The 60,000-nt window shown below is 48.1% G+C and overlaps 2 protein-coding genes and 1 long non-coding RNA gene across 4 annotated transcripts; 2 read left to right on the plus strand and 1 right to left on the minus strand.

Moving 5' to 3' along the window:
• Positions 1-15,191: 15,191 nt before the first annotated feature.
• Positions 15,192-17,695, plus strand: hspb3 (heat shock protein family B (small) member 3). Of its 2 annotated transcripts, none has more exons than XM_036979221.2 (2): positions 15,192-15,347; positions 16,496-17,695. In XM_036979221.2, the coding sequence occupies exons 1-2, from the start codon at positions 15,329-15,331 to the stop codon at positions 17,062-17,064; spliced, it is 588 nt and encodes a 195-aa protein (XP_036835116.2). In that variant the 5' UTR covers positions 15,192-15,328; the 3' UTR covers positions 17,065-17,695. The 2 variants fall into 2 exon arrangements, with proteins under 2 accessions (XP_036835116.2, XP_036835117.2); XM_036979222.2 differs by having other exon boundaries at positions 15,231-15,347; positions 16,499-17,695.
• Positions 17,696-20,731: 3,036 nt separating this feature from the next.
• Positions 20,732-22,775, minus strand: LOC110513045 (uncharacterized). Its single transcript, XR_005051984.2, has 3 exons — positions 22,392-22,775; positions 20,926-21,051; positions 20,732-20,811 (listed from the first exon to the last, which is right to left on the minus strand). It is a non-coding gene; the product is annotated as an uncharacterized LOC110513045 (long non-coding RNA).
• Positions 21,827-52,224, plus strand: LOC110513046 (sorting nexin-18). The gene is made up of 3 exons (XM_090236861.1): positions 21,827-23,218; positions 38,898-39,367; positions 51,449-52,224. Exons 1-3 carry the CDS (start codon positions 22,161-22,163, stop codon positions 51,700-51,702), a joined length of 1,782 nt encoding a protein of 593 aa, XP_090092987.1. The 5' UTR covers positions 21,827-22,160; the 3' UTR covers positions 51,703-52,224.
• The last annotated feature ends 7,776 nt before the right edge of the window (positions 52,225-60,000 follow it).

A 60,000-nucleotide genomic window follows, 5' to 3' on the forward strand; every position in this document is an offset into this window, starting at 1 on the left:
TCACAATCCTCCTCCAGGAGAGAGAGGGAAACTGGGGTCAACACTATCCTCCTCCTGGAGAGAGAGGGAAACTGGGGTCATCACTATCCTCCACCAGGAGAGAGAGGGAAACTGGGGTCATCACTATCCTCCACCAGGAGAGAGAGGGAAACTGGGGTCATCACTATCCTCCCCCAGGAGAGAGGGAAACTGGGGTCATCACTATCCTCCACCAGGAGAGAGAGGGAAACTGGGGTCATCACTATCCTCCACCAGGAGAGAGAGGAAAACTGGGGCACTATCCTCCACCAGAAGAGAGAGGGAAACTGGGGTCATCATTATCCTCCACCAGGAGAGAGAGGGAAACTGGGGTCATTACTATCCTCCACCAGGAGAGAGAGGGAAACTGGGGTCATCACTATCCTCCACCAGGAGAGAGAGGGAAACTGGAGTCATCACTATCCTCCACCAGGAGAGAGAGGGAAACTGGGGTCATGACTATCCTCCACCAGGAGAGAGAGAGGGAAACTGGGGTCATCACTATCCTCCACCAGGAGAGAGAGGGAAGCTGGGGTCATCACTATCCTCCACCAGGAGAGAGGGAAACTGGGGTCATCACTATCCTCCACCAGGAGAGAGGGAAACTGGGGCACTATCCTCCACCAGAAGAGAGAGGGAAACTGGGGTCATCACTATCCTCCACCAGGAGAGAGAGGGAAACTGGGGTCATCACTATCCTCCACTGGGAGAGAGAGGGAAACTGGGGCACTATCCTCCACCAGGAGAGAGGGGGAAACTGGGGTCATCACTATCCTCCACCAGGAGAGAGAGGGAAACTGGGGTCATCACTATCCTCCACCAGGAGAGAGAGGGAAACTGGAGTCATCACTATCCTCCACCAGGAGAGAGAGGGAAACTGGGGTCATCACTATCCTCCACTAGGAGAGAGAGGGAAACTGGAGTCATCACTATCCTCCACCAGGAGAGAGAGGGAAACTGGGGTCATCACTATCCTCCACCAGGAGAGAGAGGGAAACTGGGGTCATCACTATCCTCCACCAGGAGAGAGAGGGAAACTGGGGTCATCACTATCCTCCACCAGGAGAGAGAGGGAAACTGGAGTCATCACTATCCTCCACCAGGAGAGAGAGGGAAACTGGGGTCATCACTATCCTCCACCAGGAGAGAGAGGGAAACTGGGGTCATCACTATCCTCCACCAGGAGAGAGGGAAACTGGGGTCATCACTATCCTCCACCAGGAGAGAGAGGGAAACTGGGGTCATCACTATCCTCCTCCAGGAGAGAGAGGGAAACTGGGGTCATCACTATCCTCCTCCAGGAGAGAGAGGGAAACTGGGGTCATCACTATCCTCCACCAGGAGAGAGAGGGAAACTGGGGTCATCACTATCCTCCACCAGGAGAGAGAGGGAAACTGGGGTCATCACTATCCTCCCCCAGGAGAGAGGGAAACTGGGGTCATCACTATCCTCCCCCAGGAGAGAGGGAAACTGGGGTCATCACTATCATCCACCAGGAGAGAGAGGGAAACTGGGGTCATCACTATCCTCCACCAGGAGAGAGAGGGAAACTGTGGCACTATCCTCCACCAGAAGAGAGAGGGAAACTGGGGTCATCACTATCCTCCACCAGGAGAGAGAGGGAAACTGGGGTCATCACTATCCTCCACCAGGAGAGAGAGGGAAACTGGGGTCATCACTATCCTCCACCAGGAGAGAGAGGGAAACTGGAGTCATCACTATCCTCCACCAGGAGAGAGAGGGAAACTGGGGTCATCACTATCCTCCACCAGGAGAGAGAGGGAAACTGGGGTCATCGCTATCCTCCACCAGGAGAGAGAGGGAAACAGGGGTCATCACTATCCTCCTCCAGGAGAGAGAGGGAAACTGGGGTCATCACTATCCTCCTCCAGGAGAGAGAGGGAAACTGGGGTCATCACTATCCTCCACCAGGAGAGAGAGGGAAACAGGGGTCATCACTATCCTCCTCCAGGAGAGAGAGGGAAACTGGGGTCATCACTATCCTCCTCCAGGAGAGAGAGGGAAACAGGGGTCATCACTATCCTCCTCCAGGAGAGAGAGGGAAACTGGGGTCATCACTATGCTCCTCCAGGAGAGAGAGGGAAACTGGGGTCATCACTATCCTCCACCAGGAGAGAGAGGGAAACTGGGGTCATCACTATCCTCCACCAGGAGAAAGAGGGAAACTGGGACAATATCCTCCACCAGGAGAGAGAGGGAAACTGGGGCACTATCCTCTACCAGGAGAGAGAGGGAAACTGGGGTCATCACTATCCACCACCAGGAGAGAGAGGGAAACTGGGGCACTCTCCTACACCAGAAGAGAGAGGGAAACTGGGGTCATCACTACCCTCCACCAGGAGAGAGAGGGAAACTGGGGTCATCACTATCCTCCACCAGGAGAGAGAGGGAAACTGGTGTCATCACTATCCTCCACCAGGAGAGAGAGGGAAACTGGAGTCATCACTATCCTCCACCAGGAGAGAGAGGGAAACTGGGGTCATCACTATCCTCCACCAGGAGAGAGAGGGAAACTGGGGTCATCACTATCCTCCACCAGGAGAGAGAGGGAAACTGGGGTCATCACTATCCTCCACCAGGAGAGCGAGAAACTGGGGTCATCACTATCCTCCACCAGGAGAGAGGGAAACTGGGGTCATCACTATCCTTCACCAGGAGAGAGGGAAACTGGGGTCATCACTATCCTCCACCAGGAGAGAGATTGAAACTGGGGTCATCACTATCCTCCACCAGGAGAGAGAGGGAAACTGGGTCACTATCCTCCACCAGAAGAGAGAGGGAAACTGGGGTCATCACTATCCTCCACCAGGAGAGAGAGGGAAACTGGGGTCATCACTATCCTCCACCAGGAGAGAGAGGGAAACTGGAGTCATCACTATCCTCCACCAGGAGAGAGAGGGAAACTGGGGTCATTACTATCCTCCACCAGGAGAGAGAGGGAAACTGGGGTCATCACTATCCTCCACCAGGAGAGAGAGGGAAACTGGGGTCATCACTATCCTCCACCAGGAGAGAGAGGGAAACTGGGGTCATCAATATCCTCCACCAGGAGAGAGAGGGAAACTGGGGTCATCACTATCCTCCACCATGAGAGAGAGGGAAACTGGGGTCATCACTATCCTCCTCCAGGAGAGAGAGGGAAACTGGGGCACTATCCTCCACCAGAAGAGAGAGGGAAACTGGGGTCATCACTATCCTCCACCAGGAGAGAGAGGGAAACTGGGGTCATCACTATCCTCCACCAGGAGAGAGAGGGAAACTGGGGCACTATCCTCCACCAGGAGAGAGAGGGAAACTGGGGTCATCACTATCCTCCACCAGGAGAGAGAGGAAAACTGGGGTCATCACTATCCTCCACTAGGAGAGAGAGGGAAACTGGAGTCATCACTATCCTCCACCAGGAGAGAGAGGGAAACTGGGGTCATCACTATCCTCCACCAGGAGAGAGAGGGAAACTGGGGACATCACTATCCTCCACCAGGAGAGAGAGGGAAACTGGGGTCATCACTATCCTCCACCAGGAGAGAGGGAAACTGGGGTCTACACTATCCTCCACCATGAGAGAGGGAAACTGGGGTCATCACTATCCTCCACCAGGAGAGAGAGGGAAACTGGGGTCATCACTATCCTCCTCCAAGGAGAGAGAGGGGAACTGGGGTCATCACTATCCTCCACCAGGAGAGAGAGGGAAACTAGGGTCATCACTATCCTCCACCAGGAGAGAGAGGGAAACTGGGGCACTATCCTCTACCAGGAGAGAGAGGGAAACTGGGGTCATCACTATCCTCCACCAGGAGAGATAGGGAAACTGGGGGCATCACTATCCACCAGGAGAGAGAGGGAGACTGGGGTCATCACTATCCTCCACCAGAAGAGAGAGGGAAACTGGGGTCATCACTATCCTCCACCAGGAGAGAGAGGGAAACTGGGGTCATCACTATCCTCCACCAGGAGAGAGAGGGAAACTGGGGCACTATCCTCCACCAGGAGAGAGAGGGAAACTGGGGTCATCACTATCCTCCACCAGGAGAGAGAGGAAAACTGGGGTCATCACTATCCTCCACTAGGAGAGAGAGGGAAACTGGAGTCATCACTATCCTCCACCAGGAGAGAGAGGGAAACTGGGGTCATCACTATCCTCCACCAGGAGAGAGAGGGAAACTGGGGTCATCACTATCCTCCACCAGGAGAGAGAGGGAAACTGGGGTCATCACTATCCTCCACCAGGAGAGAGGGAAACTGGGGTCTACACTATCCTCCACCATGAGAGAGGGAAACTGGGGTCATCACTATCCTCCACCAGGAGAGAGAGGGAAACTGGGGTCATCACTATCCTCCTCCAGGAGAGAGAGGGGAACTGGGGTCATCACTATCCTCCACCAGGAGAGAGAGGGAAACTAGGGTCATCACTATCCTCCACCAGGAGAGAGAGGGAAACTGGGGCACTATCCTCTACCAGGAGAGAGAGGGAAACTGGGGTCATCACTATCCTCCACCAGGAGAGATAGGGAAACTGGGGGCATCACTATCCACCAGGAGAGAGAGGGAGACTGGGGTCATCACTATCCTCCACCAGGAGAGAGAGGGAAACTGGGGTCATCACTATCCTCCCCCAGGAGAGAGGGAAACTGGGGTCATCACTATCCTCCACCAGGAGAGAGAGGGAAACTGGGGTCATCACTATCCTCCACCAGGAGAGAGAGGGAAACTGGGGCACTATCCTCCACCAGAAGAGAGAGGGAAACTGGGGTACTATCCTCCACCAGGAGAGAGAGGGAAACTGGGGCACTATCCTCTACCAGGAGATAGAGGGAAACTGGGGTCATCACTATCCTCCACCAGGAGAGAGAGGGAAACTGGGGGCATCACTATCCACCAGGAGAGAGAGGGAAACTGGGGTCATCACTATCCTCCACCAGGAGAGAGAGGGAAACTGGGGTCATCACTATCCTCCCCCAGGAGAGAGGGAAACTGGGGTCATCACTATCCTCCACCAGGAGAGAGAGGGAAACTGGGGTCATCACTATCCTCCACCAGGAGAGAGAGGGAAACTGGGGCACTCTCCTACACCAGAAGAGAGAGGGAAACTGGGGTCATCACTATCCTCCACCAGGAGAGAGAGGGAAACTGGGGTCATCACTATCCTCCACCAGGAGAGAGAGGGAAACTGGGGTCATCACTATCCTCCACCAGGAGAGAGAGGGTAACTGGAGTCATCACTATCCTCCACCAGGAGAGAGAGGGAAACTGGGGTCATCACTATCCTCCACCAAGAGAGAGAGGGAAACTGGGGTCATCACTATCCTCCACCAGGAGAGAGAGGGAAACTGGGGTCATCACTATCCTCCACCAGGAGAGAGATACTGGGGTCATCACTATCCTCCACCAGGAGAGAGAGGGAAACTGGGGTCATTACTATCCTCCACCAGGAGAGAGAGGGAAACTGGGGTCATCACTATCCTCCACCAGGAGAGAGAGGGAAACTGGGGTCATCACTATCCTCCACCAGGAGAGAGAGGGAAACTGGGGTCATCACTATCCTCCACCAGGAGAGAGAGGGAAACTGGAGTCATCACTATCCTCCACCAGGAGAGAGAGGGAAACTGGGGTCATTACTATCCTCCACCAGGAGAGAGCGGGAAACTGGGGTCATCACTATCCTCCACCAGGAGAGAGAGGGAAACTGAGGTCATCACTATCCTCCACCAGGAGAGAGAGGGAAACTGGGGTCATCACTATCCTCCACCAGGAGAGAGAGGGAAACTGGGGTCATCACTATCCTCCACCATGAGAGAGAGGGAAACTGGGGTCATCACTATCCTCCTCCAGGAGAGAGAGGGAAACTTGGGCACTATCCTCCACCAGAAGAGAGAGGGAAACTGGGGTCATCACTATCCTCCACCAGGAGAGAGAGGGAAACTGGGATCATCACTATCCTCCACCAGGAGAGAGAGGGAAACTGGGGCACTATCCTCCACCAGGAGAGAGAGGGAAACTGGGGTCATCACTATCCTCCACCAGGAGAGAGAGGAAAACTGGGGTCATCACTATCCTCCACTAGGAGAGAGAGGGAAACTGGAGTCATCACTATCCTCCACCAGGAGAGAGAGGGAAACTGGGGTCATCACTATCCTCCACCAGGAGAGAGAGGGAAACTGGGGTCATCACTATCCTCCACCAGGAGAGAGAGGGAAACTGGGGTCATCACTATCCTCCACCAGGAGAGAGAGGGAAACTGGGGCACTATCCTCCACCAGAAGAGAGAGGGAAACTGGGGTCATCACTATCCTCCACCAGGAGAGAGAGGGAAACTGGGGTCATCACTATCCTCCACCAGGAGAGAGAGGGAAACTGGGGACATCAATATCCTCCACCAGGAGAAAGAGGGAAACTGGGGTCATTACTATCCTCCACCAGGAGAGAGAGGGAAACTGGGGTCATCACTATCCTCCACCAGGAGAGAGAGGGAAACTGGGGTCATCACTATCCTCCACCAGGAGAGAGAGGGAAACTGGGGTCATCACTATCCTCCACCAGGAGAGAGAGGGAAACTGGGGTCATCACTATCCTCCACCAGGAGAGAGAGGGAAACTGGGGTCATTACTATCCTCCTCCAGGAGAGAGAGGGAAACTGGGGTCATCACTATCCTCCTCCGGGAGAGAGAGGGAAACTGGGGTCATCACTATCCTCCACCAGGAGAGAGAGGGAAACTAGGGTCATCACTATCCTCCACCAGGAGAGAGGGAAACTGGGGTCATCACTATCCTCCACCAGGAGAGAGAGGGAAACTGGGGTCATCACTATCCTCCACCAGGAGAGAGAGGGAAACTGGGGTCATCACTATCCTCCACCAGGAGAGAGAGGGAAACTGGGGTCATCACTATCCTCCTCCAGGAGAGAGAGGGAAACTGGGGTCATTACTATCCTCCTCCGGGAGAGAGAGGGAAACTGGGGTCATCACTATCCTCCACCAGGAGAGAGAGGGAAACTGGGGTCATCACTATCCTCCACCAGGAGAGAGAGGGAAACTGGGGTCATCACTATCCTCCACCAGGAGAGAGAGGGAAACTGGGGTCATCACTATCCTCCACCAGGAGAGAGAGGGAAACTGGGGTCATCACTATCCTCCTCCAGGAGAGAGAGGGAAACTGGGGTCATCACTATCCTCCTCCGGGAGAGAGAGGGAAACTGGGGTCATCACTATCCTCCACCAGGAGAGAGAGGGAAACTGGGGTCATCACTATCCTCCACCAGGAGAGAGGGAAACTGGGGTCATCACTATCCTCCACCAGGAGAGAGAGGGAAACTGGGGTCATCACTATCCTCCACCAGGAGAGAGAGGGAAACTGGGGTCATCACTATCCTCCACCAGGAGAGAGAGGGAAACTGGGGTCATCACTATCCTCCACCAGGAGAGAGGGAAACTGGGGTCTTCACTATCCTCCACCAGGAGAGAGGGAAACTGGGGTCATCACTATCCTCCACCAGGAGAGAGAGGGAAACTGGGGTCATCACTATCCTCCTCCAGGAGAGAGAGGGAAACTGGGGTCATCACTATCCTCCTCCAGGAGAGAGAGGGAAACTGGGGTCATCACTATCCTCCACCAGGAGAGAGAGGGAAACTAGGGTCATCACTATCCTCCACCAGGAGAGAGAGGGAAACTGGGGTCATCACTATCCTCCACCAGGAGAGAGGGAAACTGGGGTCATCACTATCCTCCTCCAGGAGAGAGAGGGAAACTGGGGTCATCACTATCCTCCACCAGGAGAGAGAGGGAAACTGGGGTACTATCCTCCACCAGAAGAGAGAGGGAAACTGGGGTCATCACTATCCTCCACCAGGAGAGAGAGGGAAACTGGGGTCATCACTATCCTCCACCAGGAGAGAGAGGGAAACTGGGGTCATCACTATCCTCCACCAGGAGAGAGAGGGAAACTGGGGCACTATCCTCCACCAGAAGAGAGAGGGAAACTAGGGTCATCACTATCCTCCACCAGGAGAGAGAGGGAAACTGGGGTCATCACTATCCTCCACCAGGAGAGAGAGGGAAACTGGGGTCATTACTATCCTCCACCAGGAGAGAGAGGGAAACTGGGGTCATCACTATCCTCCACCAGGAGAGAGAGGGAAACTGGGGTCATCACTATCCTCCACCAGGAGAGAGAGGGAAACTGGGGTCATCACTATCCTCCACCAGGGGAGAGAGGGAAACTGGGGTCATCACTATCCTCCACCAGGAGAGAGAGGGAAACTGGGGCACTATCCTCCACCAGAAGAGAGAGGGAAACTAGGGTCATCACTATCCTCCACCAGGAGAGAGAGGGAAACTGGGGTCATCACTATCCTCCACCAGGAGAGAGAGGGTAACTGGAGTCATCACTATCCTCCACCAGGAGAGAGAGGGAAACTGGGGCACTATCCTAAACCAGAAGAGAAAGGGAAACTGGGGTCATCACTATCCTCCACCAGGAGAGAGAGGGAAACTGGGGTCATCACTATCCTCCACCAGGAGAGAGAGGGAAACTGGGGTCATCACTATCCTCCACCAGGAGAGAGAGGGAAACTGGGGTCATTACTATCCTCCACCAGGAGAGAGAGGGAAACTGGGGTCATCACTATCCTCCAACAGGAGAGAGAGGGAAACTGGGGTCATCACTATCCTCCACCAGGAGAGAGGGAAACTGGGGTCATCACTATCCTCCACCAGGAGAAAGAGGGAAACTGGGGTCATCAGTATCCTCCTCCAGGAGAGAGAGGGAAACATGGGTCATCACTATCCTCCTCCAGGAGAGAGAGGGAAACTGGGGTCATCACTATCCTCCTCCAGGAGAGAGAGGGAAACTGGGGTCATCACTATCCTCCACCAGGAGAGAGAGGGAAACTGGGGCACTATCCTCCACCAGAAGAGAGAGGGAAACTGGGGTCATCACTATCCTCCACCAGGAGAGAGAGGGAAACTGGGATCATCACTATCCTCCTCCAGGAGAGAGAGGGAAACTGGGGTCATCACTATCCTCCACCAGGAGAGAGAGGGAAACTGGGGTCATCACTATCCTCCACCAGGAGAGAGAGGGAAACTGGGGTCATCACTATCCTCCACCAGGAGAGAGAGGGAAACTGGAGTCATCACTATCCTCCACCAGGAGAGAGAGGGAAACTGGGGTCATCACTATCCTCCACCAGGAGAGAGAGGGAAACTGGGGTCATCACTATCCTCCACCAGGAGAGAGAGGGAAACTGGGGTCATCACTATCCTCCACCAGGAGAGAGGGAAACTGTGGACATCACTATCCTCCACCAGGAGAGAAAGGGAAACTGGGGTCATCACTATCCTCCACCAGGAGAAAGAGGGAAACGGGGGCACTATCCTCCACCAGGAGAGAGAGGGAAACTGGGGCACTATCCTCTACCAGGAGAGAGAGGGAAACTGGGGTCATCACTATCCTCCACCAGGAGAGAGAGGGAAACTGGGGTCATCACTTTCCACCAGGAGAGAGAGGGAAACTGGGGGCACTATCCTCCACCAGGAGAGAGAGGGAAACTGGGGTCATCACTATCCACCAGGAGAGAGAAGGAAACTGGGGTCATCACTATCCTCCACCAGGAGAGAGAGGGAAACTGGGGTCATCACTTTCCACCAGGAGAGAGAGGGAAACTGGGGGCACTATCCTCCACCAGGAGAGAGAGGGAAACTGGGGTCATCACTATCCACCAGGAGAGAGAGGGAAACTGGGGTCATCACTATCCTCCACCAGGAGAGAGAGGGAAACTGGGATCATCACTATCCTCCACCAGGAGAGAGAGGGAAACTGGGATCATCACTATCCTCCACCAGGAGAGAGAGGGAAACTGGGATCATCACTATCCTCCACCAGGAGAGAGAGGGAAACTGGGATCATCACTATCCTCCACCAAATGCCTTTAGTGTACCTGGTACTTTGATGTCCTCTGTTAGCCATATGTCATCCTTTACCTTATATGACCTGCATGAATGTAGCATGGTTTCCCCCATAAAGATATAATATCAAACTGTTCTATTTAATTGAGTAATTTACCCTATAGATGTACCCAATGAATTCTCGATATATTACAATGCCATAGAATTGTCCAAAAATACTTTTTAAACAATTACAGATTTTCTACCGACCGATCTGAGTGAGTTTACCTCAGCTGACCTACAATATATGAAACAACCAGGCTTTCAATGCTGAGGAACCAATACAATGTGACACTGTTGTCTGCTCCATCCCTTTCAACAGCATCAGAGCACACCTCTCATTCCTGACTGTATAGTGCCATCTACAGGACCAGTGGCCCAGAGAGGAGAGCCATGTTCATTTCTTTATAGCAACGGTAAGTGGCAGTATATACAGTGCCTTGCGAAAGTATTCGGCCCCCTTGAACTTTGCGACCTTTTGCCACATTTCAGGCTTCAAACATAAAGATATAAAACTGTATTTTTTTGTGAAGAATCAACAACAAGTGGGACACAATCATGAAGTGGAATGACATTTATTGGATATTTCAAACTTTTTTAACAAATCAAAAACTGAAAAATTGGGCGTGCAAAATTATTCAGCCCCATTAAGTTAATACTTTTTAGCGCCACCTTTTGCTGCGATTACAGCTGTAAGTCGCTTGGGGTATGTCTATCAGTTTTGCACATCGAGAGACTGAAATGTTTTCCCATTCCTCCTTGCAAAACAGCTCGAGCTCAGTGAGGTTGGATGGAGAGCATTTGTGAACAGCAGTTTTCAGTTCTTTCCACAGATTCTCGATTGGATTCAGTTCTGGACTTTGACTTGGCCATTCTAACACCTGGATATGTTTATTTTTGAACCATTCCATTGTAGCTGTTATAGCAGCAATGTTCCAACATCTAGTGGAAAGCCTTCCCAGAAGAGTGGAGGCTGTTATAGCAACAATGTTCCAACATCTAGTGGAAAGCCTTCCCAGAAGAGTGGAGGCTGTTATAGCAACAATGTTCCAACATCTAGAGGAAAGCCTTCCCAGAAGAGTGGAGACTGTTATAGCAACAATGTTCCAACATCTAGTGGAAAGCCTTCCCAGAAGAGTGGAGGCTGTTATAGCAACAATGTTCCAACATCTAGAGGAAAGCCTTCCCAGAAGAGTGGAGGCTGTTATTGCAGCAATGTTCCAACATCTAGTGGAAAGCCTTCCCAGAAGAGTGGAGACTGTTATAGCAGCAATGTACCAACATCTAGTGGAAAGCCTTCCCAGAAGAGTGGAGGCTGTTATAGCAGAAATGTTCCAACATCTAGTGGAAAGCCTTCCCAGAAGAGTGGAGGCTGTTATAGCAGCAAAGGGGGAACCAACTCCATATTAATGCCCATGATTTTGGAATGAGATATTCGACGAGCAGGTGTCCACATACTCTTGGTCATTTAGTGTATCTTGAAAACTTGATTGCTGACATGCAAAATATTTTGAGACAATGGACGAATAAAACAAATATTAAAATGTGTTTTTTGGGCGGAGTTTTCCTTTAAGATAAATGAACTTAATGTAAGTCGCTCTGGATAATCTGCTAATTACAAACATTTCAAATGTAAAGATTTTACATACAGATCTCATATTATTGTATTGTATTTTTTTTTTCATTAAATATTGTTGCAAATTTATAATTTGTACAGTTTATTTAAAATAAATGTTTTGTTGTGTTACATTAGACTGTGATGAGGATATATATTATTACTGTGTAAAACCTAGCAGTACTACTGATTTCTCTGAGAGTGAGACAGATATATATTATTACTGTGTAAAACCTAGCAGTACTACTGATTTCTCTGAGAGTGAGGTGGATATATATTATTACTGTGTAAAACCTAGCAGTACTACTGATTTATCTGAGAGTGAGGAGGATATATATTATTACTGTGTAAAACCTAGCAGTACTACTGATTTCTCTGAGAGTGAGGAGGATATATATTATTACTGTGTAAAACCTAGCAGTACTACTGATTTCTCTGAGAGTGAGGAGGATATATATTATTACTGTATAAAACCTAGCAGTACTCCTGATTTCTCTGAGAGTGAGACAGATATATATTATTACTGTGTAAAACCTAGCAGTACTACTGATTTCTCTGAGAGTGAGGAGGATATATATTATTACTGTGTAAAACCTAGCAGTACTACGGATTTCTCTGAGAGTGAGGAGGATATATATTATTACTGTGTAAAACCTAGCAGTACTACTGATTTCTCAGAGTGAGGAGGATATATATTATTACTGTGTAAAACCTAGCAGTACTACTGATTTCTCTGAGAGTGAGGCAGATATATATTATTACTGTGTAAAACCTAGCAGTACTACTGATTTATCTGAGAGTGAGGAGGATATATATTATTACTGTGTAAAACCTAGCAGTACTACTGATTTCTCTGAGAGTGAGACAGATATATATTATTACTGTGTAAAACCTAGCAGTACTACTGATTTCTCTGAGAGTGAGGCAGATATATATTATTACTGTGTAAAACCTAGCAGTACTACTGATTTCTCTGAGAGTGAGGTGGATATTTAGCATTTATCAGAAAAACATGATTATTTATCTCTCTGAAATGAAACCATGAAGTGATAGATTTTAAACAAATACATGTCTGTCATTGAACAACCCCATGGTTGGGACGGCAGCGTAGCCTAGTGGTTAAAGCGTTGGACTAGTAACCGTAAAGGTTGCAAGATCCAGTCCCCGAGCTGACAAGGTACAAATCTGTCGTTCTGCCCCTGAACAGGCAGTTAACCCCACTGTTCCTAGGCCGTCAATGAAAATACTAATTTGTTCTTAAAACTGACTTGTGTGGTAAAAACATTTTTTTTTTTAAAAACACACCAATCTACAGTAAAATCTAATCTACCAACATTTCTGAAAATGTATATATACTGTAGTGTTTTGAAATTAAACTCTTCACGTACAGAGGCAGGCTAGCATGTTAGAAGGCCACAGGCTCTTGGCCTAGTGGTAAACAATTTAAAAGCTATACAGTTAGCGGCTAGCAAGGATAAGGATAATAACAATAGTAAGGCAATGAGGGCAGCCATCTTGGGAGAAGACACAACATGACGACGTCAGAGGGCATAACAATGACTTGCTGGTAGCCCGTTTGACCCATAGAGTGTAATGGGGGGAGAGATTTGACCTCATGGCCTGAACTATACCATAAGGGTCAGATAAACAGGACAAAGTAGTGTGCCCAGAACACAGGCGTGAGATAGTAACATGTTAACCCTCAAAATGAATACGCACAAGATAGTCGTTACACGGTCACTGAGCTGCACTTCCTAACCTCCTGCCAACTGTATAAACATATTAGAGACACATATTTCCCTCAGATTACACAGATCCACAAAGAATTTGAAAACAAATCCAATCTTGATAAACTCCCATATCTACTAGGTGAAATACCACAGTGTGTCATCACAGCAGCATGATTTGTGACCTTTTGCCACAAGAAAAGGGCAACCAGTGAAGAACAAACACCATTGTAAATACAACCCATATTTATGCTATTTTCCCTTTTGTACTTTAAATATTTGCTCATTGTTGCAACACTGTATATAAGTAACGGTCTTCTAGTGGTGAAGGAGAGGCGGACCAAAAAACAGTGTGATTATGTTGATTCCTGTTTAATAACAAAAACGATAAACACGAACAAAACAACAAACGTGGAAAACCAAAAACAGCCCTATCTGGTGCAAAACACAGAGACAGGAACAATCACCCACCAACACACAGTGAAACCCAGGCTACCTAAGTATGATTCTCAATCGGAGACAACTAATGACACCTGCCTCTGATTGAGAACCATACTAGGCCGAAACATAGAAATACCCCAAAACATAGAAAAACAAACATAGACTGCCCACCCCAACTCACGCCCTGACCATACTAAATAAAGACAAAACAAAGGAAATAAAGGTCAGAACGTGACAATATAGACATAATCTAACATTTAAAATGTCTATTTTTCTTTCATGTTTACTGTTCATTTCTGATTGTTTATTTCATTTTTATTTATTATTTATTCCATTTGCTTTGGCAACGTAAACACGTTTCCTACGCCAATAAATCTATTTTAATTGAATTGACTGAGGGACTTACACTCTCCAGAGGGCTCTCAAAACTCCACCCCCTAGTAACCACCCTTGGCGACCAATCAGAATGGTCCGGTGTGCCAAAGGTGTGAATGACCTAAAGTTGAACTCTAACTAAGATGGCACCAGAGAGATGGTTTTATAGGACTATCTACACTCATGTTGCTGCTTCCATTAACATAAACAAGTACATTCTTCACCCCAAAAAATATTTGATTTGGCAAAACAACAATATGCTGCAAGTTCAACAAATTGTTTAAAAACTCACGTTAGGCTTTAGGAAGGTTTTCCTAATACTTGGTATACATAGTGTATATCCCCATCGTATCTCTCAGAACAGTACCATGGTCATTTTATTATTATATTTTAAGTGTGTAAGGAAACATATGAGACATTAGTTCGTTGGCCAAGTAACCGAAAGGTTGCAAGATCGAATCCCTGAGCTAACAAGGTAAAAAAAAAAAAAAATATCGTTCTGCCCCCTGAACAAGGCAGTTTAACCCCACTGTTCCTAGACCGTCATTGTAAATAATCATTTGTTCTTAACTGACTTGCCTAGTTAAATAAAGGTTAAATAAAATATGCAATCTTAGCTTCTGCTGCATATCTACCAGCTCTAAAAACAGCCTTCTTATATATCCAGACCTGGGTTCAAATAGTATTTGAAATTAATATTTTATCTGGGCTTGATTGATCTTGCCTGGTCAATGGAAACAAAAGAAAATCGCTGAAAAAGTGCAAACCCATCTGGTACTCCAGGCAGGCTAAAGCAAATGAAAAGTATTTGAAACATTTTAGATAGACATTTGAACCCAGGTCTGATCCCTTCCCACCGCTATTAGGACTTGAGAGGCCCACCCCCCAGAAACCACCATCCCCCAGAACCACCACCCACCAGAATAACACGCTGTCCTTAATATAGACATAGTTTGCCATGATTTCAGCTAAATGTTCGTCGGGCTCACTCCTCTGCCACAGCAACATGGGAGTCTGATAGAGCACCTATCACATGCTGTCCTAAATATAGGCCATGGCCCGTCTTGATTTCATCTGACCGACTGTCAAACTCAGTGACTCAGTGCCACAGCAATATACAAGAGGTTTTCAGACTGAGAGACTGCAAGCGACACGATCACAGACCCGCCAATCGCAATCCTCTGCTTTGCCATGGCGATAAAAGAAAAAAGTATTTCTGACTGATTAGCAGTGGGTTTTAACAATAGAAAAGTGTTTCTGAATGACTAGCACTGGGGTTTTAACAATAGAAAAGTGTTTCTGAATGACTAGCACTGGGGTTTAACAATAGAAAAGTGTTTCTGAAGGACTAGCACTGGGGTTTTAACAATAGAAAAGTGTTTCTGAATGACTAGCACTGGGGTTTAACAATAGAAAAGTGTTTCTGAATGACTAGCACTGAGGTTTAACGATAGAAAAGTGTTTCTGAATGACTAGCACTGGGGTTTAACAATAGAAAAGTGTTTCTGAATGACTAGCACTGGGGTTTTAACAATAGAAAAGTGTTTCTGAATGACTAGCACTGGGGTTTAACAATAGAAAAGTGTTTCTGAATGACTAGCACTGGGGTTTAACAATAGAAAAGTGTTTCTGAATGATTAGCACTGGGGTTTAACAATAGAAAAGTGTTTCTGAATGACTAGCACTGGGGTTTAACAATAGAAAAGTGTTTCTGAATGACTAGCACTGGGGTTTAACAATAGAAAAGTGTTTCTGAAGGACTAGCACTGGGTTTAACAATAGAAAAGTGTTTCTGAATGACTAGCACTGGGGTTTAACAATATTGAAGTGTTTCTGAATGACTAGCACTGGGGTTTTAACAATAGAAAAGTGTTTCTGAATGACTAGCACTGGGGTTTAACAATAGAAAAGTGTTTCTGAATGACCAGCACTGGGGTTTAACAATAGAAAAGTGTTTCTGAATGACTAGCACTGGGGTTTAACAATAGAAAAGTGTTTCTGAATGACTAGCACTGGGGTTTAACAATAGAAAAGTGTTTCTGAATGACTAGCACTGGGGTTTAACAATAGAAAAGTGTTTCTGAATGACTAGCACTGGGGTTTAACAATAGAAAAGTGTTTCTGAATGACCAGCACTGGGGTTTAACAATAGAAAAGTGTTTCTGAATGACTAGCACTGGGGTTTTAACAATAGAAAAGTGTTTCTGAATGACTATTGACTGGCTGGATATCTTCTCATATTCCGTTTGCTCAGTTGTTCATGCACCTTGGTTTGAAAGAGAAGTAGCGACTGCAGGTTCTTTTCTTTCCTTGATTGTATTTGTGCGACTGTGAAGCTCACTCCTCTCTGCCACACAGCAGCAACACAAGAGGCTTTCTGGGACATGGATTGGGAGGAAGGCAGAACCATGGAGGGACTGTCTATAACCCACTGGGTGAACAGCCCAGTCCGCCACCAGGCCCTGTTCCAAGGAAGGGACTTGGACGACTGTGTGGAGGACCATGACCTGTTCGCCCTGCCCGGGCCAGCCTTCCCCGACCCTGGGGTAGTGAGGCCCGACCCTGGGGTAGTGAGGCCCGACCCTGGGGTAGTGAAGCTAGAAGGGGTCTGCGACGGTACTACCACAACCCAACCCCAGCGGACTGAGCCTGTTTACCAGGTGCTTCTGGACGTGTCCCAGTTCAGACCTGAGGATATCATGATTCAGGTGTTTGAGGGATGGCTCTTGATCAAGGCTCAGCATGGAGCCAGAATGGATGAACATGGGTTTGTTACCCGAAGCTTCACCCGTCAGTACCCACTGCCTGAGAAACTACAGCAGGCGGGGGGTCTGAGGGCTCTACTATGTCATGATGGGATACTGGTGGTGGAATCCAAACAGAGAACACCTGTTAGGATACAACACACTGAGGAGGACCCCTATTGATTATTGACTCTTGATTATTGACTCTTGATTATTGACTATTGATTATTGACTATTGATTATTGACTATTGATTATTGATTATTACTGTATTGATCAGGTAAAGATGAGGTCAGATCAGCTGTTACAGTACCACTAACATGAGTGATCGGTTCATTCATTGTGTCTGTTATTTTCGTGTGAAGTTAAATTTTCAAATATTTCTCTAAACATTGTTATTGTTACATTTCTATCTGACGCTACTTTGCTACAAAAAGCTGTTGGTGCTAACGTTATTGAATTATATAACAGCAGTAATGACATATTTAAAATCAATTTTCTTAAAATACGTTTTTTCCTCCTCGCTTTGAAAATTTACTCCAGCTCCTCTCACCTCAATTTAAAAAAAAAATGCTTATAATTTGAACAAATATGAAGTGTATATTTAATTTGGTAAATGGACAGAGAGAAGTTCCTCTCCGGTCATTGAAAACGTATCTATGACATAAATGGGAATGCTAAGCATGAGGCTTTCAGCATCAGTGACGATGTTGTTTTTACAGTACAAATTTTATGAGATTGTTTAGAAATTGTTCACTGTTGAAAGAAGATACTTAAAAATGCGATAGAACAATAAATATTGTTATCAGATGTTATCGGTCTAAGGCACTGCATCGCAATGCTAGAGGTGTCACTACAGACCCTGGTTCGATCCCGGGCTGTATCACAACGGGCCGTGATCGGGAGTCCCATAGGGCGGCGCACAATTGGCCCAGCGTCATCCGGTTTTGAGGAGGGTTTGGCCTGGGGGAGCTTTACAAGTAGGCCGTCATTGTAAATAAGAATTTGTTCTTAACTGACTTGCCTAGTTAAATGAAGGTTAAATAAAAACAATTTAAAAAAAGATGTTACATTGTTACGGATTGTTTACATTGTTTACACCCATGTTACATTCTGATAAAAAAAGGATATGTACAAACTATTATAAATACAGTAGGATTCCGATACCATCTAGAATCAAGAATCAATCAAATCACACCGCTCAACTAAAGCGGCCAGTGTTTGATTGGTGTTGCCCATTAGATTGTTCATCTCCCTAGCTGCACCTATAAGGGGTGATAAGTGCCAGAATTAAGCATCGTGAAGCTACTGATACCTTTCACAAAGTCACCTAAACGTCTTCCTAGCTCTGTAAGAATTAACATGGACTTGTCAATAGAGACAAGTTTTTTTTTCCAAGGCATCAAACTTGCCGACGCGTTCACGTCACGTTTATGTCACATGACACATACACGTCATGTAGACATAGTTTTCACGTCATGCAACGTGACACAGACAAGTTACGTGTCAGTTTGCTTGTAAATTTATTAGGAACGATCTTACCATGAACACATTTCAAACGTGATGTTTGCAAAAATGTACATGATTTTGTAAAAAAAAAAAATAATGATTGAGAGTAATCTAATCAATTTCATTTGTCGATTTAGCTAAAATAGGCACCTCAATACAATAATTATTAGGCTAGTTGATATCGCAGCCAGCCACCATCGCTGTGTAGATATGCCTATTTCTCACATCAATACACACCTATAGGGGGTGATAAGTGCCAGAATTAAGCCTCGTGAAGCTACTGATACCTTTCACAAAGTCACCTAACGTCTTCCTAGCCTCATAAAATACCTCCATGAATTAACATGGACTGTCAATGGAGACAAGGGATTCTTTGTTGGAGGTAGTCCTATTCAGAAAGAGGTAGGCCTTTAATGGAGCATTCAAAATATCTCGGAACTCGGCAATCTCTGACTTCCGACTTCAGTGCGTTCAAGACAACTTGGAACTCGGGAAAAAAACAAGCTCAGACTGGGATTATTTGTTGTTTTGACCGGTCATCCTACTCGGAATTCCAATTCAGAAACTCTGTCATCTTTCTCTGACCTGAAAAAGTCAGAACCCCTAGTTCCTGGAGAACAGGAAATGGAGGACATCAGGTGGGTCTGGGTGTTGGGCAGAACCCCTAGTTCCTGGAGAACAGGAAATGGAGGACATCAGGTGGGTCTGGGTGTTGGGCAGAACCCCTAGTTCCTGGAGAACAGTTAATGGAGGACATCAGGTGGGTCTGGGTGTTGGGCAGAACCCCTAGGTCCTGGAGAACAGGAAATGGAGGACATCAGGTGGATCCACGTCTGGGTGTTGGGCAGAACCACTAGGTCCTGGAGAACAGGAAATGGAGGACATCAGGTGGGTCTGGGTGTTGGGCAGAACCCCTAGTTCCTGGAGAACAGGAAATGGAGGACATCAGGTGGTTCTGGGTGTTGGGCAGAACCCCTAGTTCCTGGAGAACAGGAAATGGAGGACATCAGGTGGGTCTGGGTGTTGGGCAGAACCCCTAGGTCCTGGAGAACAGGAAATGGAGGACATCAGGTGGATCCACGTCTGGGTGTTGGGCAGAACCACTAGGTCCTGGAGAACAGGAAATGGAGGACATCAGGTGGGTCTGGGTGTTGGGCAGAACCCCTAGTTCCTGGAGAACAGGAAATGGAGGACATCAGGTGGTTCTGGGTGTTGGGCAGAACCCCTAGTTCCTGGAGAACAGGAAATGGAGGACATCAGGTGGGTCTGGGTGTTGGGCAGAACCCCTAGGTCCTGGAGAACAGGAAATGGAGGACATCAGGTGGATCCACGTCTGGGTGTTGGGCAGAACCCCTAGGTCCTGGAGAACAGGAAATGGAGGACATCAGGTGGATCCACGTCTGGGTGTTGGGCAGAACCCCTAGTTCCTGGAGAACAGGAAATGGAGGACATCAGTTGGGTCTGGGTGTTGGGCAGAACCCCTAGGTCCTGGAGAACAGGAAATGGAGGACATCAGGTGGATCCACGTCTGGGTGTTGGGCAGAACCCCTAGGTCCTGGAGAACAGGAAATGGAGGACATCAGGTGGGTCTGGGTGTTGGGCCGAACCCCTAGGTCCTGGAGAACAGGAGCAGAGTTAAAGGGAACAGGGTAGGAGACAGAGACGTAAACAAGCAAACACACAGGTTACAGGTTTATCAGGTAAAAATACAGTTACTGAATGATTTAATTTAAAAATGTTTGATTAGACATGCAATAATGTTAATGGCGGACAGAAAAGAAAGGAAACCTGTCAGTGGGGTTGATGAGGGAGGTAATGGATGGTCCCTGAAAAAGATAAGAGAGGTGAGTTGGGAGAGAAACTCCAAGGTGATGTCATGACCACTGGAGTCATACACCTTAACAGTACCTACCTGGAAATGGCTTACTTAAAAAGAAAATGTTTGAACCTTTATTAAAACTATTTGTTTTTAATGACGGCCTACCGGGGAACAATTAATTGCCTTGTTCAGGAGCATAATTACATATTTTTTTTACCTTGTCAGCTCAGGGATTCGATCCAGCAACTTTTTGCTTACGGTCCCAACTCTCTAACCACTAGGCTACCTGCCACCCCTGGTCACTTAATGTGACCCAGCGCTTGGCCTTGAGATGGACTATTTGGAGATAATCCCTGGGCCAGTGTAGGTATTGTTGACAGCATGGCGATACCGCCCACCACGAGGAGGTGGTATATATATATATATATATATATATACACATATACAAATAAATATATAAATCAATAAAATAATATAATAAAATATATATATATATCTTTTGAAGGCCAGAAAATAAATGAACAGTGAACATTTTTACCTGGTCAAAAACCTCCTTCTCAGTCAGGTGGTCCTCGAAGGCATTCTGATCTTGTTCGACAACTTCTATCAGGGATAATAAAGTATGTTACACAAAAAAACAGCAATAGAAAGTCAACTACAAAATGTTTCACACTACAGTATTGGCAATAATTTATACACAATTGCACATTTGCTTACCTCAGTAAACAGTTGCGGCTCGCGTCCGTACAGCAGGTGATAGGGGGAGTATTCTGGAGGCCTGGACGCTGCTCTTGTGTGCAAAGATAAATACTTTCAGATTGTCCCTCCCACCATTCCTGGTACCTGTCAAGGGACTTGCCCATGGCAGAACCCGTTGGTCCCTTAATCGAAATCTGGAGCCACCATACATCTACACATTCACATTATATATAACTCACGTCCAGGCCACCAGAATACTCCCCCATACTCTACAGTATAGCCAATCATTTATACACAATTGCATTGCTTGCCTCAGTAAACCTACTTTTTCAGACGGGAGCCACAACTATTTATTGAGGTAAGCAATGCAATTGTGTATAAATTATTGCCTACACTGTAGTGTCAATTTCAACAACAAAAGAATTACAAAATCTAAATTACTGGGGGCCAAGCTACATTTGGTTATCATCAAGCTAGCGAACTGTTAAATGCTATTTTTGTACAAACACTAACACAAACACATTTTATTGTGACATCACATATTTACATATATTACCTGAACTAATCTGAGCCTTTGTTGATAAAACAAATAAATAAAACAAATTGGATCTAATAATGCTGTTGAAAAAAAGTACAGAAAGTTTGAATGGCATTTTAATAACCATCTCCTACACATAAAACCATTAGCAACCTAACTCCATTACTTTACAATGGGGAAAATACCCTTCCGTTTTTTTACACGGGAAAAACTGTACATTTCTAACATTTATGGTTGAGATGTAATTAATAATATAAAATACACACCTTATGACTTTCATTAACACGCAGGCGTCACACAGACATGGTGACTGACAGTCAGACGTTCAATAGTAGGCGACAGCCACAGGGTGGTACGGTTGCCTAGACTTAATTCTGGCTCATACCACCCTCCATTACTCAGACTGATTACGTATGGTTGTTGAGTGCGAAAAGGGGAGTGTGTGATAAGAGAGGCAGGGGCCACCGCTGCAACTAGTCCCTTCAACTTTAAACGGCAAAGACTCGGACGAAGTAACGGGATTTTATTGAACGTATTATTTTATTTTTTATTACAGTAACAAAAGATAACTGGATTGCGAGGTAGATCGCATAAGAAGGGACATTTAGGAGGGAGTGCGCCTTTAGAACTAGTGTAGTTTGTATAGGCTAGCCCGTTAATAAGAGTTTGCTGGTTATTTGTTTTGCGGGGGCGCCGGACAGTAATTTGTTGAACTATGGCGCTCAAGGCGAGGGCTTTATACGAGTTCAATTCCGAAAACACAGGGGAGATATCATTAACGGAACATGAAATAGTGAGCTTGTACAGCGAACAGGACATTGAAGGCTGGCTAGAAGGATCCAACAGCAAAGGCGAGAGAGGTCTCTTCCCCGCGTCCTACGTCGAGATCCTAAATAACGATACCGCGTCCACGTTTAATAATAACAGCACATCAGAGGATACTTACCGGGGATCCCGATACGCCAATATTCCAACCGGAGGTTTCGGGGACGCCTCGAATAAAACATTAAATCAAATTGAAAACTTGTCCAAAACATCAATAATATCGTCTGGGTTTACAGCGTCCTCGCCGCTTGCCCCAGCGCAGCAGCAGCAGCACGGTTACCAAGCCAGCCAGGGCAGCGATGAAGACTGGGATGAAGACTGGGATGACACCTCTACAGTGGCTGACGAGCCCGGGGTTGTTGGTGGTAGTCACCAAGGGGACTTTGATGGCAATGGATCGTCTACATATAGCGTGTCAACAACTTCTATGTCCAGAAGTGGCAACGCTCAACAAGCCAAGAGCTCTGCCACGGTCAGTAGAAACCTCAATAGGTTTTCAACATTTGTGAAATCAGGAGGGGAAGCGTTCGTGTTAGGTGAGGCAGCTGGGTTTGTGAAAGATGGGGATAAGATCTGTGTTGTAACGGGACAATACGGTCCAGAATGGCAGGAAAACCCATACCCATTCTCCTGTACCATAGACGACCCCACCAAGCAGACCAAGTTCAAAGGGATGAAGAGTTACATTGCCTACAAGCTGACGCCCACCCACACACAGACCCAGGTAAACAGGAGGTATAAACACTTTGACTGGCTCTACGCCAGGCTGGTGGAGAAGTTCCCTGTCATCTCGGTGCCCCACATCCCAGAGAAACAGGCCACGGGGCGGTTTGAGGAGGACTTCATCTCTAAAAGGAGGAAAGGGTTGATATGGTGGATGAATCACATGACTAGTCACCCGGTCCTGTCCAGATGTGATGTGTTCCAGCACTTCCTCTCCTGCAACAGGTAGGTTTCTCTCCTCTGCTCTCCTCGCCAGTCTGTTTCTATTCTCGTGTCCTATAAAATATGACAATGAGTTGGCCAGAACCCTTATACTACATACCTGGTTGGAGTAAATTTGCAAGCTAACTTTGATTGACTATTGAGCTCAACTCTGGATAAGAGGTTACAGTGAAAGTGACTCACTTTTTTAGCCAGGTAGGTACATTTTCCAATGGCAATGAATCCTTCAGAACTAGCCTGTTCTCAGGCAGGCTAACTCAGGGATAACTCCATTTATCCCGAATTAAAAAGTCTCTGAGCTGTGAGTCGGAGGACCAATGAAATTAGATTTCCCTCCTTCTCGCAAATATTGCTTCATCATCCCCTTTAATTTTGAGGAAGACAACTGATTTAAATATTTGCGTTAGAAACTACACGCGCAGTAAAACTTGTGTATAATAACATTATGTTTTCGATAGGATTGGAGAAAAATGTTGCTTGTACGTTAGGTTTGAATGCTATCCAGATTGTCACACCTTCATTTTTAACGATCTTGTGCCACCCCTGGGTGTTTGGGTAATATCGGCGCTGAACACTAGGGGCGCTATTTTCAAACCCTACTGAGCCTCTGTAATCTAGAAGATTAAGCAATTCTAATGTAATGTAAAATCTCATAGCAAATGACAGTCTCTGACAAACTATTTGCAGGACAGACATTCCAGCTCATAACATTATACATGTAACTCAAAAAATGCTACTCGCAGTTTGATGCACGAGCAATACAAATATTAGACAGCAAGGCTCTTGATCCAGGAGAAGCTAGATTTTTACAAGAAGCTAACTAACTAGATGCTAACTAGCTACATGCTAACTAGCTACATGCTAACTAGCTAGATGCCTACTAAATTAGCAAACTAATTGCACAACTGCAGAGCATTTAACACATTTTAGACTTAATAATTATAAGATGTCTAGCTGGCAAACATTTAGTTATGAATTCCATACTGTAACTACAATAGATCATCTGGCGCATGCTGCACCACAGTGGGTGACTCACAAGGCTCTGGTCTCTCGTTGTTATGTGCTTGTTAACAAACACCATGTGCCTGGGGACTACCAGTAAACTTCATAATGAAAAATTATATGGCAGGTGAAATGAAGAACATTGTCTGCTAATGTATTACCCTAGTTGACTGAAGGTATTTTTAAAATTTATTTTTATTGTACTCACAGTATTGAAAACCATACCATGGACGAGGATTATTTAAGATACTGTTTGAAGATGGGCAGGGACTGTGCTGTCCTAGCTTCAGGTGGAAGCAGGTTCAACCATTGGATTGCTAGGACAGGGAAGAGCTTGGACTGGGCTGAGCGGAAGCTGTCCTCCCGTAGGGGTGGGAGGACAGAGAAGAGCTAGGACTGGGCTGAGCGGGAGCTGTACTCCCGTAGGGGTGGGAGGACAGAGAAGAGCTTGGACTGGGCTGAGCGGGAGCTGTCCTCCCGAAGCGGTGTGAGGACAGAGAAGAGCTAGGACTGGGCTGAGCAGAAGCTGTCCTCCCGTAGGGGTGGGAGGACAGAGAAGAGCTAGGACTGGGCTGAGCGGGAGCTGTCCTCCCGTAGCGGTGGGAGGACAGAGAAGAGCTAGGACTGGGCTGAGCGGGAGCTGTCCTCCCGTAGGGGTGGGAGGACAGAGAAGAGCTAGGACTGGGCTGAGCGGGAGCTGTCCTCCCGTAGGGGTGGGAGGACAGAGAAGAGCTAGGACTGGGCTGAGCGGGAGCTGTCCTCCCGTAGGGGTGGGAGGACAGAGAAGAGCTAGGACTGGGCTGAGCGGGAGCTGTCCTCCCGTAGGGGTGGGAGGACAGAGAAGAGCTAGGACTGGGCTGAGCGGGAGCTGTCCTCCCGTAGCGGTGGGAGGACAGAGAAGAGCTAGGACTGGGCTGAGCGGAAGCTGTCCTCCCGTAGGGGTGGGAGGACAGAGAAGAGCTTGGACTGGGCTGAGCGGGAGCTGTCCTCCCGTAGCGGTGGGAGGCCAGAGAAGAGCTAGGACTGGGCTGAGCGGGAGCTGTCCTCCCGTAGGGGTGGGAGGGCAGAGAAGAGATAGGACTGGGCTGAGCGGGAGCTGTCCTCCCGTAGCGGTGGGAGGACAGAGAAGAGCTTGGACTGGGCTGAGCGGGAGCTGCCCTCCCGTAGGGGTGGGAGGACAGAGCAGAGCTTGGACTTGGCTGAGCAGGAGCTGTCCTCCCGTAGCGGTGGGAGGACAGAGAAGAGCTAGGACTGGGCTGAGCGGAAGCTGTCCTCCCGTAGGGGTGGGAGGACAGAGAAGAGCTTGGACTGGGCTGAGCGGGAGCTGTCCTCCCGTAGCGGTGTGAGGACAGAGAATAGCTAGGACTGGGCTGAGCGGGAGCTGTCCTCCCGTAGGGGTGGGAGGGCAGAGAATAGCTTGGACTGGGCTGAGTGGGAGCTGTCCTCCCGTAGGGGTGGGAGGGCAGAGAAGAGCTTGGACTGGGCTGAGTGGGAGCTGTCCTCCCGTAGGGATGGGAGGGCAGAGAAGAGCTAGGACTGGGCTGAGTGGGAGCTGTCCTCCCGTAGGGGTGGGAGGGCAGAGAAGAGCTTGGACTGGGCTGAGTGGGAGCTGTCCTCCCGTAGGGGTGGGAGGGCAGAGAAGAGCTAGGACTGGGCTGAGCGGGAGAACTTGGGCAGGTTGAAAACCAGGTGGGCTGCAGCGTTCTGGCTAAGATGCAGGTGTTTTCTCCCACTTTTTCTGAAATATTTAAATGTCACAAACCCACTATTATATTCTAACTAACTATAGAATTAGAATATTCATTCTGTTTCCATCATTCCAACAGTTTGCCCAAATGTTTTGCTCTAAATCGCAAGTCAAATCGCAATTGCAACATTTACAGTTGAAGTTGGAAGTTTACATACACTTAGGTTGGAGTCATTGAACTTGTTCCTCAACCACTCCACAAATTTATTGTTAACAAACTATAGTTTTGGCAAGTTGATTAGGACATCTACTTTGTGCATGACACAAGTCATTTTTCAAACAATTGTTTACAGACAGGTTATTTCCCTTATAATTCACTGTATCACAATTCCAGTGGGTCAGAAGTTTACATACACTACGTTGACTGTGCCTTTAAACAACTTGGAAAATTCCAGAAATGTATGTCATGGCTTTGGAAGCTTCTGATAGGCTAATTGACATAATTTGAGTCAATTGGAGTTGTACCTGTGGATGCATTTCAAGGCCTACCTTCTAACTCAGTGCCTCTGCTTGACATCATGGGAAAATCAAAAGAAATCAGCCAAGACCTCAGGAAAAAAATTGTAGACCTCCACAAGTCTGGTTCATCCTTGTGGGGCAATTTCCAAATGCCTGAAGGTACCACGTTTATCTGTACAAACAAGCGTACGCAAGTATAAACACCATGGGACCACGCAGTCGTCACACCGCTCAGGAAAAAGATGCGTTCTGTCAACTAGAGATGAACCTACTTTGGTGCGAAAAGTGCAAATCAATCCCAGAACAACAGCAAAGGACCCTGTGAAGATGCTGGAGGAAACAGGTACAAAAGTATCTATATCCACAGTAAAACGAGTCCTATATCGACATAACCTGGAAGGCCGCTCAGCAAGGAAGATGCCACTGCTCCAAAACCGCCATAAAAAAGCCAGACTACAGTTTGCAACTGCACATTGGGACAAAGATCGTACTTTTTGGAGAAATGTCCTCTGGTCTGATGAAACAAAAATAGAACTATTAGGCCATAATGACCATCGTTATGTTTGGAGGAAAAAGGGGAAGGCTTGCAAGCCGAAGAACACCATCCCAACCGGGAAGCACGAGGGTGGCAGCATCATGATGTGGGGGTGCTTTGCTGCAGGAGGGACTGGTGCACTTCACAAAATAGATGGTATCATGAGGCAGGAAAAGTATGTGGATATATTGAAGCAACATCTCAAGACATCAGTCAGGAAATTAAAGCTTGGTCGCAAATGGGTCTTCCAAATGGACAATGACCCCAAGCATACTTCCAAAGTTGTGTCAAAATGGCTTAAGGACAACAAAGTCAAGGTATTGGAGTGGCCATCACAAAGCCCTGACCTCAATCCCATAGAAAATGTGTGGGCAGAACTGAAAAAGTGTGTGCGAGCAAGGAGGCCTACAAACCTGACTCCGTTACACCAGCTCTGTCAGGAGGAATGGGCCAAAATTCACCCAACTTATTGTGGGAAGCTTGTGGAAGGCTACCCAAAACAGTTAAACAATTTAAAGGCAATGCTACCAAATACTAATTGAGTGTATGGTAACTTCTGACCCACTGGGAATGTGATGAAAGCTGAAATAAATCATTCTCTCTACTATTATTCTGACATTTCACATTCTTAAAATAAAGTGGTGATCCTATCTAGCCTAAAACAGGGATTTTTTACTAGGATTAAATGTCAGGATTTGTGAAAACGGAGTTTAGATATAGTTGGCTAAGGTGTTTGTAAACCTGCGACTTCAACTGTAGCTAAAAATAAGGCCAAGGTTGTTTGGGAGAGAGGAGCAGGGGCCAGTGTGTGTGACGGAGGGAGAGAGAGAGGGGGGGGAGATGAGCAGGGGCCAGGGTGTGTGACGGAGGGAGAGAGAGAGGAGGGAGAGATGAGCAGGGGCCAGGGTGTGTGACGGAGGGAGAGAGAGAGGAGGGAGAGATGAGCAGGGGCCAGGGTGTGTGACAGTGTGTGGGTGGCGCAGAGGCCAGGGTGTGTGACAGTGTGTGGGTGGCACAGAGGGGGGGGGGGGAGAGTAGCCAAACCGACTTGTGCTAGTTAGAAAAACGTGTTGCTGCCAAAGGTTATCCATCATACCATCTGGTAGTGTCTGTCTTGACTGTATCAAATTGTTGTAAAGAGTTAGCCTAGCCAAGTTAGCCTAGCTATAGTTGCCAGCTAAGTTAGCCTAGCTACAGTTGCCAGCTAAGTTAGCCTAGCTACAGTAGCCAGCTAAGTTAGCCTAGCTACAGTAGCCAGCTAAGTTAGCCTAGCTACAGTTGCCAGCTAAGTTAGCCTAGCTACAGTTGCCAGCTAAGTTAGCCTAGCTACAGTTGCCAACTAAGTTAGCCTAGCTACAGTAGCCAGCTAAGTTAGCCTAGCTGCAGTAGCCAGCTAAGTTAGCCTAGCTACAGTAGCCAGCTAAGTTAGCCTAGCTACAGTAGCCAGCTAAGTTAGCCTAGCTACAGTTGCCAGCTAAGTTAGCCTAGCTACAGTTGCCAGCTAAGTTAGCCTAGCTACAGTTGCCAACTAAGTTAGCCTAGCTACAGTAACCAGCTAAGTTAGCCTAGCTACAGTAGCCAGCTAAGTTAGCCTAGCTACAGTAGCCAGCTAAGTTAGCCTAGCTACAGTAGCCAGCTAAGTTAGCCTAGCTACAGTAGCCAGCTAAGTTAGCCTAGCTACAGTAGCCAGCTAAGTTAGCCTAGCTACAGTAGCCAGCTAAGTTAGCTAAAGTTGCTAAAGTAACAAGGCTAATTGAGGCTGTTTTGCTGCACTTCCTGTCCAATGTCTACAACAACTCCATTCATATAAAAACAACAGCCCACTCCTTCTCATTTAGCCAACTTCATTCCGTAATTGTAATTCATCATTATTATCTATGTACAGTCACTTTACCCCTACCTACATGTACAGATTACATCAACTAACCTGTACTACTGTTTATTATCTATGTACAGTCACTTTACCCCCACCTACATGTACAGATTACATCAACTAACCTGTACTACTGTTTATTATCTATATCATAGTCACTTTACCCCTACCTACATGTACAGATTACCTCAACTAACCTGTACCCCTCCACATTGATTCGGTACCGTAACACCCTGTATATAACCTCCACATTGACTCTGTACCGTAACACCCTGTATACAGCCTCCACATTGATTCGGTACTGGTACTCCCTGTATATAACCTCCACATTGACTCTGTACCGGTACCCCCTGTATATAGCCTCCACATTGACTCTGTACCGATACCCCCTGTATATAGTCTCCACATTGACTCTGTACCAGTACCCCCTGTATATAGCCTCCACATTGACTCTGTACCGGTACCCCCTGTATATAGCCTCCACATTGACTCTGTACCAATACCCCCTGTATATAGTCTCCACATTGACTCTGTACCGGTACCCCCTGTATATAGCCTCCACATTGACTCTGTACCAGTACCCCCTGTATATAGCCTCCACATTGACTCTGTACCGGTACCCCCTGTATATAGCCTCCACATTGACTCTGTACCAGTACCCCCTGTATATAGCCTCCACATTGACTCTGTACCGGTACCCCCTGTATATAGCCTCCACATTGACTCTGTACCAGTACCCCCTGTATATAGCCTCCACATTGACTCTGTACCGGTACCCCCTGTATATAGCCTCCACATTGACTCTGTACCAGTACCCCCTGTATATAGCCTCCACATTGACTCTGTACCGGTACCCCCTGTATATAGCCTCCACATTGACTCTGTACCGGTACCCCCTGTATATAGCCTCCACATTGACTCTGTACCGTAACACCCTGTATATAGCCTCCACATTGACTCTGTACCGTAACACCCTGTATATAGCCTCCACATTGACTCTGTACCGTAACACCCTGTATATAGCCTCCACATTGACTCTGTACCGTTACCCCCTGTATATAGCCTCCACATTGACTCTGTACCGTAACACCCTGTATATAGCCTCCACATTGACTCTGTACCAGTACCCCCTGTATATAGCCTCCACATTGACTCTGTACCGTAACACCCTGTATATAGCCTCCACATTGACTCTGTACCGTTACCCCCTGTATATAGCCTCCACATTGACTCTGTACCGTAACACCCTGTATATAGCCTCCACATTGACTCTGTACCGGTACCCCCTGTATATAGCCTCCACATTGACTCTGTACCGGTACCCCCTGTATATAGCCTCCACATTGACTCTGTACCGTTACCCCCTGTATATAGCCTCCACATTGACTCTGTACCGTAACACCCTGTATATAGCCTCCACATTGACTCTGTACCAGTACCCCCTGTATATAGCCTCGTTATTGTTATTTTATTGTTACTTTTTATTATGTTTTACTTTAGGTTATTTGGTAAATATTTTCTTAACTCTTCTTGAACTGCGCTGTTGATTTAAGGGCTTGTTAGGTAAAGCATTTCACGGTCTTACACTTGTTGCATTCGGAGCATGTGACAAATAATGTTTCATTTTGATTTGAAACCTATTTCATGAAGCTCCCGATGAACAGGTCTTGTGCTGACGTTGCTTCCAGAGGCAGTTTGGAACTCGGTAGTGGTGGGTTGCAACCGAGGACAGATGATTTTTACACCCTTCAGCACTCGGCGGTCCCGTTCCGTGAGCTTTGTGTGGTCTACCACTTCATGGCTGAGCCGTTGTTGCTCCTAGACGTTTCCACTTCCACAATAAAAGCACTTAAGAGTTGATCGGGGGGCAGCTCTAGCAGGGCAGAAATTTGACCAGCTGACTTGTTGGAAAGGCGGCATCCTACGACGGTGCCACGTCGAAAGTCACTGAGCTCTTCAGTACGTGCCGTTCTAAAGACAATGTTTGTCTATGGAGATTGCATGGCGGTGTGCTCAATTTTATACACCTGTCCGCAACGGATGTGGCTGAAATAGCAGAATCCACACATTTTAAAGGGGTGTCCACATACTTTTTGTGTATAGCCAGTGTAGAACACCCTCCCCCGAACAAAAAAAATATATATATATAATTATTTTTTTTTTTTTTTTTTAAGTTGGTCATAACCACTTTAAGAATATATATATATATATATATATATATTTTTAGTTTGCCCTTTGTCAATGCATCGATATTCATATTAGTATTACATTGTAAAATATGTGAGAATAGTGAGGACATTGCCTGACTAAATAGAAGGGATGTCGTCATGGAGATGTGTCTGTAGCCGACGTGTCTGATGCAGAAACACGTAATGAAAGCCGTGAATAGCGGTACCATTGTTACTAGCATTATTTTTACACGCCAAGTTGAAACCAACCTTTTTAAATGTCGTCGTTCTCATTATTATAACGTGGATATTACCTCAACCGAATACCCATCAATTGAAGGGGTGGGAAACAAACGGAAGTGGCCGCATCTCTCACAACAACAACAACAACAACAACAACAAAAAACAGATCAAAAATTAAATCACGGGAAACTAAAAAGCAACACGAGAGCTTTAGAAAGGTATACATTTCAATGTAGACCTTTTCTAACAGGCTACTTGTTCAAGTAGGCATCTTCGTGCCCCTCGTAGGCCTATTCTAAGTAGGCTGCTTCAAGCCCCGTGCAGACCTATTCTAAGTAGGCTGCTTCAAGCCCCTCATAGGCCTATTCTAAGTAGGCTACTTCAAGCCCCTTGTAGGCCTATTCTAAGTAGGCTACTTCAAGCCCCTCGTAGGCCTATTCTAAGTAGGCTACTTCAAGCCTCTCGTAGACCTATTCTAAGTATGCTACTTCAAGCCCCTCGTAGGCCTATTCTAAGTAGGCTACTTCAAGCCCCTCGTAGGCCTATTCTAAGTAGGCTACTTCAAGCCCCTCGTAGGCCTATTCTAAGTAGCCTACTTCAAGCCCCTCGTAGGCCTATTCTAAGTAGGCTACTTCAAGCCCCTTGTAGACCTATTCTAAGTAGGCTGCTTCAAGCCCCTCATAGGCCTATTCTAAGTAGGCTACTTCAAGCCCCTTGTAGGCCTATTCTAAGTAGGCTACTTCAAGCCCCTCGTAGGCCTATTCTAAGTAGGCTACTTCAAGCCTCTCGTAGACCTATTCTAAGTAGGCTACTTCAAGCCCCTCGTAGGCCTATTCTAAGTAGGCTACTTCAAGCCCCTCGTAGGCCTATTCTAAGTAGGCTACTTCAAGCCCCTCGTAGGCCTATTCTAAGTAGCCTACTTCAAGCCCCTCATAGGCCTATTCTAAGTAGGCTACTTCAAGCCCCTTGTAGACCTATTCTAAGTAGCCTACTTCAAGCCCCTCGTAGGCCTATTCTAAGTAGGCTACTTCAAGCCCCTCGTAGGCCTATTCTAAGTAGGCTACTTCAAGCCCCTCGTAGGCCTATTCTAAGTAGGCTACTTCAAGCCCCTCGTAGCCCTATTCTAAGTAGGCTACTTCAAGCCCCTTGTAGGCCTATTCTAAGTAGGCTGCTTCAAGCCCCTTGTAGGCCTATTCTAAGTAGTCTACTTCAAGCCCCTCGTAGGCCTATTCTAAGTAGTTTACTTCAAGCCCCTCGTAGCCCTATTCTAAGTAGGCTACTTCAAGCCCCTCGTAGCCCTATTCTAAGTAGGCTACTTCAAGCCCCTTGTAGGCCTATTCTAAGTAGGCTACTTCAAGCCCCTCGTAGCCCTATTCTAAGTAGGCTACTTCAAGCCCCTCATAGGCCTATTCTAAGTAGTTTACTTCAAGCCCCTCGTAGGCCTATTCTAAGTAGGCTGCTTCAAGCCCCTCGTAGGCCTATTCTAAGTAGGCTACTTCAAGCCCCTCGTAGGCCTATTCTAAGTAGGCTACTTCAAGCCACTTGTAGGCCTATTCTAAGTAGTTTACTTCAAGCCCCTCGTAGGCCTATTCTAAGTAGTTTACTTCAAGCCCCTCGTAGGCCTATTCTAAGTAGTCTACTTCAAGCCCCTCGTAGGCCTATTCTAAGTAGTTTACTTCAAGCCCCTCGTAGGCCTATTCTAAGTAGTTTACTTCAATCCCCTCGTAGGCCTATTCTAAGTAGTTTACTTCAAGCCCCTCGTAGACCTATTCTAAGTAGTTTACTTCAAGCCCCTCGTAGGCCTATTCTAAGTAGTTTACTTCAAGCCCCTCGTAGGCCTATTCTAAGTAGTCTACTTCAAGCCCCTCGTAGGCCTATTCTAAGTAGTTTACTTCAAGCCCCTCGTAGGCCTATTCTAAGTAGGCTACTTCAAGCCCCTCGTAGGCCTATTCTAAGTAGGCTACTTCATGCCCCTCGTAGGCCTATTCTAAGTAGGCTACTTCAAGCCCCTCGTAGGCCTATTCTAAGTAGGCTACTTCAAGCCACTTGGAGGCCTATTCTAAGTAGGCTACTTCAAGCCCCTTGTAGACCTATTCTAAGTAGGCTACTTCAAGCCCCTCGTAGGCCTATTCTAAGTAGGCTACTTCAAGCCACTCGTAGGCCTATTCTAAGTAGTCTACTTCAAGCCCCTCGTAGGCCTATTCTAAGTAGTTTACTTCAAGCCCCTCGTAGGCCTATTCTAAGTAGTTTACTTCAAGCCCCTCGTAGGCCTATTCTAAGTAGGCTACTTCAAGCCCCTCGTAGGCCTATTCTAAGTAGGCTACTTCAAGCCCCTCGTAGGCCTATTCTAAGTAGTCTACTTCAAGCCCCTCGTAGGCCTATTCTAAGTAGGCTACTTCAAGCCCCTTGTAGACCTATTCTAAGTAGCCTACTTCAAGCCCCTCGTAGGCCTATTCTAAGTAGGCTACTTCAAGCCCCTCGTAGGCCTATTCTAAGTAGGCTACTTCAAGCCCCTCGTAGGCCTATTCTAAGTAGGCTACTTCAAGCCCCTCGTAGCCCTATTCTAAGTAGGCTACTTCAAGCCCCTTGTAGGCCTATTCTAAGTGGGCTGCTTCAAGCCCCTTTTAGGCCTATTCTAAGTAGTCTACTTCAAGCCCCTCGTAGGCCTATTCTAAGTAGTTTACTTCAAGCCCCTCGTAGCCCTATTCTAAGTAGGCTACTTCAAGCCCCTCGTAGCCCTATTCTAAGTAGGCTACTTCAAGCCCCTTGTAGGCCTATTCTAAGTAGGCTACTTCAAGCCCCTCGTAGCCCTATTCTAAGTAGGCTACTTCAAGCCCCTCATAGGCCTATTCTAAGTAGTTTACTTCAAGCCCCTCGTAGGCCTATTCTAAGTAGGCTGCTTCAAGCCCCTCGTAGGCCTATTCTAAGTAGGCTACTTCAAGCCCCTCGTAGGCCTATTCTAAGTAGGCTACTTCAAGCCCCTCGTAGGCCTATTCTAAGTAGTTTACTTCAAGCCCCTCGTAGGCCTATTCTAAGTTGTTTACTTCAAGCCCCTCGTAGGCCTATTCTAAGTAGTCTACTTCAAGCCCCTCGTAGGCCTATTCTAAGTAGTTTACTTCAAGCCCCTTGTAGGCCTATTCTAAGTAGGCTACTTCAAGCCCCTCGTAGGCCTATTCTAAGTAGTCTACTTCAAGCCCCTCGTAGGCCTATTCTAAGTAGGCTACTTCAAGCCCCTCGTAGGCCTATTCTAAGTAGGCTACTTCAAGCCCCTCGTAGGCCTATTCTAAGTAGCCTACTTCAAGCCCCTCGTAGGCCTATTCTAAGTAGGCTACTTCAAGCCCCTTGTAGACCTATTCTAAGTAGGCTGCTTCAAGCCCCTCATAGGCCTATTCTAAGTAGGCTACTTCAAGCCCCTTGTAGGCCTATTCTAAGTAGGCTACTTCAAGCCCCTCGTAGGCCTATTCTAAGTAGGCTACTTCAAGCCTCTCGTAGATCTATTCTAAGTAGGCTACTTCAAGCCCCTCGTAGGCCTATTCTAAGTAGGCTACTTCAAGCCCCTCGTAGGCCTATTCTAAGTAGCCTACTTCAAGCCCCTCGTAGGCCTATTCTAAGTAGGCTACTTCAAGCCCCTTGTAGACCTATTCTAAGTAGCCTACTTCAAGCCCCTCGTAGGCCTATTCTAAGTAGGCTACTTCAAGCCCCTCGTAGGCCTATTCTAAGTAGGCTACTTCAAGCCCCTCGTAGGCCTATTCTAAGTAGGCTACTTCAAGCCCCTCGTAGCCCTATTCTAAGTAGGCTACTTCAAGCCCCTTGTAGGCCTATTCTAAGTAGGCTGCTTCAAGCCCCTTGTAGGCCTATTCTAAGTAGTCTACTTCAAGCCCCTCGTAGGCCTATTCTAAGTAGTTTACTTCAAGCCCCTCGTAGGCCTATTCTAAGTAGTCTACTTCAAGCCCCTCGCAGGCCTATTCTAAGTAGTTTACTTCAAGCCCCTCGTAGGCCTATTCTAAGTAGTTTACTTCAATCCCCTCGTAGGCCTATTCTAAGTAGTTTACTTCAAGCCCCTCGTAGACCTATTCTAAGTAGTTTACTTCAAGCCCCTCGTAGGCCTTTTCTAAGTAGTTTACTTCAAGCCCCTCGTAGGCCTATTCTAAGTAGTCTACTTCAAGCCCCTCGTAGGCCTATTCTAAGTAGTTTACTTCAAGCCCCTCGTAGGCCTATTCTAAGTAGGCTACTTCAAGCCCCTCGTAGGCCTATTCTAAGTAGGCTACTTCATGCCCCTCGTAGGCCTATTCTAAGTAGGCTACTTCAAGCCCCTCGTAGGCCTATTCTAAGTAGGCTACTTCAAGCCACTTGTAGGCCTATTCTAAGTAGGCTACTTCAAGCCCCTTGTAGACCTATTCTAAGTAGGCTACTTCAAGCCCCTCGTAGGCCTATTCTAAGTAGGCTACTTCAAGCCACTCGTAGGCCTATTCGAAGTAGTCTACTTCAAGCCCCTCGTAGGCCTATTCTAAGTAGTTTACTTCAAGCCCCTCGTAGGCCTATTCTAAGTAGTTTACTTCAAGCCCCTCGTAGGCCTATTCTAAGTAGGCTACTTCAAGCCCCTCGTAGGCCTATTCTAAGTAGGCTACTTCAAGCCCCTCGTAGGCCTATTCTAAGTAGCCTACTTCAAGCCCCTCGTAGGCCTATTCTAAGTAGGCTACTTCAAGCCCCTTGTAGACCTATTCTAAGTAGCCTACTTCAAGCCCCTCGTAGGCCTATTCTAAGTAGGCTACTTCAAGCCCCTCGTAGGCCTATTCTAAGTAGGCTACTTCAAGCCCCTCGTAGGCCTATTCTAAGTAGGCTACTTCAAGCCCCTCGTAGCCCTATTCTAAGTAGGCTACTTCAAGCCCCTTGTAGGCCTATTCTAAGTAGGCTGCTTCAAGCCCCTTGTAGGCCTATTCTAAGTAGTCTACTTCAAGCCCCTCGTAGGCCTATTCTAAGTAGTTTACTTCAAGCCCCTCGTAGCCCTATTCTAAGTAGGCTACTTCAAGCCCCTCGTAGCCCTATTCTAAGTAGGCTACTTCAAGCCCCTTGTAGGCCTATTCTAAGTAGGCTACTTCAAGCCCCTCGTAGCCCTATTCTAAGTAGGCTACTTCAAGCCCCTCGTAGGCCTATTCTAAGTAGTTTACTTCACGCCCCTCGTAGGCCTATTCTAAGTAGGCTGCTTCAAGCCCCTCGTAGGCCTATTCTAAGTAGGCTACTTCAAGCCCCTCGTAGGCCTATTCTAAGTAGGCTACTTCAAGCCCCTCGTAGGCCTATTCTAAGTAGTTTACTTCAAGCCCCTCGTAGGCCTATTCTAAGTTGTTTACTTCAAGCCCCTCGTAGGCCTATTCTAAGTAGTCTACTTCAAGCCCCTCGTAGGCCTATTCTAAGTAGTTTACTTCAAGCCCCTCGTAGGCCTATTCTAAGTAGTTTACTTCAATCCCCTCGTAGGCCTATTCTAAGTAGTTTACTTCAAGCCCCTCGTAGACCTATTCTAAGTAGTTTACTTCAAGCCCCTCGTAGGCCTATTCTAAGTAGTTTACTTCAAGCCCCTCGTAGGCCTATTCTAAGTAGTCTACTTCAAGCCCCTCGTAGGCCTATTCTAAGTAGTTTACTTCAAGCCCCTCGTAGGCCTATTCTAAGTAGGCTACTTCAAGCCCCTCGTAGGCCTATTCTAAGTAGGCTACTTCATGCCCTTCGTAGGCCTATTCTAAGTAGGCTACTTCAAGCCCCTCGTAGGCCTATTCTAAGTAGGCTACTTCAAGCCACTTGTAGGCCTATTCTAAGTAGGCTACTTCAAGCCCCTTGTAGACCTATTCTAAGTAGGCTACTTCAAGCCCCTCGTAGGCCTATTCTAAGTAGGCTACTTCAAGCCACTCGTAGGCCTATTCTAAGTAGTCTACTTCAAGCCCCTCGTAGGCCTATTCTAAGTAGTTTACTTCAAGCCCCTCGTAGGCCTATTCTAAGTAGTTTACTTCAAGCCCCTCGTAGGCCTATTCTAAGTAGGCTACTTCAAGCCCCTCGTAGGCCTATTCTAAGTAGGCTACTTCAAGCCCCTCGTAGGCCTATTCTAAGTAGTTTACTTCAAGCCCCTCGTAGGCCTATTCTAAGTAGGCTACTTCAAGCCCCTCGTAGGCCTATTCTAAGTAGTTTACTTCAAGCCCCTCGTAGGCCTATTCTAAGTAGGCTACTTCAAGCCCCTCGTAGGCCTATTCTTAGTAGTTTACTTCAAGCCCCTCGTAGGCCTATTCTAAGTAGGCTACTTCAAGCCCCTCGTAGGCCTATTCTAAGTAGGCTACTTCAAGCCCCTCGTAGGCCTATTCTAAGTAGGCTACTTCAAGCCCCTCGTAGGCCTATTCTAAGTAGGCTACTTCAAGCCCCTCGTATTGTGTAACACGGAAAACTAAATGTATTTGTCATATTATTTCATTACCAGTTCATATTGGGAATAAGCCCACTGAGCCATGTCATTTGTTGTCATTGTATTCAGAATAATTCATAGGAAGAGCGTTGAGTGTTTCTCAATAGACTATCCTACACAACTGTGCACAGTAGCCTTGGTTTCCAATCAGACAACAGCACAGTAGCCTTGGTTTCCAATCAGACAACAGCACAGTAGCCTTGGTGTCCAATCAGACAACAGCACAGTAGCCTTGGTCTCCAATCAGACAACAGCACAGTAGCCTTGGTCTCCAATCAGACAACAACACAGTAGCCTTGGTCTCCAATCAGACAACAGCACAGTAGCCTTAGTCTCCAATCAGACAACAGCACAGTAGCCTTGGTCTCCAATCAGACAACAGCACAGTAGCCTTGGTCTCCAATCAGACAACAGCACAGTAGCCTTGGTTTCCAATCAGACAACAGCACAGTAGCCTTGGTGTCCAATCAGACAACAGCACAGTAGCCTTGGTCTCCAATCAGACAACAGCACAGTAGCCTTGGTCTCCAATCAGACAACAACACAGTAGCCTTGGTCTCCAATCAGACAACAGCACAGGAGCCTTAGTCTCCAATCAGACAACAGCACAGTAGCCTTGGTCTCCAATCAGACAACAACACAGTAGCCTTGGTCTCCAATCAGACAACAACACATTAGCGTTGGTCTCCAATCCTACAACAACACAGTAGCCTCGGTCTCCAAGCAGACAACAGGCGGTCCTGTAGGGGCTCTACTGACTCTACCGGCCGGTCCTGTAGGGGCTCTACTGACTCTACCGGGCGGTCCTGTAGGGGCTCTACTGACTCTACCGGGTGGTCCTGTAGAGGCTCTACTGACTCTACCGGGCGGTCCTGTAGAGGCTCTACTGACTCTACCGGGCGGTCCTGTAGGGGCTCTACTGACTCTACCGGGCGGTCCTGTAGAGGCTCTACTGACTCTACCGGGCGGTCCTGTAGGGGCTCTACCAGGCGGTCCTGTAGGGGCTCTACTGACTCTACCGGGCGGTCCTGTAGGGCTCTACCGGGCGGTCCTGTAGGGGCTCTACCAGGCGGTGCTGTAGGGGCTCTACCGGGCGGTCCTGTAGGGGCTCTACCGGGCGGTCCTGTTGGGGCTCTACCGGGCGGTCCTGTTGGGGCTCTACCGGGCGGTCCTGTAGGGGCTCTAACTTTTATTATTGTTTTCTATTCAACAGCATGGACCAGAAGTCATGGAAGCAGGGGAAGAGGAAGGCAGAGAAGGACGAGATGGTGGGGGCTAACTTCTTCCTCACTATCTCCACGCCCTCCGGACCCCCCCTGGACCTGGTCGAGGTCGAGTCCAAGATCGATGGCTTCAAAGCTTTCACTAAGAAAATGGACGACAGCGTCGTCCAAGTCAACGCCACCACCAACGAGTTCGCCCGGAAACAGATCACGGGGTTTAAGAAGGAGTACCAAAAAGTGGGCCAGGCGTTTAATGTCCTAGGACAGGCGTTTGAGCAGGACCAGCAGGCATACTCGGTGGGGTTGAACCAGGCCATAGCGTATACAGGAGAAGCATACGATGCTATCGGAGACTACTTTGCAGAGCAGCCAAGACATGATGTGGACCCTTTAATGGATTTGTTACAGCTGTACCAGGGACATCTGGCTAACTACCCTGACATCATCCACGTACAGAAAGGTAATGTCCTCATACTACCCTGACATCATCCACGGTACAGAAAGGTCATGTCCTCATACTACCCTGACATCATCTATGTACAGAAAGGTAATGTCCTCATACTACCCTGACATCATCCACGGTACAGAATAGGTAATGTCATCATACTACCCTGACATCATCCACGTACAGAAAGGTAATGTCCTCATACTACCCTGACATCATCCACATACAAAAAGGTAATGTCCTCATACTACCCTGACATCATCCACTGTACAGAAACCATACTACCCTGACATCATCCACGGTACAAAAAGGTAATATCCTCATACTACCCTGACATCATCCACTGTACAGAAACCATACTACCCTGACATCATCCACGGTACAGAAAGGTCATGTCCTCATACTATCCTGACATCATCTATGTACAGAAAGGTAATGTCCTCATACTACCCTGACATCATCCACGGTACAGAATAGGTAATGTCATCATACTACCCTGGCATCATCCACGGTACAGAAAGGTAATGTCCTCATACTACCCTGACATCATCCACGGTACAGAATAGGGAATGTCATCATACTACCCTGGCATCATCCACGGTACAGAAAGGTAATGTCCTCATATTACCCTGACATCATCCACGGTACAGAAAGGTAATGTCCTCATATTACCCTGACATCATCCACGGTACAGAAAGGTAATGTCCTCATATTACCTTGACATCATCCACGGTACAGAAAGGTAATGTCCTCATATTACCTTGACATCATCCACGGTACAGAAAGGTAATGTCCTCATATTACCTTGACATCATCCACGGTACAGAAAGGTAATGTCCTCATATTACCTTGACATCATCCACGGTACAGAAAGGAACTTTTTTTTTTTTTTTTTTTAAATCACCTTTATTTAACCAGGTAGGCTAGTTGAGAACAAGTTCTCATTTACAACTGCGACCTGGCCAAGATAAAGCAAAGCCGTGTGACACAGACAACAACACAGAGTTACACATGGAATAAACAAACGTACAGTCAATAATACAATAGAAAAGTCTATATACAGTGTGTGCAAATGAGGTAGGATAAGAGAGGTAAGGCAATAAATAGGCCAAAGTGGCGAAATAATTACAATTTAGCAAATGAACACTGGAGTGATAGATGTGCAGATGGTGAATGTGCAAGTAGAGATACTGGGGTACAAAAGAACACAAATAAATAACAGTGGGGATGAGTTAGTTGGATTGGGCTATTTACAGATGAGCTATGTACAGGTGCAGTGATCTGTGGGCTACTCTGACAGCTGGTGCTTAAAGTTAGTGAAGGAGAAATGAGTCTCCAGCTTCAGTGATTTTTGCAATTTGTTCCAGTCATTGGCACCAGAGAACTGGAAGGAAAGGCGGCCAAAGGAGTAATTGGCTTTGGAGGTGACAAGTGAGATATACATGCTGGAGTGCATGCTACGGTTGGGTGCTGCTATGGTAACCAGTGAGCTGAGATAAGGCGGGGCTTTACCTAGCAAAGACTTATAGATGACCTGGAGCCAGTGGGTTTGGCGACGATTATGAAGCGAGGGCCAGCCAACGAGAGCATACAGGTCGCAGTGGTGGGTAGTACATGGGGATTTGGTGACATAACGGATGGCACTGTGATAGACTGCATCCAATTTGTTGAGTAGAGTGTTGGAGTCTACTTTATCGATGACATCGCCGAAGTCAAGGATCGGTTGGATAGTCAGTTTTACGAGGGTATGTTTGGCAGCATGAGTGAAGGATGCTATGTTGCAAAATAGGAAGCCTATTCTAGATTTAATTTTGGATTGGAGATAATTAATGTGAGTCTGGAAGGAGAGTTTACAGTCTAGCCAGACACCTAGGTATTTGTAGTTGTCCACATATTCTAAGTCAGAACCATCCAGAGTAGTGATGCTGGACGGGCGGGCAGGTGCGGGCAGCAATCAGTTGAAGAGCATGCATTTAGTTTTACTTGCATTTAAGAGCAGTTGGAGGCGGAAGGAGAGTTGTATGGCATTGAAGCTTGTTTAGAAGTTAGTTAACACAGTGTCCAAAGAAGGGCCAGATGTATACAGAATGGTGTCGTCTGCGTAGAGTTGGATAAAATAATCACCCGCAGCAAGAGCGATATCATTGATGTATACAGAGAAAAGAGTCGGCCCGAGAATTTAACCATGTGGCACCCCCATAGAGACTGCTAGAGGTCCGGACAACAGGCCCTCCGATTTGACACACTGAACTCTATCAGAGAAGTAGTTGGTGAACCAGGCAAGGCAATCATTTGAGAAACCAAGGCTTTTGAGTCTGCCGATAAGAAAGTCGAAAGCCTTGGCCAGGTCGATTAATACAGCTGCACATATCATCATACTGTTAGGCTCAGGTCTACTTCACAGTCACATGCCAAGTCCATCAGGACTAGACCGTAACACGCCAAGTCCATCAGGACTAGACCGTCACACGCCAAGTCCATCAGGACTAGACTGTCACACGCCAAGTCCATCAGGACTAGACCGTCACACGCCAAGTCCATCAGGACTAGACCGTCACACGCCAAGTCTATCAGGACCGTCACACGCCAAGTCTATCAGGACCGTCACACGCCAAGTCTATCAGGACCGTCACACGCCAAGTCTATCAGGACCGTCACACGCCAAGTCCATCAGGACCGTCACACGCCAAGTCCATCAGGACCGTCACATGCCAAGTCCATCAGGACCGTCACACGCCAAGTCCATCAGGACCGTCACACGCCAAGTCCATCAGGACCGTCACACGCCAAGTCTATCAGGACGAGACCGTCACACGCCAAGTCTATCAGGACGAGACCGTCACACGCCAAGTCTATCAGGACTAGACCGTCACACGCCAAGTCTATCAGGACCATCACACGCCAAGTCTTTCAGGACTAGACCATCACACGCCAAGTCTATCAGGACTAGACCGTCACACGCCAAGTCTTTCAGGACTAGACCATCACACGCCAAGTCCATCAGGACTAGACCGTCACACGCCAAGTCCATCAGGACTAGACCGTCACACGCCAAGTCTATCAGGACCGTCACACGCCAAGTCTATCAGGACCGTCACACGCCAAGTCTATCAGGACCGTCACACGCCAAGTCCATCAGGACCGTCACACGCCAAGTCCATCAGGACCGTCACACGCCAAGTCCATCAGGACCGTCACACGCCAAGTCTATCAAGACTAGACCGTCACACGCCAAGTCTATCAGGACGAGACCGTCTCACGCCAAGTCTATCAGGACGAGACCGTCACACTCCAAGATTATCTGGAAGAGACAGTCACACGCCAAGTCTATCAGGACCGTCACACGCCAAGTCTATCAGGACGAGACCGTCACACGCCAAGTCTATCAGGACTAGACCGTCACACGCCAAGTCTATCAGGACTAGACCGTCACACGCCAAGTCTATCAGGACTAGACCGTCACACGCCAAGTCTATCAGGACTAGAACGTCACACGCCAAGTCCATCAGGACCGTCACACGCCAAGTCTATCAGGACGAGACCGTCACACGCCAAGTCTATCAGGACTAGACCGTCACACGCCAAGTCTATCAGGACTAGACCGTCACACGCCAAGTCTATCAGGACTAGACCGTCACACGCCAAGTCTATCAGGACTAGACCGTCACACGCCAAGTCTATCAGGACTAGAACGTCACACGCCAAGTCCATCAGGACCGTCACACGCCAAGTCTATCAGGACCGTCAAAAGCCAAGTCTATCAGGACCGTCACACGCTAAGTCTATCAGGACCGTCACACGCCAAGTCTATCAGGACCGTCACACGCCAAGTCTATCAGGACCGTCACACGCCAAGTCTATCAGGACCGTCACACGCCAAGTCTATCAGGACCGTCACACGCCAAGTCTAGCAGGACCGTCACACGCCAAGTCCATCAGGGCGAGACCGTCACACGCCAAGTCCATCAGGACGAGACCGTCACACGCCAAGTCCATCAGGACGAGACCGTCACACGCCAAGTCCATCAGGACTAGACCGTCACACGCCAAGTCCATCAGGACTAGACCGTCACACGCCAAGTCTATCAGGACTAGACCGTCACACGCCAAGTCTATCAGGACTGTCACACGCCAAGTCTTTCAGGACTAGACCATCACACGCCAAGTCTATCAGGACTAGACCGTCACACGCCAAGTCTATCAGGACTAGACCGTCACATGCCAAGTCTATCAGGACCGTCACACGCCAAGTCTATCAGGACCGTCACACGCCAAGTCTATCAGGACCGTCACACGCCAAGTCTATCAGGACCGTCGCACGCCAAGTCTATCAGGACCGTCACACGCCAAGTCTATCAGGACCGTCACACGCCAAGTCTATCAGGACCGTCACACGCCAAGTCTATCAGGACCGTCACACGCCAAGTCTATCAGGACCGTCACACGCCAAGTCTATCAGGACGAGACCGTCACACGCCAAGTCTATCAGGACGAGACCGTCACACGCCAAGTCCATCAGGACTAGACCCGCACACGCCAAGTCTATCAGGACTAGACCATCACACGACAAATCTATCAGGACTAGACCGTCACACGTCAAATCTATCAGGACTAGACCGTCACACATCAAGTCTATCAGGACAAGACCGTCACACGCCAAGTCTATCAGGACCGTCACACGCCAAGTCTTTCAGGACTAGACCGCCACACGCCAAGTCTATCAGGACGAGACCGTCACACGCCAAGTCTATCAGGACGAGACCGTCACACGCCAAGTCTATCAGGACGAGACCGTCACACGCCAAGTCTATCAGGACTAGACCCGCACACGCCAAGTCTATCAGGACTAGACCCGCACACGACAAATCTATCAGGACTAGACCGTCACACGACAAATCTATCAGGACTAGACCGTCACACGTCAAATCTATCAGGACTAGACCGTCACACATCAAGTCTATCAGGACAAGACCGTCACACGCCAAGTCTTTCAGGACTAGACCGCCACACGCCAAGTCTATCAGGACTAGACTGCCACACGCCAAGTCTATCAGGACCGTCACACGCCAAGTCTATCAGGACCGTCACACGCCAAGTCTATCAGGACCAGACGTCACACGCCAAGTCCATCAGGACGAGACCCTCACACGCCAAGATTATCAGGACTGGACCGTCACACGCCAAGTCTATCAGGACGAGACCGTCACACGCCAAGTCTATCAGGACCGTCACACGCCAAGTCTGTCAAGACTAGACCATCACACGCCAAGTCTATCAGGACCAGACCGTCACACGCCAAGTCTATCAGGACCAGACCGTCACACGCCAAGTCTATCAGGACCAGACCGTCACACGCCAAGTCTATCAGGACCAGACCGTCACACGCCAAGTCTATCAGGACCAGACCGTCACACGCCAAGTCTATCAGGACCAGACCGTCACACGCCAAGTCTATCAGGACCAGACCGTCACACGCCAAGTCTATCAGGACCAGACCGTCACACGCCAAGTCTATCAGGACCAGACCGTCACACGCCAAGTCTATCAGGACCAGACCGTCACACGCCAAGTCTATCAGGACCAGACCGTCACACGCCAAGTCTATCAGGACCAGACCGTCACACGCAAAGTCTATCAGGACCATCACACGCCAAATCTATCAGGACTAGACCGTCACACGCCAAGTCTATCAGGACCAGACCGCCACACGCCAAGTCTATCAGGACCAGACCGTCACACGCCAAGTCTATCAGGACGAGACCGTCACACGCCAAGTCTATCAGGACGAGACCGTCACACGCCAAGTCTATCAGGACCAGACCGTCACACGCCAAGTCTATCAGGACCAGACCGTCACACGCCAAGTCTATCAGGACCGTCACACGCCAAGTCTATCAGGACCGTCACACGCCAAGTCTATCAGGACCAGACCGTCACACGCCAAGTCCATCAGGACAAGACCGTCACACGCCAAGTCTATCAGGACCAGACCGCCACACGCCAAGTCTATCAGGACCAGACCGCCACACGCCAAGTCTATCAGGACCAGACCGTCACACGCCAAGTCTATCAGGACCGTCACACGCCAAGTCTATCAGGACCGTCACACGCCAAGTCTATCAGGACCGTCACACGCCAAGTCTATCAGGACCGTCACACGCCAAGTCTATCAGGACGAGACCGTCACACGCCAAGTCTATCAGGACGAGACCGTCACACGCCAAGTCCATCAGGACCAGACCGCCACACGCCAAGTCTATCAGGACCAGACCGCCACACGCCAAGTCTATCAGGACCAGACCGTCACACGCCAAGTCTGTCAGGACCAGACCGTCACACGCAAAGTCTATCAGGACCATCACACGCCAAATCTATCAGGACTAGACCGTCACACGCCAAGTCTATCAGGACTAGACCGTCACACGCCAAGTCTATCAGGACGAGACCGTCACACGCCAAGTCTATCAGGACCAGACCGCCACACGCCAAGTCTATCAGGACCAGACCGTCACACGCCAAGTCTATCAGGACGAGACCGTCACACGCCAAGTCTATCAGGACCAGACCGTCACACGCCAAGTCTATCAGGACGAGACCGTCACACGCCAAGTCTATCAGGACGAGACCGTCACACGCCAAGTCTATCAGGACCAGACCGCCACACGCCAAGTCTATCAGGACCAGACCGTCACACGCCAAGTCTATCAGGACGAGACCGTCACACGCCAAGTCTATCAGGACCAGACCGTCACACGCAAAGTCTATCAGGACCATCACACGCCAAGTCTATCAGGACCGTCACACGCCAAGTCTATCAGGACGAGACCGTCACACGCCAAGTCTATCAGGACTAGACCGTCACACGCCAAGTCTATCAGGACGAGACCGTCACACGCCAAGTCTATCAGGACCAGACCGTCACACGCCAAGTCTATCAGGACCAGACCGTCACACGCCAAGTCTATCAGGACCAGACCGTCACACGCCAAGTCTATCAGGACCAGACCGCCACACGCCAAGTCTATCAGGACCAGACCGTCACACGCCAAGTCTATCAGGACGAGACCGTCACACGCCAAGTCTATCAGGACCAGACCGTCACACGCCAAGTCTATCAGGACCAGACCGTCACACGCCAAGTCTATCAGGACGAGACCGTCACACGCCAAGTCTATCAGGACCAGACCGCCACACGCCAAGTCTATCAGGACCAGACCGTCACACGCCAAGTCTATCAGGACGAGACCGTCACACGCCAAGTCTATCAGGACCAGACCGTCACACGCAAAGTCTATCAGGACCATCACACGCCAAGTCTATCAGGACCGTCACACGCCAAGTCTATCAGGACGAGACCGTCACACGCCAAGTCTATCAGGACTAGACCGTCACACGCCAAGTCTATCAGGACGAGACCGTCACACGCCAAGTCTATCAGGACCAGACCGTCACACGCCAAGTCTATCAGGACCAGACCGTCACACGCCAAGTCTATCAGGACCAGACCGTCACACGCCAAGTCTATCAGGACCAGACCGTCACACGCCAAGTCTATCAGGACGAGACCGTCACACGCCAAGTCTATCAGGACCAGACCGTCACACGCAAAGTCTATCAGGACCATCACACGCCAAGTCTATCAGGACCGTCACACGCCAAGTCTATCAGGACGAGACCGTCACACGCCAAGTCTATCAGGACTAGACCGTCACACGCCAAGTCTATCAGGATGAGACCGTCACACGCCAAGTCTATCAGGACCAGACCGTCACACGCCAAGTCTATCAGGACCAGACCGTCACACGCCAAGTCTATCAGGACCAGACCGTCACACGCCAAGTCTATCAGGACCAGACCGCCACACGCCAAGTCTATCAGGACCAGACCGTCACACGCCAAGTCTATCAGGACGAGACCGTCACACGCCAAGTCTATCAGGACCAGACCGTCACACGCCAAGTCTATCAGGACGAGACCGTCACACGCCAAGTCTATCAGGACGAGACCGTCACACGCCAAGTCTATCAGGACCAGACCGCCACACGCCAAGTCTATCAGGACCAGACCGTCACACGCCAAGTCTATCAGGACCAGACCGTCACACGCAAAGTCTATCAGGACCATCACACGCCAAGTCTATCAGGACCGTCACACGCCAAGTCTATCAGGACGAGACCGTCACACGCCAAGTCTATCAGGACTAGACCGTCACACGCCAAGTCTATCAGGACGAGACCGTCACACGCCAAGTCTATCAGGACCAGACCGTCACACGCCAAGTCTATCAGGACCAGACCGTCACACGCCAAGTCTATCAGGACCAGACCGTCACACGCCAAGTCTATCAGGACCAGACCGTCACACGCCAAGTCTATCAGGACCGTCACACGCCAAGTCTATCAGGACCGTCACACGCCAAGTCTATCAGGACCGTCACACGCCAAGTCTATCAGGACCGTCACACGCCAAGTCTATCAGGACCGTCACACGCCAAGTCTATCAGGACCGTCACACGCCAAGTCTATCAGGACCAGACCGCCACACGCCAAGTCTATCAGGACCAGACCGCCACACGCCAAGTCTATCAGGACCATCACACGCCAAGTCTATCAGGACCGTCACACGCCAAGTCTATCAGGACCGTCACACGCCAAGTCTATCAGGACCGTCACACGCCAAGTCTATCAGGACCGTCACACGCCAAGTCTATCAGGACCGTCACACGCCAAGTCTATCAGGACCGTCACACGCCAAGTCTATCAGGACCGTCACACGCCAAGTCTATCAGGACCGTCACACGCCAAGTCTATCAGGACCGTCACACGCCAAGTCTATCAGGACCGTCACACGCCAAGTCTATCAGGACCGTCACACGCCAAGTCTATCAGGACCAGACCGTCTCACGCCAAGTCCATCAGGACCGCCACACGCCAAGTCTATCAGGACCAGACCGTCACACGCCAAGTCTATCAGGACCAGACCGTCACACGCCAAGTCTATCAGGACCGTCACACGCCAAGTCTATCAGGACCGTCACACGCCAAGTCTATCAGGACCAGACCGTCTCACGCCAAGTCCATCAGGACCGCCACACGCCAAGTCTATCAGGACCAGACCGTCACACGCCAAGTCTATCAGGACCAGACCGTCACACGCCAAGTCTATCAGGACCGTCACACGCCAAGTCTATCAGGACCGTCACACGCCAAGTCTATCAGGACCAGACCGTCTCACGCCAAGTCCATCAGGACCGCCACACGCCAAGTCTATCAGGACCTTCACACTGTTTCTTTTTTTGATCACAGTTATTTGATTAATCCATGTGATCAAATTACTATTTGCATCCTCTTTGTGACCCATGACCCTGGGCTGTCAATCATTGAATGATCACTGTTATCTGATTGATTTAATTCAGTTACAGAGATGAAAAGCCTGTTGTCTTTTAGAGAGGGAGGGGACTGGACTTAGTTTTGCATGAGAAATAGGAAATGTTTTCATTGAGATATTGACCCACACCACGCAACCTCCCTTACACAAAGACATACAGTGGGGCAAAAAAGTATTTAGTCAGCAACCAATTGTGCAAGTTCTCCCACTTAAAAAGATGAGAGAGGCCTGTAATTTTCATCATAGGTCCACTTCAACTATGACAGACAAAATGAGAAAAAAAATCCAGAAAATCACATTGTAGGATTTTTTATTAATTTATTTGCAAATTATGGTGGAAAGTAAGTATTTGGTCAATAACAAAAGTTTATCTCAATACTTTGTTATATACCCTTTGTTGGCAATGACAGAGGTCAAACATTTTCTGTAAGTCTTCAAAAGGTTTTCACACACTGTTGCTGGTGTTTTGGCCCATTCCTCCATGCAGATCTCCTCTAGAGCAGTGATGTTTCGGGGCTGTTGCTGGGCAACACAGACTTTCAACTCCCTCCAAAGATTTTCTATGGGGTTTAGATCTGGAGACTGGCTAGGCCACTCCAGGACCTTGAAATGCTTCTTACAAAGCCACTCCTTCGTTGCCCGGGCGGTGTGTTTGGGATCATTGTCATGCTGAAAGTCCCAGCCACGTTTCATCTTCAATGCCCTTGCTGATGGAAGGTGGTTTTCACTCAAAATCTCACGATACATGGCTCCATTCATTCTTTCCTTTACACGGATCAGTGGTCCTAGTCCCTTTGCAGAAAAACAGCCCCAAAGCATGATGTTTCCACCCCCATGCTTCACAGTAGGTATGGTGTTCTTTGGTTGCAACTCAGCATTCTTTATCCTCCAAAGACAACGAGTTGAGTTTTTACCAAAAAGTTATATTTTGGTTTCATCTGACCATATGACATTCTCCCAATCTTCTTCTGGATCATCCAAATGCTCTCTAGCAAACTTCAGACGGGCCTGGACATGTACTGGCTTAAGCAGGGGGACATGTCTGGCACTGCAGGATTTGAGTCCCTGGCGGCGTAGTGTGTTACTGGATGGTAGGTTTTGTTACTTTGGTCCCAGCTCTCTGCAGGTCATTCACTAGGTCCCCCCGTGTGGTTCTGGGGTAATTGCTCACCGTTCTTGTGGTGATCATTTTGACCCCACGGGGTGAGATCTTGCGTGGAGCCGCAGATCGAGGGAGATTATCAGTGGTGTTGTATGTCTTCCATTTTCTAATAATTGTTCCCACAGTTGATTTCTTCAAACCAAGCTGCTTACCTATTGCAGATTCAGTCTTCCCAGCCTGGTGCAGGTCTACAATTTTGTTTCTGGTGTCCTTTGACAGCTCTTTGGTCTTGGCCATAGTAAAGTTTGGAGTGTGACTGTTTGAGGTTGTGGACACGTGTATTTTATACTGATAACAAGTTCAAACAGGTGCCATTAATGCAGGTAACGAGTGGAGGACAGAGGAGCCTCTTAAAGAAGAAGTTACAGGTCTGTGAGAGCCAGAAATCTTGCTTGTTTGTAGGTGACCAAATACTTATTTTTCACCATAATTTGCAAATAAATTCATAAAAAATCCTACAATGTGATTTTCTGGAGAAAAACAAATCTAATTTTGTCTGTCATGGTTGAAGTGGACCTATGATGAAAATTACAAGCCTCTCTCATCTTTTTAAGTTGGAGAACTTGCACAATTGGTGGCTGACTAAATACTTTTTTGCCCCACTGTACTCACACACACACACATACACTTTTCATTTGATTGCTCAAGTCACATGGGAGGCAGCATGTGGTTTCACTGACGCGTTGTGTTTTTCCACAACTGGTAGTGCGTGTGTGTGTGTGTGTTTGCAGTCACTGTGGTACATGACCTATCAGACACTGTATAAAGCCTGAAAACAATGGAAAATGACACAGGGTTTGCCAGGAAAGCCAGTCAGTCTATCACCCGTGACCCTACATACACTCTTACTATAGTTGTTATTTTCTGTCTGAACGGGGCCAGAGTTTTCTACGATTAATTTTGTACGGGCTCAGAATTGCCACGCTGTAAATAGAAATGACAGCATGTGACTGGAGCAGCTTGTGTGTCTCTCTCTCTCTCTGTCTCTGTCTCTCTCTGTCTCTCTCTCTCTGTCTCTCTCTGTCTCTCTCTCTCTGTGTCTCTGTCTCTCTCTCTATCTGTCTCTGTCTCTCTCTCTCTGTGTCTCTCTGTCTCAGTCTCTCTCTCTGTCTCTCTCTCTCTCTCTCTGTCTCTCTCTGTCTCTCTCTCTCTCTGTCTCTGTCTCTCTCTCTCTCTCTCTCTCTCTCTCTCTCTCTCTCTCGCCTCTCTGTCAGCTGCAAGTTAGCAGGCACAGGCAGTAGCAACAGTGTGTTTTGTGTTTCTGTGTTGCTGAAGCTGCTTCCTAAATAGAGACATTTTGTTTTCATTTCTTACTTGTTGTTTCTCGGACTGAAAAGTTATGTTACCAAAATCCCTCATTTGTTTTAGGCAGCAAAAAACAAGATTCGGATACTTCTCATGAAACCAGTCTCCTCTCTGTCCTCTCTGTCCAGGAGCACTGACCCTCTCCTCTCTGTCCTCTCTCCTCTCTGTCCAGGAGCACTGACCCTCTCCTCTCTCCTCCTTCTCCAGGAGCACTGACCCTCTCCTCTCTCCTCCTTCTCCAGGAGCACTTAACAAGGTGAAGGAGTCCCAGAAGCACGTTGAGGAAGGCAAGATGGACGCTCGTCAGGCGGACGGAGTCAACGAGCGCTGTAACATCATCTCCTTCGCCACGCTGGCAGAGATGCAGCACTTCCACCAGGTCCGGGTGAGGGACTTCAAGGCCCAGATGCAGCAGTATCTAACCGAGCAGATTGGCTTCTTCCAGAAGATCACCGGAAAGCTGGAGGAGGCCCTGCAGAAGTATGACAACGCTTAGAGGAGAGAGGGGTGGGAGGGACACCCCTGATTGGTTTAGATCTGATCGGGCACTTTCTGATTGGTCCAGATCTCAGATCCGGCCCTCCTAATAGGTCTAGATGGTTCCAGATCTGACCCTTGACCTTGCTTATTCAGACAATCATCGACATTACAGTCAACTGCCTGACAGCAATACAATCCACTGTGAGAAAAAGACAGAGATACCGGGATCGTTTCCTGAAGCCTGGAAGTTGATTCCATGTTTGGTGGATACTGTTGAAGGGAGTTGAGTTGACAGATTTTTGTTTTTAACAGGGTTTGTATAGTAGGTCAGAGCGTCAAACATGAGATTGAGTAGCTGTCATTAGCAAAGGGTGGCTACTTTGAAGAATCTCAAATATAAATTATATTTTGATTTGTTTAACACTTTTTTTGGTTACTACATGATTCCATATGTGTTATTTCATAGTTTTAATATCTTCACTATTATTCTACAATGTAGAACATTGCAACAACAAAAAATAAAGAAAAAGTCCTTGAATGAGTAGGTGTGTCCAAACGTTTGACTGGTACAGTATACACACACACACACACACACACACACAGTATAGGGCTATATATCAATCTTGAACACGATTATCTGTTTTGGATGCAATTTAAATGGGACTGATGGAGAGGGAGAATGAATGTGAGAGACTCTCTGGTTCTCTGATTTAAAGAAACGATACAGGAGACTGATGGAGAGGGAGAATGAATGTGAGAGAGAGACTCTGGTTCTCTGATTTAAAGAAACGATACAGGAGACTGATGGAGAGGGAGAATGAATGTGAGAGAGAGACTCTCTGGTTCTCTGATTTAAAGAAACGATACAGGAGAGTTTTAATACTCTGCGGCTGGAAAAAAACAAATACATTTATCTTTACAATTTAAAAATAATAAGGTGAACCCTGAAAGCCAGACGGAGATGTGTAAATTACACACATTCGGTCTTTTAAAGTTTTTGAAATTGTGCAAACCTAGACCCGTGTCAACTATCCCATGACACAGCTGACAAACACCACATCCATGTGTCTCTCTCTGAATCTTCTACATTCTCCCCAGTTATTGATGTAAGCTAATGTAGTCCTAAACTAATGCTTCCGCCCTGTTTTACAGAACAGAGAGCAAGAACAGTGTCACTTAGCAGTAGGTCGGTCAAATCAAACCTCCCTGAAGGATTGCTATCAAACAGACTCTAGTTAGGCCTGAATGTTAAGGACGTCCTAAACATGGTAACTTGAGACATTTCTTACCGCGGCTTGTCACACATCAGACCCCACCTCATTTCAGATGAGGACACACTCAACCACAGCGCGTTCAACACACGTCTTCAATGGAAATGACTGCTCAGCCTGAGAGTAAGTGGTTAGATTTTGTTCTCAACTAGAGTCTACCAGAACTGCAACAGTCTAGGGGGGGAGAGTGGGGTTAAGGAGGGAAAGAGAGGGGTTAAGGAGAGAGAGTGAAGTTTAGGAGAGAGAGTGGGGTTAAGGAGGGAGAGTGGGGTTAAGGAGGGAGAGTGGGGTTAAGGAGGGAGAGTGGGGTTAAGGTAGGGAAAGAGAGGGGTTAAGGAGGGAGAGTGGGGTTAAGGAGGGAGAGTGGGGTTAAGGAGGGAGAGTGGGGTTAAGGAGGGAGAGTGGGGTTAAGGAGAGAGAGTGGGGTTAAGGAGAGAGAGTGGTGTTAAGGAGGGAGAGTGGGGTTAAGGAGGGAGAGTGGGGTTAAGGAGAGAGAGTGGTGTTAAGGAGGGAGAGTGGGGTTAAGGAGGGAGAGTGGGGTTAAGGAGGGAGAGTGGGGTTAAGGAGAGAGAGTGGGGTTAAGGAGGGAGAGTGGGGTTAAGGAGAGAGAGTGGAGTTAAGGAGGGAGAGTGGAGTTAAGGAGGGAGAGTGGGGTTAAGGAGAGAGGGTGGGGTTAAGGAGAGAGAGTGGTGTTAAGAAGGGAGAGTGGGGTTAAGGAGAGAGAGTGGGGTTAAGGAGAGAGAGTGAAGTTTAGGAGAGAGAGTGGGGTTAAGGAGGGAGAGTGGGGTTAAGGAGGGAGAGTGGGGTTAAGGTAGGGAAAGAGAGGGGTTAAGGAGGGAGAGTGGGGTTAAGGAGAGAGAGGGGTTAAGGAGGGAGAGTGGGGTTAAGGAGGGAGAGTGGGGTTAAGGAGAGAGAGGGGTTAAGGAGGGAGAGTGGGGTTAAGGAGGGAGAGTGGGGTTAAGGAGAGAGAGTGGGGTTAAGGAGAGAGAGTGGTGTTAAGGAGGGAGAGTGGGGTTAAGGAGGGAGAGTGGGGTTAAGGAGAGAGAGTGGGGTTAAGGAGAGAGAGTGGGGTTAAGGAGAGAGAGTGGGGTTAAGGAGGGAGAGTGGGGTTAAGGAGAGAGGGTGGGGTTAAGGAGGGAGAGAGGTTAAGGAGAGAGAGTGTAGGGCTAAGGAGAGAGAGCAGGGTTAAGGAGAGAGAGTGGGGTTTAGGAGAGAGAGTGTAGGGCTAAGGAGAGAGCAGGGTTAAGGAGAGAGAGGGGTTAAGGAGGGAGAGAGGTTAAGGAGAGAGAGTGTAGGGCTAGGGAGAGAGAGCAGGGTTAAGGAGAGAGAGTGGGGTTTAGGAGAGAGAGTGTAGGGCTAAGGAGAGAGCAGGGTTAAGGAGAGAGAGGGGTTAAGGAGAGAGAGTGAGGTTAAGGAGGGAGAGTGGGGTTAAGGAGAGAGAGTGGGGTTAAGGAGAGAGAGTGGGGTTAAGGAGAGAGAGTCGGGTTAAGGAGGGGGAGTGAGGTTAAGGAGAGAGAGTGTAGGGCTTTGGAGAGAGAGCAGAGTTAAGGAGAGAGAGTGGGGTTAAGGAGGGAAAGAGAGGGGTTAAGGAGAGAGAGTGAAGTTTAGGAGAGAGAGTGGGGTTAAGGAGGGAGAGGGGTTAAGGAGGGAGAGTGGGGTTAAGGAGGGAGAGTGGGGTTAAGGTAGGGAAAGAGAGGGGTTAAGGAGGGAGAGTGGGGTTAAGGAGAGAGAGTGGGGTTAAGGAGGGAGAGTGGGGTTAAGGAGGGAGAGTGGGGTTAAGGAGAGAGAGGGGTTAAGGAGGGAGCGTGGGGTTAAGGAGGGAGAGTGGGGTTAAGGAGAGAGAGTGGGGTTAAGGAGAGAGAGTGGTGTTAAGGAGGGAGAGTGGGGTTAAGGAGGGAGAGTGGGGTTAAGGAGAGAGAGTGGGGTTAAGGAGGGAGAGTGGGGTTAAGGAGAGAGAGTGGGGTTAAGGAGGGAGAGTGGGGTTAAGGCGAGAGGGTGGGGTTAAGGAGGGAGAGAGGTTAAGGAGAGAGAGTGTAGGGCTAAGGAGAGAGAGCAGGGTTAAGGAGAGAGAGTGGGGTTTAGGAGAGAGAGTGTAGGGCTAAGGAGAGAGCAGGGTTAAGGAGAGAGAGGGGTTAAGGAGAGAGAGTGGGGTTAAGGAGGGAGAGTGGGGTTAAGGAGAGAGAGTGAGGTTAAGGAGAGAGAGTGGGGTTAAGGAGAGAAAGTGGGGTTAAGGAGGGAGAGTGGGGTTAAGGAGGGAGAGTGGGGTTAAGGAGAGAGAGTGGGGTTAAGGAGGGAGAGTGGGGTTAAGGAGAGAGAGTGGGGTTAAGGAGGGAGAGTGGGGTTAAGGAGAGAGGGTGGGGTTAAGGAGGGAGAGAGGTTAAGGAGAGAGAGTGTAGGGCTAAGGAGAGAGAGCAGGGTTAAGGAGAGAGAGGGGTTAAGGAGAGAGAGTGGGGTTAAGGAGAGAGAGTGGGGTTAAGGAGAGAGAGTGGGGTTAAGGAGAGAGAGTGGGGTTAAGGAGGGAGAGTGAGGTTAAGGAGAGAGAGTGTAGGGCTATGGAGAGAGAGCAGAGTTAAGGAGAGAGAGTGGGGTTAAGGAGAGAGAGTGTAGGGCTAAGGAGAGAGAGCAGGGTTAAGGAGAGAGAGTGGGTTAAGACGAGAGAGTGTAGGGCTAAGGAGAGAGCAGGGTTAAGGAGAGAGCAGGGTTAAGGAGAGAGTGGGGTTAAGGAGAGAGAGGGGTTAAGGAGACAGCAGGGTTAAGGAGAGAGTGGGGTTAAGGAGAGAGATGGGTTAAGGAGAGAGCAGGGTTAAGGAGAGAGTGGGGTTAAGGAGAGAGATGGGTTAAGGAGAGTGTAGGGCTAAGGAGAGAAAGGGGTTAAGGAGAGAGCAGGGTTAAGGAGAGAGTGGGGTTAAGGAGAGAGAGGGGTTAAGGAGAGAGCAGGGTTAAGGAGAGAGTGGGGTTAAGGAGAGAGATGGGTTAAGGAGAGTGTAGGGTTAAGGAGAGAAAGGGGTTAAGGAGAGAGTGGGGTTAAGGAGAGAGAGGGGTTAAGGAGAGTGTAGGGTTAAGGAGAGAGAGGGGTTAAGGAGAGAGCAGGGTTAAGGAGAGAGAGCGGGGTTAGGGAGGGAGAGTGGGGTTAGGGAGGGAGAGGGGTTATCATAGCACTTGACTTGGTAAAGAGTGAGGGATGTTGGGTACCGTGTATCAGAGCAGAGAAAGATGTGGGAGCGTGTTGGCTTTTCTAACAAACAGGAAGTACTGTGTATCAGAGCAGAGAAAGATGTGGGAGCGTGTTGGCTTTTCTAACAGACAGGAAGTACCGTGTATCAGAGCAGAGAAAGATGTGGGAGCGTGTTGGCTTTTCTAACAAACAGGAAGTACTGTGTATCAGAGCAGAGAAAGATGTGGGAGCGTGTTGGCTTTTCTAACAGACAGGAAGTACCGTGTATCAGAGCAGAGAAAGATGTGGGAGCGTGTTGGCTTTTCTAACAGACAGGAAGTACCGTGTATCAGAGCAGAGAAAGATGTGGGAGCGTGTTGGCTTTACTAACAGACAGGAAGTCGCCCGTCAGTGTCGTATTTTGTTCTGGTCTGTCAGTGTTGTGGTTGGTTGTTGCGTGGACTGAGAAACTGAGTTAACACAACCGTCACAGACGGTTTTAGGCATACAAGTCGGAAATGAGAAGGGGGACATCGTTAGCCTAAATAATGGGAACCAACGCTGCTTGGCATCGATTTAAGCTGACAAGGTAAAAATCTGTCATTCTGCCCCCAGAACAAGGCAGTTAACCCCACTGTTCCCCTGAACAGGCAGTTAACCCCACTGTTCCTAGGCCATCAATGAAAATAAGAATTTGTTCTTTACTGACTTGCCTCGTTAAAAAAAGGTTAAATAAATTAATTGTGTCATACATTCCAAAAGAGATAACTTTGTAAATAACATCTTGTTATTGTTTAAATCACCTAATATTCATAGTGGTGCTTGATTAGCTTTACACCTTTACACCTATTTGTTTGCTTGTGAAACGATGAAGAAGCATTGCTTATGCATGTTTAACAATATCTGACCTAAAGTGTCAAACAGAAAACTATTTGTGCTGTTCTACATTTTTCTCGGTTCCTCTTTGCCTTCTCTTGTTCTCATTGCCTCTGGCAAGGCCCCAAAAACTCAGCGTTATATTTAGTGTTTGTAAATAACTTTTATTGAGCCATGCAGACACTGTACTCCGCAGCTTTTAACCCCAATAACGTGGGTATCCAGATCGTAATTGGTATTTTTAGCTTCAGTTCCCTGTTCGGGAACCATTCTCATTAGCTCAAACAATGCCTGCAGAGTAGCCCAGGCAGCGTTCTCTGGTTGATGGGAACAGATCGTTCATGCCAGGAATCTGGAGCCTATTTTTGGGTCGAGCACTCGGCCATCGAGCCAGTTTTACATCTACCATGATCTCATCGGTGATGAGGAGGTCTATTGTAAGTTTACACATACACTGAGTGTACAAAACATTAGGAACACCTGCTCTTTCCCTGACATAGACTGACCAGGTGAATCCAGGTGATCAGCTATGATCCCTTATTGATGTCACTTGTTAAATCCACTTCAATCAGTGTAGAAGAAGAGGAGGAGGCCTGGTTAAAGAAGGATTTTGAACGGGGTTTGGTAGTAGTTGCCAGGAGCACCGGTTTGAATATGTCAAGAACTGCAACGCTGCTGGGTTTTTCCACATTCAACAGTTCCCTGTGTGTATCAAAAATTATCCAACACCCAAAGAACATCAAGACAATTTGACAAAACTGTGAGAAGCATTGGAGTCAACATGGGCCAGCATCCCTAAGGAAAGCTTTCAACCCCTTGTAGAGTCCATGCCCCGACCAATTGAAGCTGTTCTGAGGGAAAAGAGGGTACAACTTAATGTTAGGAAGGTTTTATACACTCTGTGTGTATGTGAACTTGCTCTCAACTGACTTACCTGGTGGTCACATAATGGACGTATCAAGTTGTTTTTGCCAGAAGTGCTGTCCTTCCATTGACTCCAGTAAAACATCCCTGACCGTCTCCTTTCCCTCCTCTCTCTCCAGGAGCACTGACCATCTCCTCTCCCTCTCTCTCTCCAGGAGCACTGACCCTCTCCTTTCCCTCCTCTCTCTCCAGGAGCACTGACCCTCTCCTTTCCCTCCTCTCTTTCCAGGACCACTGACCATCTCCTCTCCCTCTCTCTCTCCAGGACCACTGACCGTCTCCTTTCCCTCCTCTCTCTCCAGGAGCACTGACCCTCTCCTTTCCCTCCTCTCTCTCCAGGAGTACTGACCCTCTCCTTTCCCTCCTCTCTCTCCAGGACCACTGACCGTCTCCTCTCCCTCCTCTCTCTCCAGGACCACTGACCATCTCCTCTCCCTCTCTCTCTCCAGGACCACTGACCGTCTCCTCTCCCTCCGCTCTTTCCAGGACCACTGACCGTCTCCTCGCCCTCCTCTCTCTCCAGGACCACTGACCATCTCCTCTCCCTCCTCTCTCTCCAGGACCACTGAACATCTCCTCTCCCTCCTCTCTCTCCAGGACCAATGACCATCTCTTCTCCCTCCTCTTTCTCCAGGACCACTGACCATCTCCTCTCTTTCTCTTCCTTTTCCAGCAGTACTGACTGACTCGTCTCTCTCCTCTCTCCCCAGGACCACTGACCATCTCTCCTCTCTCTCTTCCTTTTCCAGCAGCACTGACTGACTCCTCTCCCTTCTCTCTCTCCAGGAGCAATGACCGTCTCCTCTCCCTCCAGGACCACTGACCATCTCCTCTCTCTCTCCTCCTTCTCCAGGAGCACTGACCATCTCCTCTCTCTCTCCTCCTTCTCCAGGAGCACTGACCATCTCCTCTCTCTCTCCTCCTTCTCCAGGAGCAATGAGCATCTCCTCTCCCTCCAGGACCACTGACCATCTCCTCTCTCTCTCCTCCTTCTCCAGGAACCCTGATCATCTCCTCTCTCTCCTCTCCCTCCAGGACCACTGACCATCTCCTCTCTCTCTCCTCCTTCTCCAGGAACCCTGATCATCTCCTCTCTCTCCTCTCACTCCAGGACCACTGACCATCTCCTCTCTCTCTATACGAAAATACTACACAGGACTCTCCAAGAATTTCAGAGTCCCGTAATTAAAAAAATTTAATTGCCACGTAATTAACATCTCCAGACGTCCACATGAGCTGCTGATCTTTGGAACATCTACATTCTAATAAACATATTTAATATACACCATCACAATAAATCAACTATTTATTTTAGGCATGTCTAAAAAAAAAAGTTGAAGAAAATGTATTTTTTAGAAGAACAGAGATGCCCTACTTACTGTATGAACACAGTGTCTGACACGATACTATTGCCTACCGTTTGGATTGTAACATGAACACAGTGAATGGCTCGAAACGTAAGGAAACGGACAGACTACCTGAACTTGTCCAATAAGAAATGCTTGTGTTCCGTTTTCCATTGCAAAAAAAAAAAACAGTTTTGCTATGGCGTGCCAAAATGAATACAACCCTGGGCTCCTGGTTCTGCTCGCTCTGCGTCTTGGCATGGTCCCTCTCTGAGGCTAGCGTTCAGGTCCCAGACTGATCCTAGATCTGCTAACTCCATGTCCAGGGTCCCTCTCTGAGGGTAGCGTTCAGTTCCCAGACTGATCCTAGATCTGCTAACTCCATGTCCAGGGTCCCTCTCTGAGGCTAGCGTTCAGTTCCCAGACTGATCCTAGATCTGCTAACTCCATGTCCAGGGTCCCTCTCTGAGGCTAGCGTTCAGTTCCCAGACTGATCCTAGATCTGCTAACTCCATGTCCAGGGTCCCTCTCTGAGGCTAGCGTTCAGTTCCCAGACTGATCCTAGATCTGCTAACTCCATGTCCAGGGTCCCTCTCTGAGGCTAGCGTTCAGTTCCCAGACTGATCCTAGATCTGCTAACTCCATGTCCAGGGTCCCTCTCTGAGGCTAGCGTTCAGGTCCCAGACTGATCCTAGGATCTGCTAACTCCATGTCCAGGGTCCCTCTCTGAGGCTAACGTTCAG

This window comes from Oncorhynchus mykiss, chromosome 6 (assembly GCF_057628025.1).
Source record: "Oncorhynchus mykiss isolate SJ-2025 chromosome 6, ASM5762802v1, whole genome shotgun sequence".
Taxonomy (NCBI): domain Eukaryota; kingdom Metazoa; phylum Chordata; class Actinopteri; order Salmoniformes; family Salmonidae; genus Oncorhynchus; species Oncorhynchus mykiss.

Coding starts and splice junctions, on each gene's coding strand:
- LOC110513046 (XM_090236861.1), top strand. CDS start 22,161: ATGGCGCTCAAGGCGAGGGCTTTATACGAGTTCAATTCCGAAAACACA. Junction 23,219..38,897: donor CACTTCCTCTCCTGCAACAG/GTAGGTTTCTCT, acceptor TCTATTCAACAG/CATGGACCAGAAGTCATGGA. Junction 39,368..51,448: donor CATCATCCACGTACAGAAAG/GTAATGTCCTCA, acceptor CTCCTTCTCCAG/GAGCACTTAACAAGGTGAAG.